The 72,089-nt window shown below is 38.7% G+C and overlaps 1 non-coding gene and 1 pseudogene across 1 annotated transcript; both read right to left on the bottom strand.

Moving 5' to 3' along the window:
- Positions 1-35,896: 35,896 nt before the first annotated feature.
- LOC145162001 (small nucleolar RNA R71) lies at positions 35,897-36,003 on the bottom strand. The gene has a single exon (XR_013738855.1). It is a non-coding gene; the product is annotated as a small nucleolar RNA R71 (small nucleolar RNA).
- Positions 36,004-49,521: 13,518 nt separating this feature from the next.
- LOC145161594 (protein DETOXIFICATION 49 pseudogene) lies at positions 49,522-51,476 on the bottom strand (annotated as a pseudogene).
- Positions 51,477-72,089: the final 20,613 nt, after the last annotated feature.

Raw genomic sequence — 72,089 nt, 5'->3', positions numbered from 1 at the left:
AAGTCTTCACCAGTGACCAAGATCGGAGTTTATCAACTTTTGCTTAGTAATGATGTTAGATTAGATTTATTAAATTGTTGCTATTCGTCTGAGATGACGAGAAACATTATTTCATTTCATGCATTGTTCAGACAAGGTTTTAAATATTCTTTTAATGATTTGAATGGTTCAATTTCTGTTTATAAGAATGATGTTTTTGTATTTGAAGCTTTGCCTTGTGATGGTGTGTATGAAACAGTGACTTGTGTTGATAGCTTAGGAAATAGTGTATTTAATATTGACTTGTCTAATAGTGTAGACAAGGCATGCGTGTGGCATTGTCGTCTTGGACACATTAACAAGAAACGCATAGCCCAACTCCAAAAGGATGGAGTGTTGGAATCATTTGACCTAAAATCAGATGATATGTGTGAATCTTGTCTTTTGGGAAAGATGACAAAATCACCATTCACAGGGTCTTGTGAAAGAGGTGAAGGTCTGTTGGATCTCATACACACAGATGTGTGTGGTCCCTTCAGATCAACTACAAGGGATGCTAATCGATTCTATGTGACTTTCACTGATGATTATAGCAGATATGGCTATATCTACTTAATCAAACATAAGTCAGAAACCTTTGAAAAGTTCAAAGAGTTTAAGCATGAGGTCGAAAATCAATTGGGCAGGAAGATAAAGGTACTTAGATCCGATAGAGGCGGGGAGTATCTTAGTATCGAGTTCAACGACTATCTGAAAGAATGTGGGATAGTCTCACAATTAACTCCTCCTAGGACACCACAGTTAAATGGTGTAGCTGAGAGGCATAATCGAACCTTGTTAGACATGGTTCATTCTATGATTAGTCGTGCTTCGCTTCCTATTCACTTCTGGGGGTATGCCTTAGAGACAGCCGCCCACATCCTCAATCTTGTCCCTACAAAGAAGGTTGCCAAAACAACTCACGAAATGTGGACGGGAAAAGTTCCCTCGTTAGCACATATTAAAGTCTAGGGTTGTGAAGCTTTCGTAAGACGGGAGACTCACGACAAGCTAGCAGCTAGAAGTGAGAAATGTGTTTTCATTGGTTACCCAAAACAGTCTTTTGGATATTTGTTCTACAGACCTAGTGAAAACGTGGTCTTTGTAGCACGAAGAGGAGTCTTTCTAGAAAGAGAGCTCATATTCAAAGAGGACAGTGGGAGCACCATTGACCTTGAAGAAATTCAAGAGTTAGCCAATGAAGGAACCTTAGATGACACTAGCACTCAACCAGAGGAAACAGTTTCTGTTGAACCAGTTGATAACTCATTACCTCTTCGAAGATCCACTAGGGTGAGTGTGACACCTGAGTTGTATGGTTTTCATATTACTTCAGACGGTGACACATTCATCAGTGATAGGACACTGGTAAATTTAGATGAACCAGTCACTTATATGGAAGCAATGGCAGGCCCAGAGGCTTCCAAGTGGAAAGAGGCAATGGACAGCGAGATTAAGTCCATGTATGACAACCAAGTTTGGAATTTGGTTGATAGTGCACCACGTCGTAAGACAGTTGGGTGCAAATGGATCTTCAAGAAGAAGACATACATGGATGGAAATGTGCACACATTCAAGGCTCGACTGGTTGCAAAAGGTTTCACTCAAACCCCAGGGGTTGACTATGATGAGACCTTTTCGCCAGTAGCTAAGATTAAATCTATTAGGATATTGCTCGCCATAGCTTCCTTTCATGACTATGAAATCTGGCAGATGGATGTCAAGACTGCTTTCCTTAACGGGAAGTTGGCTGAGGATGTTTACATGAATCAGCCAGAGGGTTTTGTTGATGCAAAGTTTCCCAATAGAGTGTGCAAGCTTGAGAAATCCATTTATGGATTGAAACAAGCATCTCGCAGCTGGAATCTTTGCTTCCATGAGAAAGTCAAAGAGTTTGGTTTCTCTAGAAGTGAAGATGAGTTTTGTGTGTATATCAAGGCTAGTGGGAGTATAGTAACTTTTCTGGTGTTATATGTCGATGACATATTACTCATTGGTAACGACGTTCCAACCTTGAAAGATGTTAAGTCTTGGCTTGGAAAGTGTTTTGCCATGAAAGACCTTGGAGAAGCTGCCTATATTCTTGGGATTAGAATATTGAGAGATAGAAAGAAGAGACTAATTGGACTTAGTCAGAGCACATACTTGGATAAGGTACTAAAGAGGTTTAGTATGGAAAATTCCAAGAAGGGAGAGCTATCTATCCAAAGCAATACCAAATTGAGTAAGACTCAATGCCCGAGTACAGATGAGGAAATAGCAGACATGAGTCGTGTACCGTATGCTTCCGCTGTCGGATCGATCATGTACGCTATGACATGTACTCGCCCTGATGTGGCATTTGCTTTGAGCATGGTCAGTCGCTAACAGGGAAACCCGGGTAGAGCTCATTGGATAGCGGTTAAGAATATACTCAAGTATTTGCGAAGGACAAAGGACTGGGTCCTTGTGCTTGGTGGCAATGATACTTTGAGAGTAGATGGTTACAGTGATGCCAGTTTTCAAACGGATAGAGATAACTTCCGTTCTCAATCTTGCTGGGTATTTTTACTGAATGGAGGAGCGGTTACTTGGAAAAGTTCCAAGCAAGATACAGTGGCTGATTCTACTTGTGAATCAGAGTACATAGCAGCAAGTGAAGCGTCGAAAGAAGCAGCTTGGTTAAGGAACTTCATCGGAGATCTCGGAGTTGTTCCAACCATCCAGGAGCCTATGGAACTGTTCTGCAATAATGAGGGAGCGGTTGCCTTAACAAAGGAACCGAGAGATCATGGTAAAACCAGACATATCGACAGAAAGTACCATTTTATCAGACATAGAGTAGAAGAAGGCCATCTTATAGTAAAGAGGGTGTCATCTGAAGATAACCCAGCAGACCCCCTCACAAAGGGTCTGAGTAGGGCTAAGCATATTCAGCATGCTCGGAGCATAGGACTGAAAGATGATATTAGTTTTAGTAGTTAGATTAGTTCTGAAACTTGTAACAAAGTAAATATAATTGACTTTTGGTGATTAAATAATAAAGTATTATTTATGAGTTTGTTTGCTACCTTTTGTCAATTGTTTATTGTGTTTCATTTTTGCATGTTTTACTTCCCGAATAATAAGATTATTCAAACTCTACAGTCGCTCGTACTTTTGGAAGTAAGTAGTGAATTAAGACTGTCATGAATTGGATTGCAGATTGTCTGAGGATAGACATGGCAATAGAATTGCTGCAATGTTCATGAGTACTCAGAAATTGAGATTTGAGTATTGGATAAACCCTCGCTCAGAGTATCACTTCATGGAATTCATCACGAGTAATACTGAGACGAAAATATTTTATAATCTTGAAACGAAGATATATGAGTTGTAATTTACAAAGTCGGTTATACATTGGTGATACGAAAACGCATCAGTAACTTGGTGTTATAAAATGTATTGTCATGTATAATTTGATGAGTAAAAGATACAAGCATATGAGTCAACGTTTATTCGTTCCTTTTGCCCTAACCGGAAAAGCGATATCTGTGGGCCCCTCGATGATTTGGTGTTGACTTATGTGCTGGGCCCAGCCAGGACTAAATTGATGTGTTCAATTAGAAGTCCTACATCATCACAAATCAGAAATCGGGAAACATAGATTCTGGACAAAGAGATTGATTACATTCCATGTCTTATGTCTGGGGATATCTTGCAGAACGAAGGATTATATGATCACTTATCTAAGGACACGTAACTGACTGGGTCAGAGTTCAGCAGCAGCTTTTGGAAGCTACAATTTGCTGGTCAAATTTAGAAGTCATACTAGCAATTATAGTTACAGACTTATCCAAGTGGGAGACTGTTGGATTGGGTGTCTAAGCCCATAACTATAATTGGTATGTACTTGAATTGATAGCAGCACAGTCCTTTTGGGTTGCCCTCAACCTAGCAACTAGACAAGGAAATTATGAAAGGAGAGATATTCATTTATAAGATTAATAAATTAATATAAATGATTTATTAATATGTTTAAAGATTAATATATTAATTAGAAATCATTATGTTTAATTAATAGTTAGCCAGAAATTAATCAGAATTAATTTTGGGGTTAAAAGTATTAATTATAAAGTGCAGGGACTAGTTTGCAATTATCTAATAGTTGAGTGGAAGGCTCCAGAACCTCCTTGGAAGGAGGTGGACGAAATCTATAGGGGAAACCCTAAGGATTTCGTCCAAGGGGCTTTGGATAAGGCCTTTGGGTTAGCTTAGGCCCTAAGCAAAGGAGTATTAGGGTTTTCCCTAAACCCTAGATCCCTCAGCTATATAAGGAGCCTCCCAGCTCCTAAAATCGGCCACTCCTACCTTGGAAGAAACTCTAGGCCGATTTTTGCATACCCTACCCTCTCTCATTCAAGTTTCCTTCTTGCTAGTTCTTGGGTGTGATTCCATTAGAGGCATTACATTTGTGGTGCTAGGCTTCCAAGAATATCAAGTTCAAGAGGATTAACAATTGTTTGCTATAACAATTGAAAGGTATGTAATTCTAAAACCCTAGTTTGTTAATTTCGAAATTAGCCTCTCTCCTCTATGGTTCTTGTTTGCAATTCAAAGTTATATGTTCAATAGTTAAAACATAGATCCAAAGTAGGTTGCATGTGAACTTAGGAATTGTTTTTCTAGTTTATTTATTTTACCTAAAACCCATCAGTGGTATCAGAGCCATTGTTTGTTTTAAATTGAATTGCTATAATAGTAGAATTGCAAATTAGGGTTTATAGCCATTAAACCCTAAAGGCCAAAATTTTCGTTTTTTAGGGTTTTTGGTTCAAAGGGTTTTTCGAAAAACCCTAGCCTCCATGAACCCTAATCGAAATTAGAGTTAGGGTTTTGGAAAACCCTAGCCTCCTCCTTTGAATTTTGAAATTTGCTTGTTATTTTAGGGTTTTATCTTATTTTGGATAATTATTACTTGATTGGATAATTATTGCCTAATTGGATAATTGAGAAAAATAAGGAAATTATCCTTTACCCTAATTTTCGAAATCTAGAGGGATAAGGATTAGGATTAAATTAATTGTTTAATTTGATTAGATAATCCTTACAAGATTTAATAAATTAATTAAAAGTTAATTAATAGATAATTATTAAATCTAGTTATTTGGTTTATTTTAAATTTAAATTAATAGTTTAATTTTTCGAAATTTATATAAACCTTAAAGTTTTAAAAGGTTTAAAACACACCTTATATATGTATTATAATTAAAAGTTTAATATTATATATGTATAAGAATATGGTCAGTCAAATCGCTAGTATGCCTCATTCACGAAGCTAGTCTATAAGGGGGGTATAAGGAAACTGCCTATAAAATGGTAGTTGAATGGGTGTCCACTCTCACCCACCGCTTCCTTGATTAGTGGAGGGTCGTTAGCAGAACGGGTTTGATAGGACAACTACATCTCATTAAAAGTATAATGTTATTAAAGAAAGTACTAGAACATTATTTTACAAAATCCCAACTCTAGTTACTTTAGGAAAAATGTGAAAAGTATGATAATCCATGAAATTGAACATTATGCTTTATTGGTCGTTAGTGGAGCGTGTGTGGTTAACCAGCACACTAAAAGGCACTAATAAAGAGTAGTAATGGGTATCTCATAATTGTCATTTTGATGGAGCGTGTGTGGTTTACCAGCTCATCAATAGTTAATGATAAAGACAATGAGGTTACCAAGCACATTTGCATGGTTATTCACATCTTGTTTGTGATCCTCGGCATCCCAGTCACAAATAGAAGAGCATAATCTGAGATTAAAACATGCCATTGAATAGTTTCAATGTATCTCAAAAGAATTAGGAATTTCACTTTGTTTATTTCGTCTAATGGTGGAATTGGTGAATCGTCATTCACCTACCTTTATGAAATTTACACTTGGATCTCGGCATCCCATTTCTAAGTTGTGAATCTTCATAGTTGGATCCTAACCTTAATATTATATCTTTGGGTTATTATATTGATGTATCTTGAAATCTAACTAAAACTTTCTTTCCTTTCAGATGTCTACTCCTGGAAACACTTCTGCTTCATCATCCTCCAACCACAACTTCTCTTTGCTCAACATTTGCTCCAAAGTTGTTATGGATGGCTCTAACTATAACGATTGGATGCGTAACATCAAGATGGCGCTTCGATTTGAGGACAAAGAATATATCCTTGAAAAGGATCTCAAAGAGCTTGATGAGTCTAAAGCTACTCCTGAAGAATATGCTGCCTACAAGAAACATTATGATGATGCTACCAAAGTGGCATGCATCATGGTCGCAACCATGTCCCCAGAATTACAGAGGTACTATGAGGACTACTGGCCCTTTGAGATGAACAAGGACCTTATGGAGAAGTACCATAAGCGAGCTCGTCAAGAAAAGTTTGAAGTAGTCAAGTCACTCATGGCTTGCAAAATGAAAGAAGGGGAGTCGGTTGTGTCTCATGTGCAAAGAATGCAACGCTACATAGAGCGTTTGGTCAAGCTCAACATTCGCTTTGATGAGGAATTGGCCATTGACATGGTCTTGAACTCATTACCTGATTGTTATGGTCAGTTTATTCTAACTTACCATTTGAACAACACTGAGCAGACACTGGCCCAATTGCACAACTTGTTGCAGACAGCTGAAGCAGGGATGAAGGGTAAAAGTATAGCCTCCACTCCTGCAAGTGCCCCGGTCTTGGCTATTAGACAGGGAAAGGGGAAAAAGAGGAAAGGTCCTCCTAAGCAAAACTGGAAGAACAAGGCTCAAGCTGGGTCATCTAGTAATGGCCCAAAGGCTAAGCCCAATGCTACCATTCCCCATGTTTCTGATCCAAAAGATGCAGATTGCTTTTATTGCAATGACAAAGGGCACTGGAAGAGAAGCTGCCCAAAATATCTGCAGGATATCAAAGATGGCAAAGTGAAGCCATCTTCAGCAGGTATTTACACTATTTCTTCTAATAACTCATTATCTTCTCGTTCATGGGTCCTTGATACAAGATGTGGTTTTCACATCTGTTTTGATTTACAGGGGCTAAAAGAAAGTGAGGAGATAGAGCGAGGAAGGATAAACTTGATCATGGGAAACAAGAAGTCTTCACCAGTGACCAAGATCGGAGTTTATCAACTTTTGCTTAGTAATGATGTTAGATTAGATTTATTAAATTGTTGCTATTCGTCTGAGATGACGAGAAACATTATTTCATTTCATGCATTGTTCAGACAAGGTTTTAAATATTCTTTTAATGATTTGAATGGTTCAATTTCTGTTTATAAGAATGATGTTTTTGTATTTGAAGCTTTGCCTTGTGATGGTGTGTATGAAACAGTGACTTGTGTTGATAGCTTAGGAAATAGTGTATTTAATATTGACTTGTCTAATAGTGTAGACAAGGCATGCGTGTGGCATTGTCGTCTTGGACACATTAACAAGAAACGCATAGCCCAACTCCAAAAGGATGGAGTGTTGGAATCATTTGACCTAAAATCAGATGATATGTGTGAATCTTGTCTTTTGGGAAAGATGACAAAATCACCATTCACAGGGTCTTGTGAAAGAGGTGAAGGTCTGTTGGATCTCATACACACAGATGTGTGTGGTCCCTTCAGATCAACTACAAGGGATGCTAATCGATTCTATGTGACTTTCACTGATGATTATAGCAGATATGGCTATATCTACTTAATCAAACATAAGTCAGAAACCTTTGAAAAGTTCAAAGAGTTTAAGCATGAGGTCGAAAATCAATTGGGCAGGAAGATAAAGGTACTTAGATCCGATAGAGGCGGGGAGTATCTTAGTATCGAGTTCAACGACTATCTGAAAGAATGTGGGATAGTCTCACAATTAACTCCTCCTAGGACACCACAGTTAAATGGTGTAGCTGAGAGGCATAATCGAACCTTGTTAGACATGGTTCATTCTATGATTAGTCGTGCTTCGCTTCCTATTCACTTCTGGGGGTATGCCTTAGAGACAGCCGCCCACATCCTCAATCTTGTCCCTACAAAGAAGGTTGCCAAAATACCTCACGAAATGTGGACGGGAAAAGTTCCCTCGTTAGCACATATTAAAGTCTAGGGTTGTGAAGCTTTCGTAAGACGGGAGACTCACGACAAGCTAGCAGCTAGAAGTGAGAAATGTGTTTTCATTGGTTACCCAAAACAGTCTTTTGGATATTTGTTCTACAGACCTAGTGAAGACGTGGTCTTTGTAGCACGAAGAGGAGTCTTTCTAGAAAGAGAGCTCATATTCAAAGAGGACAGTGGGAGCACCATTGACCTTGAAGAAATTCAAGAGTTAGCCAATGAAGGAACCTTAGATGACACTAGCACTCAACCAGAGGAAACAGTTTCTGTTGAACCAGTTGATAACTCATTACCTCTTCGAAGATCCACTAGGGTGAGTGTGACACCTGAGTTGTATGGTTTTCATATTACTTCAGACGGTGACACATTCATCAGTGATAGGACACTGGTAAATTTAGATGAACCAGTCACTTATATGGAAGCAATGGCAGGCCCAAAGGCTTCCAAGTGGAAAGAGGCAATGGACAGCGAGATTAAGTCCATGTATGACAACCAAGTTTGGAATTTGGTTGATAGTGCACCACGTCGTAAGACAGTTGGGTGCAAATGGATCTTCAAGAAGAAGACATACATGGATGGAAATGTGCACACATTCAAGGCTCGACTGGTTGCAAAAGGTTTCACTCAAACCCCAGGGGTTGACTATGATGAGACCTTTTCGCCAGTAGCTAAGATTAAATCTATTAGGATATTGCTCGCCATAGCTTCCTTTCATGACTATGAAATCTGGCAGATGGATGTCAAGACTGCTTTCCTTAACGGGAAGTTGGCTGAGGATGTTTACATGAATCAGCCAGAGGGTTTTGTTGATGCAAAGTTTCCCAATAGAGTGTGCAAGCTTGAGAAATCCATTTATGGATTGAAACAAGCATCTCGCAGCTGGAATCTTTGCTTCCATGAGAAAGTCAAAGAGTTTGGTTTCTCTAGAAGTGAAGATGAGTTTTGTGTGTATATCAAGGCTAGTGGGAGTATAGTAACTTTTCTGGTGTTATATGTCGATGACATATTACTCATTGGTAACGACGTTCCAACCTTGAAAGATGTTAAGTCTTGGCTTGGAAAGTGTTTTGCCATGAAAGACCTTGGAGAAGCTGCCTATATTCTTGGGATTAGAATATTGAGAGATAGAAAGAAGAGACTAATTGGACTTAGTCAGAGCACATACTTGGATAAGGTACTAAAGAGGTTTAGTATGGAAAATTCCAAGAAGGGAGAGCTATCTATCCAAAGCAATACCAAATTGAGTAAGACTCAATGCCCGAGTACAGATGAGGAAATAGCAGACATGAGTCGTGTACCTTATGCTTCCGCTGTCGGATCGATCATGTACGCTATGACTTGTACTCGCCCTGATGTGGCATTTGCTTTGAGCATGGTCAGTCGCTAACAGGGAAACCCGGGTAGAGCTCATTGGATAGCGGTTAAGAATATACTCAAGTATTTGCGAAGGACAAAGGACTGGGTCCTTGTGCTTGGTGGCAATGATACTTTGAGAGTAGATGGTTACAGTGATGCCAGTTTTCAAACGGATAGAGATAACTTCCGTTCTCAATCTGGCTGGGTATTTTTACTGAATGGAGGAGCGGTTACTTGGAAAAGTTCCAAGCAAGATACAGTGGCTGATTCTACTTGTGAATCAGAGTACATAGCAGCAAGTGAAGCGTCGAAAGAAGCAGCTTGGTTAAGGAACTTCATCGGAGATCTCGGAGTTGTTCCAACCATCCAGGAGCCTATGGAACTGTTCTGCAATAATGAGGGAGCGGTTGCCTTAACAAAGGAACCGAGAGATCATGGTAAAACCAGACATATCGACAGAAAGTACCATTTTATCAGACATAGAGTAGAAGAAGGCCATCTTATAGTAAAGAGGGTGTCATCTGAAGATAACCCAGCAGACCCCCTCACAAAGGGTCTGAGTAGGGCTAAGCATATTCAGCATGCTCGGAGCATAGGACTGAAAGATGATATTAGTTTTAGTAGTTAGATTAGTTCTGAAACTTGTAACAAAGTAAATATAATTGACTTTTGGTGATTAAATAATAAAGTATTATTTATGAGTTTGTTTGCTACCTTTTGTCAATTGTTTATTGTGTTTCATTTTTGCATGTTTTACTTCCCGAATAATAAGATTATTCAAACTCCACAGTCGCTCGTACTTTTGGAAGTAAGTAGTGAATTAAGACTGTCATGAATTGGATTGCAGATTGTCTGAGGATAGACATGGCAATAGAATTGCTGCAATGTTCATGAGTACTCAGAAATTGAGATTTGAGTATTGGATAAACCCTCGCTCAGAGTATCACTTCATGGAATTCATCACGAGTAATACTGAGACGAAAATATTTTATAATCTTGAAACGAAGATATATGAGTTGTAATTTACAAAGTCGGTTATACATTGGTGATACGAAAACGCATCAGTAACTTGGTGTTATAAAATGTATTGTCATGTATAATTTGATGAGTAAAAGATACAAGCATATGAGTCAACGTTTATTCGTTCCTTTTGCCCTAACCGGAAAAGCGATATCTGTGGGCCCCTCGATGATTTGGTGTTGACTTATGTGCTGGGCCCAGCCAGGACTAAATTGATGTGTTCAATTAGAAGTCCTACATCATCACAAATCAGAAATCGGGAAACATAGATTCTGGACAAAGAGATTGATTACATTCCATGTCTTATGTCTGGGGATATCTTGCAGAACGAAGGATTATATGATCACTTATCTAAGGACACGTAACTGACTGGGTCAGAGTTCAGCAGCAGCTTTTGGAAGCTACAATTTGCTGGTCAAATTTAGAAGTCATACTAGCAATTATAGTTACAGACTTATCCAAGTGGGAGACTGTTGGATTGGGTGTCTAAGCCCATAACTATAATTGGTATGTACTTGAATTGATAGCAGCACAGTCCTTTTGGGTTGCCCTCAACCTAGCAACTAGACAAGGAAATTATGAAAGGAGAGATATTCATTTATAAGATTAATAAATTAATATAAATGATTTATTAATATGTTTAAAGATTAATATATTAATTAGAAATCATTATGTTTAATTAATAGTTAGCCAGAAATTAATCAGAATTAATTTTGGGGTTAAAAGTATTAATTATAAAGTGCAGGGACTAGTTTGCAATTATCTAATAGTTGAGTGGAAGGCTCCAGAACCTCCTTGGAAGGAGGTGGACGAAATCTATAGGGGAAACCCTAAGGATTTCGTCCAAGGGGCTTTGGATAAGGCCTTTGGGTTAGCTTAGGCCCTAAGCAAAGGAGTATTAGGGTTTTCCCTAAACCCTAGATCCCTCAGCTATATAAGGAGCCTCCCAGCTCCTAAAATCGGCCACTCCTACCTTGGAAGAAACTCTAGGCCGATTTTTGCATACCCTACCCTCTCTCATTCAAGTTTCCTTCTTGCTAGTTCTTGGGTGTGATTCCATTAGAGGCATTACATTTGTGGTGCTAGGCTTCCAAGAAGATCAAGTTCAAGAGGATTAACAATTGTTTGCTATAACAATTGAAAGGTATGTAATTCTAAAACCCTAGTTTGTTAATTTCGAAATTAGCCTCTCTCCTCTATGGTTCTTGTTTGCAATTCAAAGTTATATGTTCAATAGTTAAAACATAGATCCAAAGTAGGTTGCATGTGAACTTAGGAATTGTTTTTCTAGTTTATTTATTTTACCTAAAACCCATCAGTGGTATCAGAGCCATTGTTTGTTTTAAATTGAATTGCTATAATAGTATAATTGCAAATTAGGGTTTATAGCCATTAAACCCTAAAGGCCAAAATTTTCGTTTTTTAGGGTTTTTGGTTCAAAGGGTTTTTCGAAAAACCCTAGCCTCCATGAACCCTAATCGAAATTAGGGTTAGGGTTTTGGAAAACCCTAGCCTCTTCCCTTGAATTTTGAAATTTGCTTGTTATTTTAGGGTTTTATCTTATTTTGGATAATTATTACTTGATTGGATAATTATTGCCTAATTGGATAATTGAGAAAAATAAGGAAATTATCATTTACCCTAATTTTCGAAATCTAGAGGGATAAGGATTAGGATTAAATTAATTGTTTAATTTGATTAGATAATCCTTACAAGATTTAATAAATTAATTAAAAGTTAATTAATAGATAATTGTTAAATCTAGTTATTTGGTTTATTTTAAATTTAAATTAATAGTTTAATTTTTCGAAATTTATATAAACCTTAAAGTTTTAAAAGGTTTAAAACACACCTTATATATGTATTATAATTAAAAGTTTAATATTATATATGTATAAGAATATGGTCAGTCAAATCGCTAGTATGCCTCATTCACGAAGCTAGTCTATAAGGGGGGTATAAGGAAACTGCCTATAAAATGGTAGTTGAATGGGTGTCCACTCTCACCCACCGCTTCCTTGATTAGTGGAGGGTCGTTAGCAGAACGGGTTTGATAGGACAACTACATCTCATTAAAAGTATAATGTTATTAAAGAAAGTACTAGAACATTATTTTACAAAATCCCAACTCTAGTTACTTTAGGAAAAATGTGAAAAGTATGATAATCCATGAAATTGAACATTATGCTTTATTGGTCGTTAGTGGAGCGTGTGTGGTTAACCAGCACACTAAAAGGCACTAATAAAGAGTAGTAATGGGTATCTCATAATTGTCATTTTGATGGAGCGTGTGTGGTTTACCAGCACATCAATAGTTAATGATAAAGACAATGAGGTTACCAAGCACATTTGCATGGTTATTCACATCTTGTTTGTGATCCTCGGCATCCCAGTCACAAATAGAAGAGCATAATCTGAGATTAAAACATGCCATTGAATAGTTTCAATGTATCTCAAAAGAATTAGGAATTTCACTTCGTTTATTTCGTCTAATGGTGGAATTGGTGAATCGTCATTCACCTACCTTTATGAAATTTACACTTGGATCTCGGCATCCCATTTCTAAGTTGTGAATGTTCATAGTTGGATCCTAACCTTAATATTATATCTTTGGGTTATTATATTGATGTATCTTGAAATCTAACTAAAACTTTCTTTCCTTTTAGATGTCTACTCCTGGAAACACTTCTGCTTCATCATCCTCCAACCACAACTTCTCTTTGCTCAACATTTGCTCCAAAGTTGTTATGGATGGATCTAACTATAACGATTGGATGCGTAACATCAAGATGGCGCTTCGATTTGAGGACAAAGAATATATCCTTGAAAAGGAGCTTAAAGAGCTTGATGAGTCTAAAGCTACTCCTGAAGAATATGCTGCCTACAAGAAACATTATGATGATGCTACCAAAGTGGTATGCATCATGGTCGCAACCATGTCCCCAGAATTACAGAGGTACTATGAGGACTACTGGCCCTTTGAGATGAACAAGGACCTTATGAAGAAGTACCATAAGCGAGCTCGTCAAGAAAAGTTTGAAGTAGTCAAGTCACTCATGGCTTGCAAAATGAAAGAAGGGGAGTCGGTTGTGTCTCATGTGCAAAGAATGCAACGCTACATAGAGCGTTTGGTCAAGCTCAACATTCGCTTTGATGAGGAATTGGCCATTGACATGGTCTTGAACTCATTACCTGATTGTTATGGTCAGTTTATTCTAACTTACCATTTGAACAACACTGAGCAGACACTGGCCCAATTGCACAACTTGTTGCAGACAGCTGAAGCAGGGATGAAGGGTAAAAGTATAGCCTCCACTCCTGCAAGTGCCCCTGTCTTGGCTATTAGACCGGGAAAGGGGAAAAAGAGGAAAGGTCCTCCTAAGCAAAACTGGAAGAACAAGGCTCAAGCTGGGTCATCTAGTAATGGCCCAAAGGCTAAGCCCAATGCTACCATTCCCCATGTTTCTGATCCAAAAGATGCAGATTGCTTTTATTGCAATGACAAAGGGCACTGGAAGAGAAGCTGCCCAAAATATCTGCAGGATATCAAAGATGGCAAAGTGAAGCCATCTTCAGCAGGTATTTACATTATTTCTTCTAATAACTCATTATCTTCTCGTTCATGGGTCCTTGATACAAGATGTGGTTTTCACATCTGTTTTGATTTACAGGGGCTAAAAGAAAGTGAGGAGATAGAGCGAGGAAGGATAAACTTGATCATGGGAAACAAGAAGTCTTCACCAGTGACCAAGATCGGAGTTTATCAACTTTTGCTTAGTAATGATGTTAGATTAGATTTATTAAATTGTTGCTATTCGTCTGAGATGACGAGAAACATTATTTCATTTCATGCATTGTTCAGACAAGGTTTTAAATATTCTTTTAAGGATTTGAATGGTTCAATTTCTGTTTATAAGAATGATGTTTTTGTATTTGAAGCTTTGCCTTGTGATGGTGTGTATGAAACAGTGACTTGTGTTGATAGCTTAGGAAATAGTGTATTTAATATTGACTTGTCTAATAGTGTAGACAAGGCATGCGTGTGGCATTGTCGTCTTGGACACATTAACAAGAAACGCATAGCCCAACTCCAAAAGGATGGAGTGTTGGAATCATTTGACCTAAAATCAGATGATATGTGTGAATCTTGTCTTTTGGGAAAGATGACAAAATCACCATTCACAGGGTCTTGTGAAAGAGGTGAAGGTCTGTTGGATCTCATACACACAGATGTGTGTGGTCCCTTCAGATCAACTACAAGGGATGCTAATCGATTCTATGTGACTTTCACTGATGATTATAGCAGATATGGCTATATCTACTTAATCAAACATAAGTCAGAAACCTTTGAAAAGTTCAAAGAGTTTAAGCATGAGGTCGAAAATCAATTGGGCAGGAAGATAAAGGTACTTAGATCCGATAGAGGCGGGGAGTATCTTAGTATCGAGTTCAACGACTATCTGAAAGAATGTGGGATAGTCTCACAATTAACTCCTCCTAGGACACCACAGTTAAATGGTGTAGCTGAGAGGCATAATCGAACCTTGTTAGACATGGTTCATTCTATGATTAGTCGTGCTTCGCTTCCTATTCACTTCTGGGGGTATGCCTTAGAGACAGCCGCCCACATCCTCAATCTTGTCCCTACAAAGAAGGTTGCCAAAATACCTCACGAAATGTGGACGGGAAAAGTTCCCTCGTTAGCACATATTAAAGTCTAGGGTTGTGAAGCTTTCGTAAGACGGGAGATTCACGACAAGCTAGCAGCTAGAAGTGAGAAATGTGTTTTCATTGGTTACCCAAAACAGTCTTTTGGATATTTGTTCTACAGACCTAGTGAAAACGTGGTCTTTGTAGCACGAAGAGGAGTCTTTCTAGAAAGAGAGCTCATATTCAAAGAGGACAGTGGGAGCACCATTGACCTTGAAGAAATTCAAGAGTTAGCCAATGAAGGAACCTTAGATGACACTAGCACTCAACCAGAGGAAACAGTTTCTGTTGAACCAGTTGATAACTCATTACCTCTTCGAAGATCCACTAGGGTGAGTGTGCCACCTGAGTTGTATGGTTTTCATATTACTTCAGACGGTGACACATTCATCAGTGATAGGACACTGATAAATTTAGATGAACCAGTCACTTATAAGGAAGCAATGGCAGGCCCAGAGGCTTCCAAGTGGAAAGAGGCAATGGACAGCGAGATTAAGTCCATGTATGACAACCAAGTTTGGAATTTGGTTGATAGTGCACCACGTCGTAAGACAGTTGGGTGCAAATGGATCTTCAAGAAGAAGACATACATGGATGGAAATGTGCACACATTCAAGGCTCGACTGGTTGCAAAAGGTTTCACTCAAACCCCAGGGGTTGACTATGATGAGACCTTTTCGCCAGTAGCTAAGATTAAATCTATTAGGATATTGCTCGCCATAGCTTCCTTTCATGACTATGAAATCTGGCAGATGGATGTCAAGACTGCTTTCCTTAACGGGAAGTTGGCTGAGGATGTTTACATGAATCAGCCAGAGGGTTTTGTTGATGAAAAGTTTCCCAATAGAGTGTGCAAGCTTGATGTGACAACCGTCAAATTTCGGTCAAGTCAAAGTCAAACAAAGTCAACAAGTCAAACCGGTCAACTCCAATAACCCTTGTATATTAGGGTTTACGTTATGTAATCACTATACAATTCGCTATTTTAATGAGAAATCATCATTTGGAAAGTTCATGTGTTTGATTTTCCTTAGCCTTAACAGTGCTAAACAACGATTGCACAATCATCGGGATTGTGTACGACACTAAAACACGGTTTAACGGGGTTTACGAACCTTGCGTTGTGAAGCCGGACACTCAAATTAATCACAAACGAAACCTCTCTAAATCGTTTTCACTCTATCTCTTTCTATTTGAAATCTCTCCCAAATCTCTCTCGCAGACGGCCCTTTTTTACCGGTTTTTCGACTACGACTTCGTTTTAACTCCGTTTTTCATTATTTTAACGTGGGATTTTCACCAAAAACTTTATTTTATAAACTAAGGCCCCAAAATATATACATCTCCAGGGTTTTTATAAAAATGTATTAAAAGAATTGGTGGTTGGACTAATTATTGAGGGAATATTTGCTTTTCCTTATTTTATGACAAAAGCAAGCCACCACCACCTCACTCTATGATCATCCACTCTTTCCCACTACTCCTTGTCACCTTAGTGGACCTTTACACCCAATCTCCAGCTCTTCCCACGTTCTAAGAGCTGGAGGATTGATCCTCTCTCCTCATTCTCCATAAAGTTCTTTCATTCTACACTTAGTAACCAAAGGACACTCTCCAAAATTCTCTCATCTTTTCTCTCAACTTCAAGAACTTCAAGGCTTTCTCCAGGGATTTCTTCCTTCAATTAGTAAGTATCTTCATCATTCACATAATTATTAAACTCCATTCTACTCAAATCATTGATATCTTACACAAATTCCATCTTATTCGGTGTTAGATTCTCGAATCATCAAGACATCTTCTTAGTGTTCTTGGGTTGAACACTTCCTCTATCTCACTTTCATCTACTGAAATCACATAAGGTGAGTTCATACCCCTACATTTACATGTTTTCTTAAGTTTTAAGGGGGGAATACAAGTAAAATCATCAAGAACACAATTAAACTTTTTCAAACAGATTACATCAGAAAAGATGGACTTTAATCACGGACTGTTTTGGTCAACTTAAATATTTTAGTTTTCAAAACTGTTCCAGGTGCAAGTAGTTCAAACTCTTAGCTTTAAAATGGCTACTTGCACATCTCCATATGATGTATCTACAATTTATGGTGATTTTTACAAAACTGCCTATCATTTCAGAGGCAAACCTGGACCAGCCTGTGATTATGGACATTTTGACCTCTGTTAGAGATCACTAAAAATCATGATAAAATTTATGAACAAACTAGACTCATATTCCAAACTCTCATAATTTGTGGATTTGGATTTGGAGCTTTGATGAGTTTTCTATAAATTTTCTAAGAACAGTAACAGAAACTGTATTCAACGAAAAGTTGCTGTCAATTTCATTTCACCTTGTAACATGTTGAGCAAGGTGTATATCTTTATGTGATTATATGTTATTGCAATATATGACATTTTATCTTAATATTTAGACACACGTCAGTTTACAAATGGATTTGGACATATAAAATATAAAGAATAACAAGTGATTATAATCAAAGTACAACCGATACATTCAAACATTTAATAAACTATTTTGAATATAGTTTGCATACATTACTACGTACTACCCTTGGTTGATAAACTATAATAGGTATAGTTTATGATACATTACATAACACATACATTTAAAAAGGGTACATTTATACAAAGGATATTTTCATTAAGCAAGGTACGGCCATACGGTACCAAGTTTTCATAACACGTAATTCCGTTAATGACTTTGTGAGACATTTACTTCAAATTACCATTAAGTCATGTATTGTAACCAGAGTCTCCTTGAGGGAGAGCGTGATAGTTGTGTATAGATCTATATTGGGTTTGACAAACCCACACCTAAACTGCATGCAACAGTTAGACCGATAGGTCTGGAGTGACAAATGTCATAACATTCCCGACGCCTGAAGAACGTCGTTTTAGGCAACCTTGGTCATAGTATGGTTATAATAAACTCACATAAAGTATTAATAAACATTGGAATTTACGGGAACTTCATTAAAATTTAACGAGTTTATGTCGATTTAAACTTGCATTGTTTTACTATAAATATGACAAATTACTTGTACATTTCGGTCTTTGGGTTTTAAGACTACATTTACACATTAAGGAAAATATTGGATTTTCTAACACAAATACTACTTTTACAAACGAAAGGCTTTTAATAATACCAAACAAAAGCTTATGAACTCACCAACCTTTGTGTTGACACTTTTTCAAACAACTTGTATTCTCAGGAAATCATTAAACAGGTAACCAAGTGCTTTTGAGGATGGGCGCTAAGGCGTCTACTATTTCATATTTTGTCAACATATTGTAATTGATTCGTAAACATGTAATTCATACAATGATGTAACTTTTTCAATTATATATATGTTGGTTGTGTTTGCTTCAATTACTATTATAATTGTTGTTATGATACTATACATGAAGTCCTCCACCCCCGGACATTTCCGCCATCCTTGGTTTGGGGGTGTGACAGATTGGTATCAGAGCACAGTTTATAGTGAATTAAGTATATCAAACCACATAAGATATACAAACTAGAAACACAATTGGGACTAATAGTCTCTGATTTGTGCATTTTTCAAATAAATATACTCTTAGAAAATAAATGATTTTCTTGATTAAAGTATACATACATACATTACATGCTCGCATGGTATCATAACTAGCGAAAACATAAAGCAAAAGAAGAAGAGTTGAACATTTTGAGTATGCCTTAGTATATGTGGATTAAATCTGGGAAGGATATAGCCTGATCAACTATATATGTCCGGTAATTGACTTGCATATACCGGGGGATGGTCAGAATGGACAACAAATCTAACAAACCTAATAACAGCCTACAAAGGATACTTTAAGAACTCAAAAGTAAACATTTACAAATACTATAGGGGTATTTTGTGTTACTATAATAAATTATCTGAGAATTAAATAGGTCTTTATTTATAGATCAATAGCTGCTAAGTGGATGCGCTAAGGTCATATGTAACTAAGATGCTATAGACTTAGAATTTATGTATCTTTGTTTCACTTCCTGTCCTTGTTTGGTTGTGGTCTTGGAGTTAGGGTCATCTATTCGAAGGACTATTATATCTTAATCACATATGACTGGTATGCACTTTGCAACTAATTAAGTAACCGATAAAGATCATTTTAAAATATAATATATTAATTATGTCCCGACTAAATTAGTATATGTGAAACTTTTACAAACAGTCATATACTTGGAAACAAGGAAACTCAAATAAAATATTTTATACTTTCATTTTACCTCATAACCCAATGTATTGGGTCAATTAAAAGTATAAAATAGTATGTATCGTAAACATACCGGAAAACAACGTAATAATATACTTTATGTATAAAAGATTTCTCTTCCTATAAATATACTTTTACTAAAAGTACATTGGTTTACGACTTATGACAGAACCATGCCGCCAAGGAGAAGACCAAGACCTTCCGGCAACACAGCAACACCTCCTCCGCCGTTGCCTCCACAGTTTGATCCTGCGATGTTCCAGGCTGCAGTAACAGCAGCCGTAGCGGCCGCAATATCGCAGATAGGGACAAACGGAGCTGGTGGTTCTGGATCGGGTGCTACAAACTCTAACCACGGAGACAGTACATGGCGTGTAAGAGAGTGTTCCTACAAAGACTTCACCAATGGCAAACCCGACAACTTCAATGGGAGGGGGGAGTCATCACTTTAATGCAATGGTTTGAAAAGACCGAAGTAGTCTTTCAGGTGTGCTCTTGCCCCGAAGCGAGCAAAGTTAAGTTTGCAGCCTTCACTTTCACCGGCCGGGCCCTTACTTGGTGGAACTGCCGTATTAATTCACTTACTCTCGAAGTGGCTAGTTCCATAACCTGGGCAGAACTAAAAACGTTGATGATGAAGGAGTATTGCCCGAGAGGTGAGATTCAAAAGCTGGAACAAGAACTTTGGAACCTCAGGATGACGGGCTCCGACCTTGAAACCTACACCACCCGATTCAATGAATTGGCTCTCCTCTGCCCAACAATGGTTACTCCGGAGGAGAAAAAGGTGGAGCGATACCTTTGGGGACTGTCTCCCCAAGTGCAAAGTAGTGTCCTGGCTTCAAGGCCAACTACTTTTGACAGTGCCAGGGAGCTGGCACAACAACTTGTTGACCACCGAGCCGGTCATAATACTACAACCACCACCAATGATCAATCAAAAGGGGGAAACAACAAAAGGAAGTTCTGGAACCAAAAGAAGAGCCAACCAACACAGGACCCCGCTAAGAAGCAACAAACTGTTGCTGTCCATGCTGCCACTAATGCTGCCTCTACTGCACCACCGAAGCCATATGCTGGAACCCTACCCAAGTGCAACAAGTGCAACTTTCACCACAATGGTGCTTGTAGGGAGATGCACTGTAACAACTGCGACAGGAAGGGGCACACTGCTCGTTTCTGTAAAGCGCCGGCTCGACCAATCAACCAAGTCGCCAGTACGGGGGCAACCCGAACCTGCTACAACTGTGGAGACGCAGGTCACTTCAAAAGAAACTGCCCCAAAGCACAAGCCCCTAATGATGGTGGAGTAGGAAGAGTCCTGGCAATAGGACATGGGGAAGCAGTCGAGGATCCCACGGTGGTTACCGGTACGTTTCTCCTCAATAACTCTTATGCATGCGTACTATTCGATAGTGGAGCGGAGAGGAGTTTCGTGAGCCACCAATATAAACAATTACTTGAACAAAATCCCCAATCACTAAAGGATACTTATGTAGTAGAAATGGCAAATGGGAAAGTAGAACGCACTAGCGATATATACTCAGAGTGTACTCTCACTCTAGACAACCATACATTTAAAATTGACCTGATGCCGGTCACCATAAAAAGCTTCGACGTAATCATCGGGATGGATTGGTTAGTTCCTCACCGTGCCGACATTCTATGTTACAAAAGGGCCGTTCGCCTCAATCTACCAAATGACAAAACCCTTCTCATCTATGGTGACAAACCTAGTGCGAATTTACAAATCATCTCATGCATCAAAGCCCAAAGTATCTCCGGAAGGAGTACCACGCCTTCTTGGCCCACGTAGTAGACAAGAAACAAGACGTGAAAGACATCAAAGACATCCCCGAAGTGTGTAACTTCCCGGATGTGTTCCCAGAAGATCTTCCTGGTGTACCACTCGCACGACAAGTCGATTTCAGAATTGACTTAATACCCGGAGCTACCCCCGTAGCCAGAGCTCCATACCGCCTCGCACCAACAGAAATGCAAGAGTTGTCCAGTCAGTTGAACGAGCTTTTGAGCAAAGGGTTCATCAGACCAAGCTTCTCACCTTGGGGAGCACCAGTCCTTTTTGTAAAGAAGAAGGACGGATCCTTTCGCCTGTGCATCGACTATCGGGAACTAAACAAACTCACCATCAAGAACCGATATCCTCTACCCCGAATCGACGACCTTTTCGACCAACTCCAAGGAGCAAATTTCTTCTCAAAGATCGACCTAAGGTCAGGTTACCATCAGCTACGAGTTCAAGAAGAAGATATTCCCAAAACTGCATTCAGAACTCGCTATGGGCACTACGAGTTTGTGGTGATGTCCTTCGGTTTAACAAACGCACCTGCGGTATTCATGGACCTAATGAATAGAGTGTGTCGACCCTACCTAGACAAGTTTGTAATCGTATTCATCGACGATATCTTGATCTACTCGCGAAGCGAAGAAGAGCATCGCCTACATCTACGCCAAGTGCTAGAGACACTAAGAGCGGAGAAGCTTTATGCTAAGTTCTCTAAGTGTGAATTTTGGATTAGAGAAGTGGATTTCCTTGGACATGTGGTAAGTGAGAAAGGCATACATGTGGATCCCTCCAAGATCAAGGCAATCGAGAATTGGTCAGCACCCAAGACGCCAACCGAAATTCGACAATTCCTTGGGCTTGCTGGCTACTACCGAAGATTTATACAAAACTTCTCCAAGATTGCGAAACCACTCACCACCTTGACGCAGAAAGGTGTGATATTCAAATGGGAAAATAAACAAGAAACTGCTTTCCAAACGTTAAAACAAGCCCTATGCAGCGCACCGATCTTGTCTCTCCCAGAGGGAACCGAGGACTTCGTAGTGTACTGTGATGCTTCGAATCAAGGCCTCGGATGTGTGCTCATGCAGAGAGGGAAGGTTATCGCGTATGCATCAAGACAGCTTAAGACGCACGAGGTTAATTATACTACGCACGACCTGGAATTAGGAGCAGTGGTATTCGCTTTGAAGATCTGGAGACACTACCTCTACGGCACGAAATGCACTATCTTTACTGATCACAAAAGTCTTCAGCATATCCTCAATCAGAAAGAGCTCAACATGCGACAGAGGAGATGGGTAGAGTTGCTGAATGACTACGAGTGCGAAATTCGTTATCATCCGGGCAAGGCCAATGTAGTAGCTGATGCTCTAAGCAGGAAGGAGTACTCGAGCCGCCGAGTAAAATCCTTAACAATGACGATCCATTCCCACACGACCATACAAATCAAGGAAGCTCAACTAGAAGCTTTGAAACCAGAAAATGTGGCAGGAGAGACGTTAAGGGGAATGGATAAAAACTTAGAAGTCAAGGATGATGGAGTACGTTATCTCATGAATCGAATCTGGACACCGAAGTTCGGTGGACTCCGAGACGTCGTCATGAATGAAGCATACAAGACTCGATATTCCATCCATCCCGGGTCAGATAAGATGTATCTGGACCTCAAGAAATTATACTGGTGGCCGAACATGAAAGCTGAGATTGCTACCTATGTAAGCAAGTGTCTGACTTGCGCCAAGGTCAAAATCGAATACCAGAAACCATCCGGGCTATTACAACAGCCGGATATACCTGAGTGGAAGTGGGAACGAATAACCATGGACTTCATAACCAAGCTGCCTAAGACATCGGGCGGGCTTGACACCATATGGGTAATCGTAGACAGATTGACCAAATCAGCACACTTCCTACCGATAAAAGAAACCGACAAGATGGAGAAGCTGACTAGAACGTACATCAAAGAGATTGTACGACTCCATGGTGTGCCGATATCCATTATCTCCGATAGAGATAGTAGATTTACCTCACGGTTTTGGCAGTCTCTACAAAAATCATTGGGAACTAGGCTTGACATGAGTACGGCCTACCACCCACAAACCGACGGACAGAGCGAACGAACCATTCAAACGTTGGAAGACATGTTAAGGGCTTGTGTGATAGACTTCGGTAAAGCATGGGATACCCATCTACCGCTTATCGAATTCTCCTACAATAACAGCTATCATACTAGCATCAAAGTCGCTCCATTCGAAGCTCTTTACGGTCGCAAATGCAGATCACCCCTGTGTTGGGCTGAGGTGGGGGATACACAGCTAGCTAGAGGGCAAGTCTCTAATAGCACCCTCACTGGCCCTGAAATCATAAGGGAAACCACAGAAAAGATCGTTCAAATTCGAGAAAGACTGAAAGCGTCTCGCGATCGGCAAAAGAGTTACGCAGACAAACGACGCAAACCCTTGGAATTCCAGGTGGGTGATCGTGTACTACTAAAAGTTTCCCCTTGGAAAGGAATGATACGATTCGGCAAACGCGGGAAACTAAATCCAAGGTACATCGGGCCATTCGAAATCCTTGCTAGGATTGGGCCAGTAGCATATAAACTTCGATTACCTCAGGAACTCGACAAAGTACATCCCACATTTCACGTGTCGAACCTAAAGAAGTGTTTGTCTGATGAGACACTCGTAATACCACTCGACAAAATCGAAGTTAAGGAAAATCTCCACTTCGTGGAGGAACCAGTCGAAATCATGGATCGAGAAATCAAACGAACGAAACAAAGTCGTATTCCCATCGTGAAGGTCCGTTGGAACGCTAAACGAGGACCCGAATTCACCTGGGAACGCGAGGATCAGATGAAACAAAAGTATCCACATCTCTTCCCAAACTCTTAAAATCCCAGCCAAAATGAAAATTTCGGGACGAAATTCCTTCTAACGGGGGGATGATGTGACAACCGTCAAATTTCGGTCAAGTCAAAGTCAAACAAAGTCAACAAGTCAAACCGGTCAACTCCAATAACCCTTGTATATTAGGGTTTACGTTATGTAATCACTATACAATTCGCTATTTTAATGAGAAATCATCATTTGGAAAGTTCATGTGTTTGATTTTCCTTAGCCTTAACAGTGCTAAACAACGAACCAAAGCGATAAAACACTATTGCACAATCATCGGGATTGTGTACGACACTAAAACACGGTTTAACGGCGTTTACGAACCTTGCGTTGTGAAGCCGGACACTCAAATTAATCACAAACGAAACCTCTCTAAATCGTTTTCACTCTATCTCTTTCTATTTGAAATCTCTCCCAAATCTCTCTCGCAGACGGCCCCTTTTTACCGGTTTTTCGACTACGACTTCGTTTTAACTCCGTTTTTCATTATTTTAACGTGGGATTTTCACCCAAAACTTTATTTTATAAACTAAGGCCCCAAAATATATAAATCTCCAAGGTTTTTATAAAAATGTATTAAAAGAATTGGTGGTTGGACTAATTATTGAGGGAATATTTGCTTTTCCTTATTTTATGACAAAAGCAAGCCACCACCACCTCACTCTATGATCATCCACTCTTTCCCACTACTCCTTGTCACCTTAGTGGACCTTTACACCCAATCTCCAGCTCTTCCCACGTTCTAAGAGCTGGAGGATTGATCCTCTCTCCTCATTCTACATAAAGTTCTTTCATTCTACACTTAGTAACCAAAGGACACTCTCCAAAATTCTCTCATCTTTTCTCTCAACTTCAAGAACTTCAAGGCTTTCTCCAGGGATTTCTTCCTTCAATTAGTAAGTATCTTCATCATTCACATAATTATTAAACTCCATTCTACTCAAATCATTGATATCTTACACAAATTCCATCTTATTCGGTGTTAGATTCTCGAATCATCAAGACATCTTCTTAGTGTTCTTGGGTTGAACACTTCCTCTATCTCACTTTCATCTACTGAAATCACATAAGGTGAGTTCATACCCCTACATTTACATGTTTTCTTAAGTTTTAAGGGGGGAATACAAGTAAAATCATCAAGAACACAATTAAACTTTTTCAAACAGATTACATCAGAAAAGATGGACTTTAATCACGGACTGTTTTGGTCAACTTAAATATTTTAGTTTTCAAAACTGTTCCAGGTGCAAGTAGTTCAAACTCTTAGCTTTAAAATGGCTACTTGCACATCTCCATATGATGTATCTACAATTTATGGTGATTTTTACAAAACTGCCTATCATTTCAGAGGCAAACCTGGACCAGCCTGTGATTATGGACATTTTGACCTCTGTTAGAGATCACTAAAAATCATGATAAAATTTATGAACAAACTAGACTCATATTCCAAACTCTCATAATTTTTGGATTTGGATTTGGAGATTTGATGATTTTTCTATAAATTTTCTAAGAACAGTAACAGAAACTGTATTCAACGAAAAGTTGCTGTCAATTTCATTTCACCTTGTAACATGTTGAGCAAGGTGTATATCTTTATGTGATTATATGTTATTGCAATATATGACATTTTATCTTAATATTTAGACACACGTCAGTTTACAAATGGATTTGGACATATAAAATATAAAGAATAACAAGTGATTATAATCAAAGTACAACCGATACATTCAAACATTTAATAAACTATTTTGAATATAGTTTGCATACATTACTACGTACTACCCTTGGTTGATAAACTATAATAGGTATAGTTTATGATACATTACATAACACATACATTTAAAAAGGGTACATTTATACAAAGGATATTTTCATTAAGCAAGGTACGGCCATACGGTACCAAGTTTTCATAACACGTAATTCCGTTAATGACTTTGTGAGACATTTACTTCAAATTACCATTAAGTCCTGTATTGTAACCAGAGTCTCCTTGAGGGAGAGCGTGATAGTTGTGTATAGATCTATATTGGGTTTGACAAACCCACACCTAAACTGCATGCAACAGTTAGACCGATAGGTCTGGGGTGACAAATGTCATAACATTTCCGACTCCTGAAGAACGTCGTTTTAGGCAACCTTGGTCATAGTATGGTTATAATAAACTCACATAAAGTATTAATAAACATTGGAATTTACGGGAACTTCATTAAAATTTAACGACTTTATGTCGATTTAAACTTGCATTGTTTTACTATAAATATGACAAATTACTTGTACATTTCGGTCTTTGGGTTTTAAGACTACATTTACACATTAAGGAAAATATTGGATTTTCTAACACAAATACTACTTTTACAAACGAAAGGCTTTTAATAATACCAAACAAAAGCTTATGAACTCACCAACCTTTGTGTTGACACTTTTTCAAACAACTTGTATTCTCAGGAAATCATTAAACAGGTAACCAAGTGCTTTTGAGGATGGGGCGCTAAGGCGTCTACTATTTCATATTTTGTCAACATATTGTAATTGATTCGTAAACATGTAATTCATACAATGATGTAACTTTTTCAATTATATATATGTTGGTTGTGTTTGCTTCAATTACTATTATAATTGTTGTTATGATACTATACATGAAGTCCTCCACCCCCGGACATTTCCGCCATCCTTGGTTTGGGGGTGTGACACTTGAGAAATCCATTTATGGATTGAAACAAGCATCTCGCAGCTGGAATCTTTGCTTCCATGAGAAAGTCAAAGAGTTTGGTTTCTCTAGAAGTGAAGATGAGTTTGGTGTGTATATCAAGGCTAGTGGGAGTATAGTAACTTTTCTGGTGTTATATGTCGATGACATATTACTCATTGGTAACGACGTTCCAACCTTGAAAGATGTTAAGTCTTGGCTTGGAAAGTGTTTTGCCATGAAAGACCTTGGAGAAGCTGCCTATATTCTTGGGATTAGAATATTGAGAGATAGAAAGAAGAGACTAATTGGACTTAGTCAGAGCACATACTTGGATAAGGTACTAAAGAGGTTTAGTATGGAAAATTCCAAGAAGGGAGAGCTACCTATCCAAAGCAATACCAAATTGAGTAAGACTCAATGCCCGAGTACAGATGAGGAAATAGCAGACATGAGTCGTGTACCTTATGCTTCCGCTGTCGGATCGATCATGTACGCTATGACATGTACTCGCCCTGATGTGACATTTGCTTTGAGCATGGTCAGTCGCTAACAGGGAAACCCGGGTAGAGCTCATTGGATAGCGGTTAAGAATATACTCAAGTATTTGCGAAGGACAAAGGACTGGGTCCTTGTGCTTGGTGGCAATGATACTTTGAGAGTAGATGGTTACAGTGATGCCAGTTTTCAAACGGATAGAGATAACTTCCGTTCTCAATCTGGCTGGGTATTTTTACTGAATGGAGGAGCGGTTACTTGGAAAAGTTTCAAGCAAGATACAGTGGCTGATTCTACTTGTGAATCAGAGTACATAGCAGCAAGTGAAGCGTCGAAAGAAGCAGCTTGGTTAAGGAACTTCATCGGAGATCTCGGAGTTGTTCCAACCATCCAGGAGCCTATGGAACTGTTCTGCAATAATGAGGGAGCGGTTGCCTTAACAAAGGAACCGAGAGATCATGGTAAAACCAGACATATCGACAGAAAGTACCATTTTATCAGACATAGAGTAGAAAAAGGCCATCTTGTAGTAAAGAGGGTGTCATCTGAAGATAACCCAGCAGACCCCCTCACAAAGGGTCTGAGTAGGGCTAAGCATATTCAGCATGCTCGGAGCATAGGACTGAAAGATGATATTAGTTTTAGTAGTTAGATTAGTTCTGAAACTTGTAACAAAGTAAATGTAATTGACTTTTGGTGATTAAATAATAAAGTATTATTTATGAGTTTGTTTGCTACCTTTTGTCAATTGTTTATTGTGTTTCATTTTTGCATGTTTTACTTCCCGAATAATAAGATTATTCAAACTCCACAGTCGCTCGTACTTTTGGAAGTAAGTAGTGAATTAAGACTGTCATGAATTGGATTGTAGATTGTCTGAGGATAGACATGGCAATAGAATTGCTGCAATGTTCATGAGTACTCAGAAATTGAGATTTGAGTATTGGATAAACCCTCGCTCAGAGTATCACTTCATGGAATTCATCACGAGTAATACTGAGACGATAATATCTTATAATCTTGAAACGAAGATATATGAGTTGTAATTTACAAAGTCGGTTATACATTGGTGATACGAAAACGCATCAGTAACTTGGTGTTATAAAATGTATTGTCATGTATAATTTGATGAGTAAAAGATACAAGCATATAAGTCAACGTTTATTCGTTCCTTTTGCCCTAACTGGAAAAGCGATATTTGTGGGCCCCTCGATGATTTGGTGTTGACTTATGTGCTGGGCCCAGCCAGGACTAAATTGATGTGTTCAATTAGAAGTCCTACATCATCACAAATCAGAAATCGGGAAACATAGATTCTGGACAAAGAGATTGATTACATTCCATGTCTTATGTCTGGGGATATCTTGCAGAACGAAGGATTATATGATCACTTATCTAAGGACACATAACTGACTGGGTCAGAGTTCAGCAGCAGCTTTTGGAAGCTACAATTTGCTGGTCAAATTTAGAAGTCATACTAGCAATTATAGTTACAGACTTATCCAAGTGGGAGACTGTTGGATTAGGTGTCTAAGCCCATAACTATAATTGGTATGTACTTGAATTGATAGCAGCACAGTCCTTTTGGGTTGCCCTCAACCTAGCAACTAGACAAGGAAATTATGAAAGGAGAGATATTAATTTATAAGATTAATAAATTAATATAAATGATTTATTAATATGTTAAAAGATTAATATATTAATTAGAAATCATTATGTTTAATTAATAGTTAGCCAGAAATTAATCAGAATTAATTTTGGGGTTAAAAGTATTAATTATAAAGTGCAGGGACTAGTTTGCAATTATCTAATAGTTAAGTGGAAGGCTCCAGAACCTCCTTGGAAGGAGGTGGACGAAATCTATAGGGGAAACCGTAAGGATTTCGTCCAAGGGGCTTTGGATAAGGCCTTTGGGTTAGCTTAGGCCCTAAGCAAAGGAGTATTAGGGTTTTCCCTAAACCCTAGATCCCTCAGCTATATAAGGAGCCTCCCAGCTCCTAAAATCGGCCACTCCTACCTTCGAAGAAACCCTAGGCCGATTTTTGCATACCCTACCCTCTCTCATTCAAGTTTCCTTCTTGCTAGTTCTTGGGTGTGATTCCATTAGAGGCATTACATTTGTGGTGCTAGGCTTCCAAGAAGATCAAGTTCAAGAGGATTAACAATTGTTTGCTATAACAATTGAAAGGTATGTAATTCTAAAACCCTAGTTTGTTAATTTCGAAATTAGCCTCTCTCCTCTAGGGTTCTTGTTTGCAATTCAAAGTTATATGTTCAATAGTTAAAACATAGATCCAAAGTAGGTTGCATGTGAACTTAGGAATTGTTTTTCTAGTTTATTTGTTTTACCTAAAACCCATCAGTGGTATCATAGCCATTGTTTGTTTTAAATTGAATTGCTATAATAGTAGAATTGCAAATTAGGGTTTATAGCCATTAAACCCTAAAGGCCAAAATTTTCGTTTTTTAGGGTTTTTGGTTCAAAGGGTTTTTCGAAAAACCCTAGCCTCCATGAACCTAATCGAAATTAGGGTTAGGGTTTTGGAAAACCCTAGCCTCCTCCCTTGAATTTCGAAATTTGCTTGTTATTTTAGGGTTTTATCTTATTTTGGATAATTATTACTTGATTGGATAATTATTGCCTAATTGGATAATTGAGAAAAATAAGGAAATTATCCTTTACCCTAATTTTCGAAATCTAGAGGGATAAGGATCAGGATTAAATTAATTGTTTAATTTGATTAGATAATCCTTACAAGATTTAATAAATTAATTAAAAGTTAATTAATAGATAATTATTAAATCTAGTTATTTGGTTTATTTTAAATTTAAATTAATAGTTTAATTTTTCTAAATTTATATAAACCTTAAAGTTTTAAAAGGTTTAAAACACACCTTATATATGTATTATAATTAAAAGTTTAATATTATATATGTATAAGAATATGGTCAGTCAAATCGCTAGTATGCCTCATTCACGAAGCTAGTCTATAAGGGGGGTATAAGGAAACTGCCTATAAAATGGTAGTTGAATGGGTGTCCACTCTCACCCACTGCTTCCCTGATTAGTGGAGGGTCGTTAGCAGAACGGGTTTGATAGGACAACTACATCTCATTAAAAGTATAATGTTATTAAAGAAATACTAGAACATTATTTTACAAAATCCCAACTCTAGTTACTTTAGGAAAAATGTGAAAAGTATGCTAATCCATGAAATTGCACATTATGCTTTATTGGTCGTTAGTGGAGCATATGTGGTTAACCAGCACACTAAAAGGCACTAATAAAGAGTAGTAATGGGTATCTCATAATTGTCATTTTGATGGAGCGTGTGTGGTTTACCAAAGGACCGAGAAAGACCGAGAAACAAAGGACTAACTCGCACCTGAGTGTTGCCATGGCCTCCTCGGCTGTAAGATGGAAAGCGCGACTTCGAGCCCTCGGGGGCTCCACCCTGCCCTGACTTCCGTCAGTGATCCTCAAAGTAGCCGGCGCGGGAACCTGCGCTGGCCTAGCAGCGAGCGATGGATAGTTGGCCGTCACATGGCCAACCTGGTCGCAATGATAACAAATCCTGGAACTGAGTGTTGGAGCCTGCTGGCGGTAATTCGTCGTCATGTGGCCCTACCGGTCACAATTGTGGGACCCAGACGATGATTGACAAGCACCCTCATGCGCCTTGTCGCACTTCCCGCAAGTGCGTCCCTTTCGTCCCCCAGATCTTACATCAGCGGTCTTAAACCACTTTGGCGTAGGCTGCGACTGCGCTGGGGCCGACCTCTGCTCTCTCGACTGCAGATCAATATCAATCTTACGCCGCCTGGCGGCCTCCTGTATCTCCAACAATGAACTGTAGCGTTGTGTAGAAACAAACTGCTTGATCTCCGTATTGAGCATGCTCAAGTAACGGGTCATCTGAGCGTGCTCAGATGTAGCAAACTCAGGGCAGAACATAGCTCTCTCCGTGAACATCTTGGTGATCTCCGTCACCGACTCAGAACCCTGTCTCAAATCCAGATACTCCTATGCTAACCTCTCCCGCTCCACCAGCGGAACATATCAGGAGCTGAACATCTCAGAAAACTGCTCCCAAGTCACAGTAGCCCTCTGCTCAACAGAATAGGAACTAGTAGCGAGCCTCCTCTAATCCTTCGCTCCGAACCTCAGAACGTTCAGAGCGCACCTGACCTTTTGGTCAGCAGGGCATGAACAAGTGAAGAAACATCCCTCAACATCAGGTAGCCACATCATGGCTAGGATTGGGTCCTGAACTCCATCGAAAGTCGGGGGTTCGTATTATTGAAGTCCCGATACTGAAAGACCCGCCTTGTCCCAACACCTGTAGCTGCCACGGCTGCATAACGATCATTAAAGTACTCCATCATCGCGGTCTGTATAGACCTGAACATCTCCGGAATCTGACCTCGAAAAATAGCAACCACATCCTCGTGAAAGATCTCCCTGACGCGGTCCTCTGACAATACTGGCTCACCCTGTCTGTCAGCTCCTGATCCCGACCCAGATCCGATCTCAACTCATCTCGTAGTCACCATACTAAAAATACACCAGGAAGATATCAGATAAAACATACATTATAACAGAGAACCAACTCCCAACAAGGCCTAGGGGTGGTGAATTCCTTGCTACGCATACAGGTCATGTGCTTTCAGTAGTATGGGCCCATACTACCTTCCACACCTACCCGTATTTGTCTCAAAGATCATCACAACGCCCTAACAATACTCATAAGCATAGTCGAACACTCAATCCTCACTCCCTAGAGGAAAGGCTAAACATCTCACGACTGGTTGGCTGACCCCACACGACTCATCCATGAAACTTCCACCAACCCGGCAGCACTTGTGTATGCTAGCCATACATAACACTGGGCCCTATAGACATTCGAATATCTTATCCTACCTTAAGCCCTTCATCAAACAAAACAGGAAATAAGGCCAAACCAAACATTCTCAGGCTATAAGATCTTAGTTATATATAACCATGATGCATACACTAAACAACTAAAGTAATGATGTCAATTCCATAAATGAAAGGTCCTAGGCTATCAGGCATCATATAATCAGGAAATTCTATTATGCAATTCCAAAAGATCCCTAGACTATCACTAGCATGTTGTTCTAACATATCACAATATCAAATAACAGTATGGTATTTTGGGGTCTACTTACTGGCTCCGGCTGATCGTACACATCACATCCTCCTTGAGTATGTTGAAAACCATTTGAAAATCATTTTGAAAATCTTTTCCTTAGTTTGAGACTGGATTCACACGAGTGTTCCTCCAATTCACTCAAAACAAGGCTTTGATACCAACTTGTAACATTCGTAAAATTCTTGAAAATTTTAAACTTTTTAAACAACCACAAAACCATAATTTATTACAATTTGTTTTCAAAATAAGTTTCAGATCAGAGAAATCCCAAAATGGTAAAACAAAACATGAGGAGGTGCACGATCACGCCATCGCCTTGCCGCGATCCCATGAGGTACCTGAAACACAATACAAAACTGTAAGCCCAAAGCTTAGTGAGTTCCCCCAAAATACCGATACATAACAAACAACATAAATATAATAACAACATGTAATGGGTCCACAACTTAACATATTGGATTACCCCTGAGCCCAAAACATAAGTCTGGCTTGCCCTCGGCCCACAGCTTATGTCTGGCTTGCTCCCCGACCTGATCAATCCTTGGACTGAACACTACTAAGCCCTTAGTACGAGTCTGGCATACCCTTTCCGACGCTCAGCTCGTATCTGGAATGCTCATAAGTCCTCAGTATGAGTCTGGCATGCCCTCCCTGGCCCTCATCTCATATCTGGCATACTCCAGGGTTTTTTGGCTATAGTACGGAGCAGTACAACCTCAACCCAACCCATACAATATGTCGACATATAACAGATAATATCATATACAGATAAACAGACAGTATCACATGTAGTCCTACAGATCTACCAGACTAGCATATCAAAACTAGCATGCATATCTATTCCATACTCAACATATCAACAAATACTTGGTTATCAAACCAATGGGCCGACCTTGGTGCCTTCGACCCGAAAGTACAGTGAGGAAAACTCACCTCACAAGTAGGTGAACTGATAAGATCTAACTCCGAATCTCAGCTCTCGACTCAAATGCCTATAACCACCATGTGACCAATTCCATTAAAACCCTGATATGTGCATAATTAATCATATGTTTAACATATATTTCTATTCATTTTTGGCTAATTATATGCATAATATGGACAAAAGGTACTTAATAATGCTTATATTGTGTTTTCAGTCCAAAAGACATGCTTGGAAGCAGAAAGGAAAAAAGGAGAAGCAATTAGAGACCAAAGAATGAAGAAAAAGGGAAAACTACACACCTACTCGGCGAGTCCACGCATGTACTCGGCGAGTTCATTAGAATGTTCCCGAAAGAAAAGTCAAGATTCCTTACCGAACACGGATTTCACACTAATACTCGCCGAGTCCACGACCTACTCGCCGAGTAGCCCCTGTTTTGTGATAATTATAAATAGCGGGTCTTAATCCGATTGAAGGACGGCTGGAACCTTTGGGGAGAAGCAAGCTGCGATTGAAGAGCCAGAAGAACCCTAGAGAACGAAGATACAACCTAGAATCCAATTCCGAAGAAGATTTGAGGCACATTCTCATCATTCTACTTAATCTATTGTTTCTCAATTATGGTTAGACAATTAGAATTCGTTTTATTGCTGTTAATTACCTCAATCATGAGCTAAAACTCTTAAACTTCTGTTTGGGGATACAAAATTGATATTATGGTTTGATTAATGGTAGGATTAATTAAATATTGGTGATTTTGTTAATTTTAGCTTGTTAAAGAACCTTGTGTGTGAATGATAACTAATTTTCTGTTAATAGGAAGATAATTAAATAGTATGAACATCTTTTAATTATCAACCCCATATGTTTATGTGACCACTTTATCATATGTCTAGGACTAACGAACGCGAAACTAGAATTAATAAGAAAAATTAGGTAAATTCATGTGTGAGCTTGTTTGATGACCATCAACAAGAGGTTAACTAAATGACCAATTTAGTTAGCTATTATAAGTCTAAATTAACCCGAATAAATAATCTAGTGAATTAAATTAAATTAGACAACTGATCACTGTTTGAGTTATTTTGTTTTCTAAGGATTATCGTAGCGAACGCAAGGCTAATCACTTGAATCGGTAGCCAATAGAAGAATTAATCCATTGCACTATTACCATAATATCAACCATAGGATCAATTGAGTTGAACTAAACAGAAGTCCCTTTTATTATTAAATTCAGTTAAATCTTTGTTTTTCTAGTTCTTAGCCTAAGTAGTATTAGTAAGTTTCTAGTCTTGTAAAACTAGAGAAAACCCATATTTACTATTTAATTTAGATAAAATTAGTCTTTAGTTTTAATTTACCGTTCCCTGAGTTCGACACTCTACTTACCCAACTATACCACTAAAAGACAGGTTCACTGCCTTTGTGTGCTTAATTTATAACTCAAAAGTAGGATTAAAACCAGTGCATTTCACACACATCAAGTTTTTGGCGCCGTTGCCGGGGAACGGTTCTAAATTAGCACTAATTTCTATTTTTATCGATCATTTGTGTGGGATTTATCTTACACAAAGTTAATTCTTAGGTAATTTAGTAGTTAGTATAGGTTTTGATCAATCTCTGTTTTAATAAATGAAGTAGAAAATTTTTCTGTTTTTACCTTGAACTCGCCGAGTGCACTCGACGAAACTCGGCGAGTCCATCACTGTTCACAGTTTTAGCTTTTATTTTATTTTTGTTCTTTTTACGCGTTTTTCTTGCTTTATTTGCAGTTGTTTCATGACCCGAGGATCTGATACACCTTTGATCCCTCCTCTAGACGACCCGGAATCCGCCCTAAGGAAGAACAAAGGAAAATCCGTTGGAGAATCCGCTTCTTCAAGGAATTCCCCATTAAAGAACCTAAAGTCCGTTTTCAGCAAGAAGAAGAGCATCAAATCAGGAGCATCCAGCGCCTCTTTGACAATCGAAGACCCAATTAAAGAAGACGCCGAGTACGAGACCGAGGAAGAAGAAGACCCTACATTCGGTCACGTTTCCGATTCCGACGACGAATTAGCTATTCTCATGGCTAACATTGATGAAGTCCCCATGGGGGAATGGAAGAAGAGGATACGCGATGATACCGGACCGGGACTTGTGCAACCCGCAATTCCCGCTACTGCTACTTTTGAGCTCAAGGGTCACATCCTGGCTCTACTTAAGGAGATCCCCTTCACAGGCAAAGACCACGAAGACGCTTACAAACACTTGGACGAAGTCAATGATGTAGTTGATTATTTCAATGTTCCAAATGTGCCTCGGGAAACTCAGCTACTTCGCATGCTTCCGGTTACTTTGAAGGGTGCTGCCAAGGATTGGCTCAAGTCATTGCCCCCAGGATCTATCACTACATGGGCCCAAATGAAAGAAGAGTTCATTGATCAATTTTGCCCGCCATCCAAGATATCCAAGCTAAAGAAAGCCATAGCTAACTTTGAACAACAAGCTGGAGAATCACTATATGAAGCTTGGGAGAGGTACAAGAGCCTGCTAAGGAATTGCCCACATCATGACCTCAATAGTCAACAAGAAGTCTCCATCTTCTATGATGGAGTAAATGTTACCACTAGGCAATTACTTGACTCGCAAGGTCCACTCACGAAGAAGGCACCCCCAGTGATAAAGCAACTAATTGAAGAATTCTCTAAGCATTCTAGAGAATACCACAATCCAAGAAATGATGTGACGAGGGGGGCCGCTTATGCAGCTTCAGAAGACTTGTCAGCAGTTATGGCTATGCTAAAAACCATGGATAGGAGGATGGATAAAATGGACCAAACGATACATGCTATTCGGGTGGGTTGCGAAAATTGCAATGGGCCTCACCTTACTAGAGACTGCAACTTGGATGAGAATGGCAACAAAAAGGTGCAAGTTTGTTACTCAAGTGGGGACCGATATGATGAAGATTGGCGTAGACCAAAGAAAGAGTGGCTCCCTTATGACGAGTACAAGAAGGCTAAGGAGGAGAAGTTCAAGCAAAAGGGAAGGGGTTTTTACCAAAAGGAGGAGCCATCACAAGAAAGAAAACCAAGTTTGGAAGAAATGCTTACCAAATTTGTAGCTGCTTCAGAAAAGAGACATAGTGATCATGATGCTGCAATTCAAGAAACAAGGACCATGCTTAGAAACCAGCAAGCATCTATCCACAACATAGAAACGTAGCTAGGGCAACTTGCTCAACAAATAAACCAAAGATCACCGGGCGAACTTCCTAGCAAAACCGAAAACAACCCACGAGGATGGCACATAAACATAGTCACAACAAGAAGTGGGAAAATAATCACTCCTCTGGCTCCTATTCAGAATGAAGCACCCAAAGAATCACAGAAGGAGGAAGCAGAAAATCAAGCAGAAAATCAAAATCTTCAATCTGACAGCTCTACTCGCCGAGTACAGAATATGGACTCGGCGAGTCCACTGCCAAATCCGAACAATCAGACCCCTGAAAAGTTTTACCAGCCGCCATTGCCATACCCAGCCCGAGCTAAGAAAGTGAAGCAGGAAGAGGAGTACCAGAAGTTTGTAGATCATATAAAGGCTCTTCAAATCAACATACCCTTCATCGAAGCTGTCGCACAAATGCCCAAATATGCAAAGTTCCTTAAGGAACTTCTCACTAATAGAAGGAAGATGGAGGAAGTGAAGAAGGTAGTCCTCAATGAGAAGTGCTCAGCCGCCATGCTCAACAAACTACCAAAGAAGAAGGGTGACCCGGGGAGCTTAACTTTACCTTGCCAATTTGGCAATTTGGCTACCACTCATGCCTTGGCTGATTCAGGAGCAAGTGTAAATTTAATGCCTTATTCATTCTTCAAGAAGCTGGATCTCCCGGAACCAAGACCAATTCGTATGGCGATTCATTTAGCTAACAAGACAATCACTTTCCCAAGAGGAATATGTGAAGACTTAGTGGTCAAAGTGGACAAGTTTGTATTTCCCGCTGATTTCATAATTCTAGACATGGAGGCGGATCCTCAAGTCCCAATCATCCTTGGAAGACCCTTCCTCAACACGGCAAGTGCTATAGTAGACATGAGGGACTCGAAGCTCACTTTGCGGGTAGGAGAAGATTCAGTCACATTTGGGGTTGATCAAGCTATGAAGTATGCACGGAATAGTGACGACACGGCATTCTCAATTGACATGCTTGATGAATTATTGGAGGAATGCATAAGTGAAGATTCCAGCAAGTTCACAATTTTTGATGAAGAATTTGATGCAGAAAAAGACTTAATGGACATCGAGAGGCTGCTGGAAGAAGCTGAGTTTGAAGAATTGGTGAGGCAATCTGACACTTCAACTCGCCGAGTAGGGCCGATCTACTCGCCGAGTCCAAGCGAAAAAAAAAACAGAATTCGTAAATTCAGCTACCAACTCGCCGAGTCCCTTACCTACACTCGGCGAGTACAACAAACAGAACCCAAAAACTGAGCTCAGAAAGTTACCAGAACATTTGGAGTATGCCTTCCTTGAAGATGGCCATCAAAAGCCAGTCATTATAGCCTCTGACCTTTCCAACTCTGAAAAGGAAGAACTAGTGCAAGTTTTGAAGAAGCGAAAACGGGCCATAGCATGGAGCATTACCGACATCAAGGGAATAAGTCCCTCTTATTGTTCACACAAGATTAACCTGGAAGAAGGAGCAAAGCCGGTTGTGCAGCACCAAAGAAGACTAAACCCAAATATGCAAGAGGTGGTCAAGAAAGAAGTGATCAAGCTTTTAGATGCGGGGATTATATATTCCATTTCCGACAGCCCGTGGGTGAGTCCGGTTCAAGTGGTGCCCAAGAAAGGAGGGATGACGGTCATAACCAACGAAAAGAATGAGCTTATTCCGACACGAACGGTAACCGGTTGGAGAGTGTGCATCGATTATCGAAAACTAAACGATGCCACTCGTAAAGACCATTTCCCTTACCCTTTATTGATCAAATGTTAGAAAGATTATCGGGCCATAGTTATTATTGCTTCCTAGACGGATTTTCGGGTTATTTCCAAATACCCATAGACCAATTGGACCAAGAAAAGACCACATTCACTTGCCCAAGTGGGACTTTTGCTTATCGACGCATGCCCTTTGGGCTATGCAATGCACCCGTGACATTTCAAAGGTGCATGACAGCCATATTCCACGACATGGTGGAAAAATTCATGGAAGTCTTTATGGACGATTTTTCTGTTTTTGGATCTTCCTTCCATGATTGTCTCACAAATCTTGACCTAATGCTTGCTAGGTGTGAAAAGACCGACTTAGTCCTTAATTGGGAAAAATGTCACTTTATGGTTAAGGAGGGTATAGTTTTGGGCCACAAGGTTTCCAAATCGGGAATTGAAGTGGATCGGGCAAAGATTGACACCATTGCCAAATTACCTCTACCAACTAATGTGAAGGGTATTAGAAGTTTTCTAGGACACGCAGGTTTTTACCGGCGTTTTATCAAAGATTTTTCTAAAATAACTAGACCTCTAACACAATTACTCCTAAAAGATGCACCATTTAATTTTACTAAAGAGTGTTTAGGGGCATTTGAATTTTTAAAGGAAAAATTGACTAAGGCCCCGATCATTGTTGCACCTAATTGGAATTTACCATTTGAAATAATGTGTGATGCTAGTGATTTTGCATTAGGAGCTGTCCTTGGTCAAAGGGTTGATAAGCACTTCCGACCCATATATTATGCTAGCAAGACTGTAAATCCAGCCCAAGAAAACTACACCACCACGAAAAAGGAATTATTAGCTGTGGTGTACGCTTTTGATAAATTCCGCCCTTATTTAGTTTTATCTAAAACAACTGTTTTTACTGACCACTCCGCTATCAAGTATTTGTTTGCCAAACAGGATGCCAAGCCAAGATTGATACGATGGGTTCTACTTCTTCAAGAGTTTGACATAGAGATACGCGACAAAAAGGGAATGGAGAATGTAGCAGCTGACCACTTGTCAAGGCTTGAAAACCCGCGATTGCAAGAAGATAGAGTTGGAGATGATTTTCCGGACGAGTATATTATGGTGACTGTGGGAGAAGAACCATGGTTTGAAAATATAGCTAATTACTTAGCTAGCAATTACATCCCAAAAGATCTCACAAGTCAACAAAAGAAGAAATTCTTTTCCGAGATAAAGTATTACTTTTGGGATGAACCATATCTTTTCCGAAGCTGCGCGGATGGAATCATACGAAGATGCGTGTTCGGGAATGAAAGCTGGAAAATATTGGAGCAATGTTATAGCGGGCCGGTGGACATCATGGAGCACATTACACTGCTAAGAAGATCTTTGACATTGGGTTTTACTGGCCCACGATTTTTAAAGATGCAACCTAATTTGTCAAAGAATGTGATGCATGTCAAAGAGCGGGAAACATTTCATCTCGAAATGAAATGCCACAACATAGTATCTAAGTGTGCGAAGTATTTGATGTGTGGGGGATCGATTTCATGGGACCATTTCCCATATCCAAAGGCAACAAATACATATTGGTGGCGGTGGATTATGTATCCAAGTGGGCGGAGGCACAAGCTTTGCCAACTAATGACGGTCGGGTAGTGGTGAGGTTTTTAAAGAAGTTATTTTCAAGATTTGGGGTCCCGAAAGCTCTCATAAGTGACCGAGGCACTCATTTTGCCAATGATCAACTAGAGAAGGTGCTAAGTAAATATGGGGTAACCCATAAATTTTCAACATCCTACCATCCACAAACTAGTGGACAAACCGAAGTGACAAATCGAGCTTTAAAGAGAATCTTGGAGAAATCGGTGGGGAGCAATCGAAAAGAATGGTCGGATAAGCTAGACGATGCACTTTGGGCCTTCCGTACAGCTTTCAAAACCCCTATTGGTACTACACCATATAGGTTAGTTTATGGAAAGCAATGTCATTTACCGGTGGAGATAGAGCATAAAGCTTTTTGGGCTTTAAAGATGTGCAACTTCAACATGGAGGAGCTCAAGAACAACCGGTTAATGCAAATAAATGCTCTTGAGGAACTTAGAAATGATGCATACACTAGTTCTTTGATCTATAAAGAGAAAACTAAGAATTGGCATGACAGGAGGATCAAGGAAAATAAAGAATTTCATGAAGGGCAAAAGGTGTTGCTCTTTAATTCAAGGTTAAAACTCTTCTCGGGCAAACTCAAGTCAAGATGGGATGGTCCTTTTCTGGTAAAGAAGGTGTTTCCACATGGTGCTATAGAGCTATTGTCAAAAGATGGCACCCCGTTCAAGGTCAATGGACATAGAGTCAAAAAGTATGAAGAAGGAGTTCCAAGGAATGAAGGCATGGAAGAGTTGATGTTGCTGGAAGGGATTGCAGCCACGTAGAATGGGAGGAGTCCAGCTAATGACTCCTTAAAAAGAAGCGCTTCCGGGAGGCAACCCGAGTTTAGAGTTTGCATTTCTTTTTCCTTTACTTTCTTTTTAATTTCATAGGATCTTTTTCATTCATCTTCTTCTGGAAATATGTTCTAAATGATTGCTTGAGGGCAAGCAATGCCTAGAGTGTGGGGTGGTGGGTTAAAAATTTTAAAAAATTTTTTAAAAAAAAATCAATTTTTGTTAAACTACAAGCTTTACTCGCCGAGTAGGTACGAGTACTCGGCGAGTGCTTGTCTAAATAACCAAAAAACAGCGTAAAAGCATTTGTACTCGGCGAGTAGATCTTTTCTACTCGGCGAGTAGCCAACTTACACAAACGGTATAAAAATCTGAGAAATAAGGGTTTTTACCCATTTTACCCACACACTCGCCGTGCACAGCCTCCTTCAAGCGATTTCTGTGATTTTTGGCTTAATCCTCGACTTTCAAGGGAAAAGGTATGATCTTTACACTTAAAAACTCATCAAAGGTTCAAGCTTTATCACTTATTTGCCCCTATTTTGTCTAAATTCGGATTTGGGGGTTTCCTCAAATTCTAGGGTTTTAATTTTACCATGAATTAGGAGTTGTAAGGAGAATTTTCTTTTGGTTTAGTGGTTAATGGACTTAGTACATCAAACCCCTGTGCAAAATTGGGTGTTTTAAGTGACCCATATGTGTTCGACAGATTCTGGTCCCGATGTTCATCCTACTCGCCGAGTAGGACATGAACTCGGCGAGTAGGAGGCTATACAGATCTGTTTTATTCAATTTTAATTACTGGGTGTTGTTTGTTTGTGCTTTCTTAATGTTGTCATGCAGGTACCATGTCCAGACGAGGTCAGTCTTCAAGAGGGGGAAGCCAAGGGGACATCCCGTGGCTCTCGTTCCGCCAAATCACATCCAAATCGTCTCAAGCCCGTGCCAAAAACAAGTTAGAGGCTTTAAAACAGAAAGAGATTCATTTACCCAATGCAGTGGATTGGGATTGGATGGGGAAAGTTGGTTTGGAAGAAGAGCTAACACCATATTTGGTGAAAGAATGTAATTTGGGGGATTCAACCATCATATGTGATGGTTGGTTACAACTTTTCAAAATTCAAGAACCGGTCTACGCTGAACTATGTTGGGAGTTTTTTGCTACCATCTCATTCCGAGGTGGTAGTGAGTACTACAATCCCAATGTAGTTTCCTTTTCTCTTGGTGGGGAGCTGCGACAATGCAGCATGGCTGAATTTTCATGGAGGCTTGGAATCTATGAGCAAAGCACTATGTTGAATGAAGATTTTGAAGTTTTTTTAGAGAATTGCCACAAAGATCTCCCCGAGGGAGTGGTTGCGTCTACCTGGTGGAATACTATTGCTAACCGGGTGTACATCCCATCTACCGCACAGGAGGGTCACATACGTTCACCGATCCACCGTCTCATTCATCGGTTCATTGCCAGCACGATTAATATGCGAAAGGACTGGGACAAGGTCCCGACCCTTGACATCTTTTATCTTTGGAGTATTATTACTCCCGATGTTTTCTGCAATCTCCCCTATCGCGTAGCCAAGTATCTTGCTGATGGGGCTGTTAAGGAGAAGATGAACTCCAAGATTAATGGAGGGATGTTTGTGACGAGGCTTGCAAGGTCATTTGGGGTATTAGATTTGCAAGAGTCAAGGGCGCTGACGGTCATTTATCCCCCTCCGTTCAACATCGCATTATATAGGAGGGCAAGGATTGTGGAAAAGTTTGGTGATTCTTTTTCTATTCCTCATGCGGATGAGCCGGCTATCCCCGAGGAGCCGGGAAGGCGAGTGAGGCAAAGAAGCGAGCGGGTACGGGAAGACCCACCGGTTATTCCGGTGGAAGAAGAGAACGATGGATGGAATCAACTTGAGTACCGGCGCTACTTGGATGATATTGGAAGAGGAGTTAACTATAACAATCAATCATTTGACTATCTCTTCCAACAAATGAACATCGCACCGAGACTTGGACCCGGCTACCCCTACATCATGAGTTGGGAAGAAAGGATGAGGAAAGGAAATGAAGGAGGAGGAAGTGGAGCTGGAGGAGCCGACATGGATGATGAAGAATGAAGAATGTTTCTTTTGTGTTTTTAATTTATTTTCGTGATGTTTGATTTGGACAACTTGTTAAACTTGGATGATTTTATTTCTTGTTAGGACTTTTGGTTGCTTTCACTTTTGTCTGCATTTTTTTTTTCAGGATTGGAAGGTTAGGATGCATTTAGAAGTCTTATGGGTCAAGGTTCAAGTAAGGAATGTTCAATTGGGAGTGCGAAGTCTTTTCCATTAAGTTCGAGTCCGTTAGAGTTGGGAGTGTAGAGTGCTTTATTACTGAAGTAATTAGAAAAAGAGTCACTGAATTACCCTAATCCAACACTTCCGTCGAAAGGAAAACTCAGCGCCTACTCGCCGAGTGCACATATCCTACTCGACGAGTGCATGGACAATTACACGACTTCTCTACAAGTTAGCAACATACTCGCCGAGTACACGACTTACTCGCCGAGTCCATCATCATTTTTCGGATTCCAGAGTTGTTTTGGGCACGTTCGTTGCAGTTTTATCCAACTCTTTCATAGATAATCATTGCTGGAGGTTTCTAGGAGCTGTATCCTACATATTTGAGTCATTTGCAAGTCTACCACACGCGACATGACACCCAAGACATGGATGAGCTGTTCCCATGTTTAAAGTCATTCAAAGATGGAGCTAAATTGAAGATGATCAGCCTCGCCACTGCTATCCCAGGGGAGTTTGTTCCAATTCCCTCTATACTTTAGTATTTTTCTTTATCATGCATAGCATGCAATGGGGACATTGCATGAAATAAGTGTGGGGTAGGGGGTTGGTTGAACCTTAGCAAATTTAGAATCCTAATATCATAATTTAGGTCTATTTTTTTTTTTTTAAATTTTTTTTTTTGCACTATTGCATACCAAAAATGTTACTTAGGATTTAATTTAGAAAATTTTGGTAAAAAGTAATTAGGATTCCATGTTAGAATTGTGTGGATGATTGTATGAAGACCCAAATGTTTAGTTGAGCCTATATACGTTATAGTGCATTTGTGGCCCCCTTATTCTAGTGAAATCATGGGACAAAAACACAGCCTCGCTTAGCCCGAAGGATGCAATATGTTTAGCATCGTGTACTTGAAATGTATCCAGGAAAATTGTTATTATTAATCAATAAAGGTTGAAGTTGAGCGCCCCTGCTTAAGCATGTAGGTACTGAGTGAAAAAAAAGTGAGTTACATGAAAAAAAAAGAGAGAATTACAAAAGAAAAGTTTGAAGAATTTTTGGAGCATCAAAGTCAAATATGAAATTAGAAGATCAAAAATTCCAAGAAATTCAAAAAGTTGAAGATACCAAAAACCAAACAACAAATTGGTGAATTCAAAGAGATCAAAGATCAAATGCCAAAGAAATGAAGAATTCCAAAGAGCTCCAATGTGGTATCATACATTGTAATTATCTAGATTATGTATGCTTGGGTTACTCAACCAAAAACACCTTGAGGTTAAGAGGTTTTATGAGGATGGATTCGGAGGGATGCATAAAATGAGCATAGTTCGGGGTGAGTGGGCGAATGTTTATGAGGATTGTGAGTATTTAGAGTATGGGGGGTTATTAGGAAAATTTTAGACACAAATGTGCGCGTTGCGGTCTTGGCATAATGGCTGGGTTTGACTTGAGTTGTCCTATGTGATTCTAATGTGTTAAAATTCAGTTTTGCTTGGGGGCAAGCAAAAGTCAAGTGTGGGGTATTTTGATATGTGCATAATTAATCATATGTTTAACATATATTTCTATTCATTTTTGGCTAATTATATGCATAATATGGACAAAAGGTACTTAATAATGCTTATATTGTGTTTTCAGTCCAAAAGACATGCTTGGAAGCAGAAAGGAAAAAAGGAGAAGCAATTAGAGACCAAAGAATGAAGAAAAAGGGAAAACTACACACCTACTCGGCGAGTCCACGCATGTACTCGGCGAGTTCATTAGAATGTTCCCGAAAGAAAAGTCAAGATTCCTTACCGAACACGGATTTCACACTAATACTCGCCGAGTCCACGACCTACTCGCCGAGTAGCCCCTGTTTTGTGATAATTATAAATAGCGGGTCTTAATCCGATTGAAGGACGGCTGGAACCTTTGGGGAGAAGCAAGCTGCGATTGAAGAGCCAGAAGAACCCTAGAGAACGAAGATACAACCTAGAATCCAATTCCGAAGAAGATTTGAGGCACATTCTCATCATTCTACTTAATCTATTGTTTCTCAATTATGGTTAGACAATTAGAATTCGTTTTATTGCTGTTAATTACCTCAATCATGAGCTAAAACTCTTAAACTTCTGTTTGGGGATACAAAATTGATATTATGGTTTGATTAATGGTAGGATTAATTAAATATTGGTGATTTTGTTACTTTTAGCTTGTTAAAGAACCTTGTGTGTGAATGATAACTAATTTTCTGTTAATAGGAAGATAATTAAATAGTATGAACATCTTTTAATTATCAACCCCATATGTTTATGTGACCACTTTATCATATGTCTAGGACTAACGAACGCGAAACTAGAATTAATAAGAAAAATTAGGTAAATTCATGTGTGAGCTTGTTTGATGACCATCAGCAAGAGGTTAACTAAAGGACCAATTTAGTTAGCTATTATAAGTCTAAATTAACCCGAATAAATAATCTAGTGAATTAAATTAAATTAGACAACTGATCACTGTTTGAGTTATTTTGTTTTCTAAGGATTATCGTAGCGAACGCAAGGCTAATCACTTGTATCGGTAGCCAATAGAAGAATTAATCCATTGCACTATTACCATAATATCAACCATAGGATCAATTGAGTTGAACTAAACAGAAGTCCATTTTATTATTAAATTCAGTTAAATCTTTGTTTTTCTAGTTCTTAGCCTAAGTAGTATTAGTAAGTTTCTAGTCTTGTAAAACTAGAGAAAACCCATATTTACTATTTAATTTAGATAAAATTAGTCTTTAGTTTTAATTTACCGTTCCCTGAGTTCGACACTCTACTTATCCAACTATACCACTAAAAGACAGGTTCACTGCCTTTGTGTGCTTAATTTATAACTCAAAAGTAGGATTAAAACCAGTGCATTTCACACACATCAAACCCCGAAATACCGAAAATGCCCTCAAAGGTCAGCTTGGTCAACCATGTTCAAAGTCAAAGTCAAAGGTCAAGGTCAACAGTCAATGTTGACCCAACTCGTCAAGTGCACCCACAAACTCGTCGAGTTTCCACGGTACTCAGAAGGTCGGGAAAACACTAGCCAACTCGTCGAGTTTTCCCAGCTTAACACATTCAGTCCTTTTTATCGAATCTAATGCTTCAAGATGTAGATTTGATACTCTGAGGTTGGAAAACCATGTAAAGTTGTGAACTTTACGTTCATGCATACCAAAAGAAGCTCTAGAACTCATGAAAGGCTTAATAAAGAACTTAATGCATGAATGAGACCTAGAACCTAATAAAGCTTGCAACTTTAAGCCAAATGAGGCCACAAAATGGCCAGATCTAAGGTGACAACCCATGAAATGCTCAACCCCATGAACAATCCAACAATGAGCCAAAAATCCCAATAGACTTTCAAGGAAGAGATGTAAGAAATAAGGAAGCAAGGTGTCGACTTTATACCTTAAAATGACTGCAACAAATGAGGAGGTCCTGGATCTATAGCCTTCCTTTCAATCTAGACACCTCAAACTTCAAGCTCCTTCAAAAGAACACCAAAAATCAACTCTTCAAGCTCACACACTCAACTTTGGAAGATAATGCACGAAAATTAGGGTTTCTGGACAGAGGAGGCTGGTAAGGAGGCCAACCAAGGAACTTAAGGCCTTTAAATAGGGTGCAACACCCTAAAAATTAGGGTTTCATATTCAGCTGTCAACTCGTCGAGTTGAGGCACCTCAACTCGCCGAGTTGGTCCATTAATATACGCAGCCAACGCCACCTTAACACGCCGAGTTGAGGCTTTCCAACTCGTCGAGTTGGTCCAAGAAAATGTGCTAAAGAAATCGAATTTTATACCTGAGGATTGGGATGTTACACACCATCATCACTATCGTTCACCTATTGTTCTTTCTCTTCACAATCTAATATAAAGCTGCAATAGCTATAAAAACACGTGCTAAATACAATTACTATGACTTTTGTTGAGTTGTCGTAAGGAGTACGTTTTAGGCCACATGTATCATGGTGATCTATTTAGGAATTGTATTGAGATGGAATCTTTATAAATCTAGTAATGATATTTATTAAAAAAATCAGAAAAAAAATCTCAAAATGATATTTAAATTATCATTATTGTGAGTTTTTTTTGTGAAATTGATGTAGATGATATCTTTATTTTATGTTTTAATAAATACATATAAGATTTCTTCAAAAATTTAGTATATATAAAAAAGAAAATCTTCAGAAAAATCCTTATAATTTAACTTTATTAACGAAAAAATCATCCTTGATTTTTTTTACAATTTAACCCTTAAAATGTTTACTAATCGGACACAATTATTGTTTTGCAAGTGTTTATCGGTTTTATTCATCAAACTAAAAAAAAAAATCAAGGATAACTTCTTTTATTAATAGAACCAAAATATAAAAACTCTTCTTTTTACATATATTTGGTAGAGTGTGTTTTTCACACCATCATAGGATATAGGTAGGGGTGAGCAAAAACCGCACCGCAACTAAAATTAACTGCAAAAATCGCATAAACCGCAACCGCAATAAAAACCGATGGTGAGGTTTTCTGTTTTTCAAAAACCGCAAATTTGCAGTGCGGTGCGGTTATTAATTTTCAAAACCGCAAAAAAAACCGCACCGCACCGCATATATTATATACAATTTTTTTTACTAATTATTAATATATTAAATATTGAAAGTAAGACAAGTTTCATGGATGAAAGATGAATAAAATACTAGAAGACAAAAGTGTTGGTTTTTTGTTATGTTTAACTTTGAAAAATGCTGAAATTAGACAATTTTAAGATATTTATTGTTAATTAATATTGATTTGACATTTTTAAGATATTAGTTGTTTGTAATTTAAGTTAATTGTCTTATACCTTATGAGTTTTTTTATCATTACAAGTAATATGTTTGAACTCTTAAAACCGTTTGAGCTCTAAACTGTGGTTAAAAACCACACAAAATAACTGCATCAAATCAATGCGGTTAATAACCGCAACACAAAAAAAAACAAAACCGCACCGCAAAAATAACCGCATAACCGCACCGGAAAAATAACCGCAACAAGCGGTTTTGAAAATGGATTAACCGCATTTGCGATTAGTGGTGAGGTTTTGGCTAATAACCGCACTGAACCGCACCGTGCTCACCCCTAAATATAGGAGACACTACAACATGCGGTGGTGTAAATTCTAGTTTATTTTTAAATGGAAACCATAATATAATTCAAAAGAAAGAGATGATGATTTTCTCTAAGATGAAAGAGTAAGTTGTTTTAATCTCATTTTCATTGGTTTCCGTACCGAATAACGTTTAAAAATTACAAATGAGAAATTAAATTACCTCCTATCTTTTATGCTTATAATTATTCTTATCCACTAAAATTATGACAAATCATCATTCAATTTAATTTTATTTGATATATTTCTAGTATAGTCTTAATGAGGTAGTTAAAAAAATATGGAATGATGACACTTGTTATAATTTTATTGGATAGGAACATTTGTAGGCATACAATTAACCGATTGTTTAAGATAGTATCGATGCTCATAGTCCGTTTTTAAGTAAGATATTCGTGATATTAAAATTTATTTTGAATCTGGCATATAAAAACTAATATTTATCTTGTTAACATGTATAATAATTTAGCACAGGATAGTAGATAAATACACTACTGGTTTTTATTAATTCTTTATAAATAAAAACTTGCTTCAAGGTATCAATATTTTAGCACGAGTTCTCAAAGATCTCTATGGATTATTATATTAAAAAAAGTTAAGAATCTAGCTTTCACCAAATTGTCAACTCTTGTTTACTGAATGCAACTGCGATCACCACATAATCTGAGAGAAACTTAATCGGAAACCAAATTGTCAAATGTTGTGTTTGGCGCGTCACAGCTAACTGAAAAGCTAGCTTATTTTTCAAGCTTTTTTAAGTTGTCGTGTTTGACAAGCAAAAAAGTAACTTATAAGCTAGCTTATAAACTAACTTTTTAAAAAACTACATAGACTAGCTTTTTAAGAGCTTTTATTAAAATCTTCCAAATATACTCCTTAATTAATTATAAAAACACATTCTTTGAAATGTTTTTTTTTATGTCATTTCACATCTTTCAGCTAGCTTTTCAGCTAGTTTACCAAACGTCATTTTTTATCAGCTGGTTTTTCAGCTATCAGCTAGCTTTTTATTTAACAACTAGTTTTTCAACTTTCAACTATTTTTCAGCTAGTACGCCAAAAATAACCTAAATCGAAACCAAATATATAGTATTTTGTAATTGGTTTTGTAAATCAATAAATACTTTTAATTCACAAAAGTGTAAGTTAAGATCATACTTCGTTCGAATATAACATAATTAAATTAAATTAAATTAAAAAAAAAACAAAATAAAAAAACAAACAGCAGGAGTCTAGTGATGGAAAAGAAGTCCAAAAATTGTGTCTTGGTTTAGCCTTTTAAACTATTAAAAAATGGTGAAAATTGTCCCCCCCCCCACTAATTATACTTTACAAACACCTCAAATTACAAAACTAAAAAACTAAAAAATATAAATTATATAATAAAAAATCTGAATCCATGAAGTCATTAAACTAAATCAGCCCCAAAATCCAGAGATTCTTCCTCCTTATTTTCAGCTTTTATTAACTTGTACTCTTCTCCCTTAATTTCTTCGTTGTCAGCAACAACAACATCGCCGTTGCCGTCGCCGCCGCCTTCTGTTAGCTCCTTCGCTCTCTCCGCTTCAAACTCCCAATCCGTCCGCCCCAAAACCACCAACATCGTCACCACGCAAGACATCTGCGCAGCCAACATACCCAACCACAAACCTTCGAAATCAAACCCCATGAAGAATCCCAACACCACCGCCACCGGCATCCCCACCAGGTAAAAACACCCAAGATTGATATTTGCTCCAATCTTCGGCCGGGCCGTGCCTCTCAAGACACCACACCCCGTCGTCTGCGGGCAGTTTCCGAGCTCACAAAGACCGATTATCGGAAGAACCATGGAAGTTAATGCTATGATTTCTTTATCTTGAGTGAACATCGTCGCCCACAAATTTCTCACGCTGGCGGCGAAAAACAGAGCAGAAAACCCCAAGAAAAAGCTACAGCAGAGTCCAACAAGGGCGGCCAACTTGGCCTTCCCTGGTCGACCCGCACCCAACTCGTTACCAACACGGGTTGACACACTGAAACTGAGTGACGACGGGAATATGTAGATCAATGCGGTGGTCTGAATCAAAATCCCCATTGAAGCGACGGTTGCTCTCGGATTCACCAACAGCCCACATAACAAAATCATGATTTCGTACCACCACCATTCCAGACAAACCGATATACAACTCGGAACAGCTAAATTCAAAAGCGATTTCCAACCTTTTAAGCATTCTCTCGAGATACCTCCCCATGTTTTCTTGTAGACGCCGGAAATGAGTATGTAAACCACCAATGAAGCCACCAGGTTAAAATTCGTCCACACACTACTAATCGCGACGCCTGTGATTCCCAAATTCAGGTGGTTTACGAGATAATAATTGATGGGTATGTGAAGAACGATCGAAAGAGACGCACAGAATGTGAGAGGTAGAGTTATCGATTGTGAACGGAGGTAAATCCGTAATGGGTGTAATAAAGATTGAGCCAAAAGGTCAGGAAGTGAGTATATAAGATACGTCTGTGCTTGTGTTGCGATTTCTTCATCTTGACCACAAAAAAGCAAGATACTTTTCATGTTGAGCCACAGAATCGCAATAGGGAAAGAGACGAGAAGCAATAAAAGAACAGTTCTTTGTAAACAGAGGCCAAGAAGCGTGTGTCTTTTAGCCCCGAAAGCTTGCCCACAAATGGGTTCCATTCCCATGGCTAATCCAGATAACACCGAGTATCCTGTGATGTTAGCGAACCCGACAGCTAACGAACCACCTGCAAGTGCAAGCTCACCGAGGTGACCCAAGAACAACATCGAGATCATTGATCGGGAATACAACAAGAGACCCGTGAGGATCATTGGGATAGCGATTCTCCCTATAGAAATGGCTTCAATTACAGCTAATGAAACCTGGGTTTTTTTCTTCTTGTTGTTGTGAGCCTTGTTGAATTGCTGATCATCATCAACGGTTTTCGTTTTAACTTTTTGAGGTGGTTTGATGTTTTCCGGGATCAAAAAAGGGTCGAAAATATCTGTAACTTGTTGGGTTGAATTTGAATTACAGTTGCAACGAGGAGATGAAGCTTGCTGGCACATTTTTGAAAACTTTTTTTCTTTTTCTTCTACTTTATATCGTGAATTTTAGAGAGAGAAAGGGAGGGAAGGAGAGAGAGAAGTGGGGGGAGTTTTGAGGGGTTTAAGAGTCGGGATTCATGCTGGCTATTTAAAGATTCTCGAGGACGGTTGGCTTTTTTTTTTTTTTTTTTTGAACGGCAATTTTTTTTTTCTTTTCCTTTTTTCATTTTAGAAATTAATAAAAGAAAATCAAAAATTCAAATTTAATTTTGATTATTGTATTTATTTTGACAAAAAGTGTCGTTTCTTGACCGGCTTTCAACAGTACACTGCTACCAAATACCAACACTTGGCGCTTATTTTACGTATTTTCTCTTATTCCACCCCAAAAATTATTAATTTCACAAAATGTTAAAGAATATTCAGAAAATGAAATTAATAAAGTAAACATTAAACCCATGCTTTGAAACGGGAATTGGGCGATTTTGCTTGTGAAATGCATAATGTATACGTGCGTAGATAGAGATTCGAATGGGAATTTGCTACTACCTATTAAATATTTCAGTTTGTTGATATTGTTTTTTTTTTTTTTCAAATAATAATTCTTTATAAGGTAAATAACAGGATAAGCTTTTTAATACGTGTCTTTTATTTTTTTAATAAGCCTGCTTATTTTCATGACTATGTATTTTAATAGGCGATTAAAATATAAAGAAACAAAAATAAATATTATTTGTGTTTATAAAATATAATCAATATAATGTACTTATGTTAACGACCTATTAAGCGCAAGAAACTATGTCAAATGCAATTAATCGTACATAATAGATTCTTAAACTCAAATCTATAGATCCAATGTAAACAAACCAATCCAATTAAAATCGACCCACACACATCATACATCCACATGTAATCGGATCAAATCGATCAAAAAATTTCATATTTTCAAATTTAATCGATCAGTTTTTAAATGACAATTCAGATCCAATAAAAATCGAAATGAACCTAACTAAATTTATCTAACCAATATCCAATATCATTCCTCTCGTTATTATCCACTTACAATAAAATATTTCAATTACTCTTAAGTATTAAATTTATTATAATATGCATTTATATTTCCTAAAGGTTTATAAAGAAAATAAACGATATGAACATAAAATAAGATTAAATCTAGATAATAGGAGAATTAACCTTAATTCTTTTTATACCCGATTTGTGATCTTTCGTGCGAAACTAGTGACTAATTATTTATTTCTTGCCATGCTGCATTTCTTGTTTGGGCTTTGATTAGGGGTTTGTAGGATTTGAATCTCCCTATTGGTTATACAAATGCAAATTGATTCTATTAGTATGATCATTCGACCTCATAAAGAAGTTTTTTGATGCAATTATCCTTACTTCTCTCTGTGTCATCTTGACATTTCAAAACTCTTGGAGTTTCGAAGCGGAAAAACCTAAGGAAGTGATTCAATAAAATTGTTGCACAGTCTTTATTTTGGCTTTCCAACAAAAACATTAGACTGAAAGTTAACTGGATTGGTTGGTTACTCAAACCTCGTTCTTATTATTTCTATTTTATGATGTTGTTTCTTCCTCCAACATGGTGCTAGTTATGGTACTAGTTGGTTAATAATATTTATGTTGTTCTAATAAAAATAAGATTACATTAGATGGAAATTATCGAGGACATTAGGGATAAAACTCACAAAACCCAATGTTTAATTTGATTGATTTGATTATGTTGACCAAAAGTAATTGGATTGGATTGATTAACAATATCCAATAGTTAATCGGATTAGATCAGTTTATTCTTACACATTGGATGTGAATTAGTAAACATCCATAATTTCTACATAAAACAACCATTATTACCGACTTAACATACAATATCCAAAATAATGGTGTTGTATAAGTAATATCCAAAATTATGCATATTTTTTTTTACTCTTATAAGTAATTAACCTGTAATGATCTTATGAAAATGACATTTTTTTGGTGTCGAGTCACAAAAAAGAATGTCATTTCAAAATCATCAAATCACCCAAGAAACGCAATAACTACCATGTTGAAACATCGTCTGACGCATTAGAAAAAGACAATTGATTTGTAGTTTTGAGTCTCTTGGCAACATAATAATAAATAATAGCTAAAAAATGGAAAAGAAATACTTTGTGTTCTTTTGGAAAACTTTGTAAACAAGTTATTAACACATATCATTTTCATCTTTAAAAATATGTAGAAGAATAAAAGATCATAATCAAACCTAATTAGTTACATTATTAAAAACAAAAAAGACAACAAAAATATTAGGCCGATCAAAATTTTTCATGAAACAACATCCGACTGAATAATCAAAACAATAGAGCTTACACAACCCAATCAATAACCAAATAATCACATAAGCAAACTTTATACAAGAAGCCAATACGACATACATTTGTAACTTGAGGTAAAATAGAACTAATAAGACCAACCTTCTAAGTAGTATAAGTTTAAATAAAAAATTTGTTTTGATAGTATTTTTAATTTGTGCACCTTCTAAGAGCTTTTCTAACCACAAACATTAAAATGGTGATTATTTAGCATCAAATTGGTGTTTGAATTCCAATCAACACTTTTAATTTTTAAAGGCTTTTATATTTAATATAAAAAATGAGCCAACACAAAAATGATGCTAAATTTAAAAGCCGGTTAGAGTTGGCCTAAACTGTGATAATATATTTCTTGTAAACATATAAACAAAACATGTTTTAAATCAGCACCACCTTATCCGTGTATAATTACTCGTTTTGACCCAAATTTACACTTTATTTGTCCAAACCATCTATTTTAGTTGCTTTAGTCTTGCTCTTATTAAACGTGTTACATATTTATGCATTTATACATCAAAAAGTCTGCTTTTGATTTGATTTGGTGTAGTAGGTGAATGAGGAGGTTAAGAACCGTGTGACGACAGTTGTTTGTTAACTTAATATGTTAAGTCTTTATGGGTAACTAAATGCTCAAAGGCCCAATCGCTTCGTTTCTTCATTACACAACAAAAACTAAGATTGTGTTTTTTGGCCGACATATTATTAGTTTTCTTTTTGCACGTTTTGACCGGAAGGACGGCCACTCCAAAACAACCGCCTACCGCCGATTAGTGTTCAAAAACCGTCGCTGCCTCGTCCTCTTGTTTGCTTTGTCACAACTACTTTTTTATTTTTTCCTTTGGTGTATTCAAAAACCATTTATGTATTTTAAAAAGACTTGAGAATTTATATTTTGAGAAACAAAATCTTTATTTTTTATTTATAAGATAAATTCATAAAAAAAATATCATATTCTTCTATTTGTCTAACAAATGTAATTGTCTTTTTTATGTAGAAATTCGCTATAACTTTTAAAATTGCAATATTTAAGTCATTTGACAAGCGAATATTTTTGTTTTTTTAAGTCAACTAATTAGTTTTTTTATTTAGGATTTTGACATCAAAGTCCTTAAATTTGACAAATTTGTCTATTTTATCTTTGCGTGGTAACTTTATAACTTTACCACTTTATTTATATTTTATATATTTAAACACAATTATAAATCACAATTTTAAAGATGGATGGTGTTGATGCGGCTGGAAATGGTGGTCGACGTTACCGCTGTCGAAACGACTTTGGTGACGGATTGCTACCGTGCAAGGGTGTTTGGCTGATTCATTAATCCACAATCTCTCTCTCTCTCTCTCTCTCTCTCTCTCTCTCTCTCTCTATATATATATATATATATATATATATATATATATATATAGTTTTAATCTCTATTTGCCAAGTGTCACTTTAATATAACTTCTTATTAATATTATGTTATTGTCATGTAGATATATTAGGCAACTCATTTCAAAATTTAAATTTATATTTTTTAATTATATGTTAAATTTGAATTTATAATAACTTTAAAAATTTGATACGTCTCCTAATTAATAATTTATTTAAAATAATTTATTAATAATTATAAACTTTTATTATGAAAGTTTAGTTAATTTTATAACCGTGGTTCCCACGGGTTATAAACTAATATATATATATATATATATATATATATATATATATATATATATATATATATATATATATATATATTCTTAAAATTGTTGGAATTTAAGATTAGTATATAATCTAATTGGTTTCTGTTTTATTTTTATTAATTATATATTTGCGAATTAATTTTATATGTTTTTAATTAGTTTATATGAGTTATCATTTATTATAAAACAGTAAAGATAGAAAAAAACAAAAGATACGAGAGAAAGAAAAAAGTGAAACTAATATAACAATAATATGGCAAGTGGATTTGAAGGTATGAAATGAATAAATACTTGTTTATGGAACTATGCATCACATCCTCTATCATCATTTTGTTTGTCATATTTTCTTCACATCATTTCATATTTACCAGGAAATATCAACAACACAGCATTATATTTAAGAAGAAAAAATATTAAAAAGAAAAATTAAAAATCTGACATATGATTAGTCCATTCCATTTTCCCATGTTGAGCCTCTTTAGTCATCAATATCTTTCCACATAACGTGAAGGTGGGGGTGGTATTTTAGTCACCTTAAGGCCGTTAGGTATGGAGGTGATTCAACATATGAAATCCGACGTGGAAGGGTCAATTTATGCGAACACCGCCCAATTTTTCTGTGGTCGTCTTGTGGAGTGGGTGGCTTCACGGATCTTCAGGAGGCTCTCTCCCTTCTTCTATGTATCTCCTTTTTTCTCCCTTTCTTTCTACGCGTGAATACCGCCCCTTGGGCTGTAATGAGGTTGTGAAATGGTTTGTGAACTGAGGTGGCACCTTCTTCAAGCGTAATGATACCCCATAGCCTAAGGGAATGAAGTAGTGTCAAGTCAGTCTCCTCCATCATATTAAAGACCCGTATCCAACACTCTAATGAATTCTAGCGATTTAAAGGCCCCTTAACCCCATGATATTTCTGGTATCATTAAAGTTCAAAATAATTAACAGAAGACTATTTTTATTTGTGTGAAAATGAGTTAAGATGGTGTTATTTTATTGATAAATATTGTAAGTACATTCAATTCACTTGTTTGAGAGGATGTTTGGATAAATTAGTTTATAACTTATTAGTTTATAGCGGTGAGAGAAAACAGTCTTTTTAAAAATGTTTGGATTAGAAATAAACAATAAGCTATAAGCAAGTGGGGATGCTAATTGAAATTAACTTATTTAGCTTATCTCTACGATAATAAGCTGATTTTTAGTGTTTCATATCCAAACACTTAAACTTAATTTATAGCGGTTGGGATAAACAATAAACTATAAACACTCTCTTTTTTCCCTATCCAAACACCCTCTTACAGTTTTATTAGCCGTTTTTTTTAATAAAATTGAATTGCGTTATTACAAATATTTTTATAATTATATTTAATACATTAACTTTTATCCATGTCATTTTTAGTATATATAGATCAATTATATGATTTATTAAGAAAAAAAAGGAAAGGGAAAAGAGGGTAAATGCCGCCCAAAAAGAAACGTGATTGTAAATGACAATTTTGGACGTGGGTTTGCATTTAAGAGATGAGATGTCGGTAGGGACAGAAGACCACATTAATAGAGTTAACACTTGATAAAATCACATTTTATTGATTCCTGTTGCAAGTTAGGAAACACCCCAATGTACTAAAAGCCAAAATTTTAACATCCCATCTATTATTTAATTCAATAATATCAATATTTTTTTTCTGGATAATAGGGCAATAGGTCGTCCTATTTGTATAATTTCTAACAAATACGTTCTCTAGTTGGATGTCAAACGAAATTATATTATAAGTTAATTCCAACTAAAATGTTGTGAAAGTAGTATAAAATGACCAAATTGTTAGCGATTGATAGCCATCTCCTAAAAATTATTTTCATTCCATATGAAGCCATCGATAGACATAATCTGGAGATAAAGATTGTGTTTGGTGCGTTACTAGCTGATAAGTTAATTTATTTTTTGAGATTTTTTAAACTCTTGTGTTTGTTAAGTTAAAAAATAACCTATAACTTGACTTTCTAAAAAGCTACTTAGGCGATTTTTGTTTTATGGAAAAACTATTTTGAGCACTTATGTTTGTGGGCTGGAATACATGTGAGAATGGTTTCGTTCTTCTTATGGATTCATGTGAGAATGGTTTCGTGAGGATTAATCTGCCAGTGATGAGTTTTGTTGTAGGTCTTTGGGTAAATTGTCCTATGATTGTGCGCCTAAGCCGTTAAGTGATGTTGGATGCCATACGAGATTTTGGATTTAATGTTGTTACGCTCGAAAGAGTGGTAAATTAGTGATAACTTGTCAGGAAGTTAAGTGTGCAGTTGCAGTCTTTTAGGCATCATTTCCTCTTTTGGGATGGCTTGGACTTCACGATCGGATTGGTTGGAGTATTCGTTCTGCACAGTATAGTGGTGTTCATGGTCAGGGACTTGGGATGGTATGACGAGTAGATGATCATCGGCCATTATGTATGTCCCTGGAATTTGAGGTTGATTGATTCCCGGTTTTGTGAAGTATATATCAGTTCAATCGCAGCTTCGAGATTTCCCCGGTTTGAGTAGTTTTGCTATGAGTATGGCTATACCGTTAGGGGAGAGAGAGGTAGTTGTTTCAGTTTAATGTTTTCAAGTGTTTGGGTTGTCTGTTGGCATCAGTTGGGTTCCGTATGGTCTCTCGAGTTTTCAGTTTGGATGCGTTGATGTTATGAGGTGGTTGGAGGGAGCATATGAATTGTGTAAGTACAACTTCTATAAATTCTATCCGAATCGGATTTCGAGGACGAAATCCAGTTTAAGTGGGGGAGAATTGTAAAACCAAGTTCCAGGTTTATATTTCCTTTGTGTTTTTGGCATTTAAAGACTTATATATGAAGTTTTGGTTGGCCACAACGTGATGGGGAAAGGCACCACGGTGTGCCCATGGTTAGGGTTTGCTCACCCTCAACCTCTATCACTCCCTTTTGACCTAGATCAAACCCTAACTTCCATTGTTGAGTTATTGAAGCTTTTTCGTGGTTTTTAGTGATATTGAAGGAGAAGAAGGTGTCCCTTGAGAATATATCCAACAAGCAAGTTCCCTCACCACCTTGTAACACATATTCTAGACCATTATAAGTCCTCAAGTTCCAGTATTTATGTGTTATGCTTCTAGATCTAGGCTTTTATGCATTTTTCTCCATGTTTGGGAGAGTTTCGGTGGATGGATTCCATACAGTTGGCAACTTTATGGATCATCGAGGCCCCTTTGAGGTTTAGTGTTCCAGATCTTAATAATGGTCGAGTTTTGGTTCTATGCATTAGGTTTTGACCTCATTTTCACCATTTTAACCTAACCAATTTCAATACATGCATTGAACATGCATGTTTATAAAGAAAGGGTTTTTATTAAACTTATGGACTGTAACACCCGCAGATTCGGGCCAAACAATTAAAATATAATAAGGGATAAAAATGACTTTTGATAGAAGATTATTTATGATAAGTAATCTTAACCATAGTTATTGTAACGACCAAAAATTTCAACAAATTTAAAACATTTTATTTCATTCAAAACCCATTAAGTTCATACATCCTGTTTTCAAAATAGTTGAAACATCAGAGTATCCCCCAGAACCATATCACATAAATCATAAAACATGAGGAGCGGTACGATCATGCCTTTGCCTTGCCACGATTACCTGATGTACCTGAAACAATAAACTAAAACCGTAAGCTCGAAAGCTTAGTGAGTTCCCCCAAAATACCCATACACACATAACCATACACATACAACAATAAACAGCATACAATGGGTCCGGTCAACCATCAGGTTGGAATACCCCTGGCCCTCAACCGTCGGGTTGGAATACCAACATACTACGAGTCCAATCATCCTCGGGGTGGAATACTCTCGGCCCACAACCATCGGGTTGGAATGCCCACCCACTTATACATACAAAACTACTATGGGTCCAATCATCCCTCAAGATGGAATACCCCAGGCCCTCAACCATCGGCTTGGAATGCCCACCTACTATGAGTCCAATCATCCTACCGGGATGGAATACTCCTGGCCCACAACCATCGGGTTGGAATGCCCACCTACTGCACATACAATAACTACTATGGGTCCAATCATCCCTCAGGATGGAATACCCCAGGCCCTCAACCATCGGGTTGGAATGCCCACCTACTATCAAACATGTGCACCTATCAAATAATCACATAACAGTCTACAGAACGACATACTAGGGCCCTATCATCCTACCAGGATGGAATACCCTCTACTACTGCTCAACACGTGCACATATAACAGGTAATCTCCTACCAGCATATAGACGGTCAGACCAACTACCGGTCACTAAGCATCGCCACATCCAATCTATCAGAATACTGATCTAATAGAGCATACCATCATATAGCCATCCTATCTACCAGGATGCCAACTAACATAACACAACAGTAACTAACTCAAATAACAATTCAAAGGGTCGGCCTTGGTGCCTTAGACCATTGGGTATAGTGAGGATAACTCACCTTGCATTGCTGAAACCTTGCTGATATCCCTCTAGCTGCTATCTGCCAATCCCGAACTGCTGCTCCTTTGGCTCCCCGAGCTAACAACACCAAATATCACTTAGTCCAATACATTAATCCATCTTAGGGTAAAATGACCATTCTACCCCTAAACCAATTGGGTCCATATCTATTGTCCACAACCAAGGCCCAATACTAAGTAAGCTTCCCAAGCCCAATAGTAGCCTTATAATGGCCCAATTTGCTATATTGGGCCCAAACCCTTAATGGGCCTTACCCTAAGCCCAAAATATAATTCCTGACCCATATTAACCGACTCCCAATGGCCCATCAAGCCCAAATACCCAAACATGCCTCCAAATCGTGGCCCAAAACATATAGCCCATACAGAGAGAGTACGTTGGGCGTACATCTATGTACGCTAAGCGTACAGGCAAGATGGTGCATACGCTGGGCGTACCTGCACGTACGCTTAGCGTAATACCTCTGATAAGACCTTTTCCCAATAAGTGCTTAATACTCAGATCTACAGGCTACCATTACAGATTCTGGTCCTTTTCCACGTCTTAACCCATAAAGTCACTAACTTGGTGACTTGCAACCCACCAAATAAGCCCAAACTCAAAAGGTGACAACATACTTCCATAACAAGGGCTAAATATCATGCATGAACTCATTAGGACCATTAAGATTGAAACTTTATTACTTGTGGGACACTTTTAGCTCTGAGGGTGGCAACCCCAAGCTCAAAATCGAAGTTGCTCCAAAAAGGTCCATTCTTGGGACCAAAATAACCCCAAAACCACACTACACAATATCTAATATTTCTTAAGCAAAGTTATGAACTTTATACCTCCAAAGAGTTCCAAATGATGATGTTATTCCAGATCTATAAGCTCCAACTTCCCAAGTCCTTCTTTGACAACTTCTTCTTTTCCTCTTCCAAGCTTAAAACCACCAAAATGAGCTTCCCAAGGTCAAGATCTCACAAAATGAAAGGATGAGGCGTTCTAGGGTTTCTCTGAGGTTAGGGAGGCTGATAATGAGGCTAGGGTTTGAGCCATTATGTTCTTTATATAGTGGCTCACCCTAAAATTAGGGTTTAAGGACTTTGGGCGTACGCTGGGCGTACTGCCCCAGCACCCGCGATCATTTTGCCCTGCTACGCTGGGCGTACCCCAGCCTTACATACGCGTGCATTACATGCATGCCAAGGGACTGCCTTGCCAACTTTTCCATTAAGGGACCATAAATGACAACAACTTCAAAATGTTATAACTCCTTCATCCTAAGTCCGTTTCCGACGAACTTTATATCCACGAAAAGGTGGCGAGAAGCCCTACGCTTCTAACGACACACCCCGGTTCGAAACCTTCTCGAATGAAACCCATTGCCCACGAAAGACCGAAAAGCCCTTACTCTTGATCTCGGAAATTCATAAATAAATACTTTTAGAACGGGGCGTTACAACTCTCCCCCACTTAAATCTGATTTCGCCCTCGAAATCGCCAATTGTCAATTCTGGCTACTCAAATTCCCGAAAGGCACATTCATGCCCCTAACGCGTGACGACCACCAAGGGAGGCTGACCCCACTGGAACTCCAACTCGAAGAGATACATACTCATTCTCATGCAGTATCAAATACCTACCTCTCCGGAATGCCCTTTACTTGGAAAGTTAGATTGGATCTGTCTCCCTGACAGGGCGCCCAAACTAACTATCACCTGACCTCTTCCCATTGCTATAAAGAGGACTACTCAACTCTAGGAACCTGAGTTTCCGACCCAAAAACAGAACCACGGGTCATAATCTGCTGCCGACAACACTTCCTCTCTTTCAACTCATACCCAAACATACATACAACAATCCCTTACATAAACCAACACTCACACCTGGCCCAATCAGCCTCGGGCTGGAATACCAGGCATGCCTACGACGGGTCCGCTCATCCCTAGGATGGAATACCCTCGTATCCCTACACATGTTTGGCCCAATCAACCCTCGGGTTGGAATACCAAACACATCAGGTTCAATCACTCATAGGGTCCAGTCATCCTCATGATGGAATACCCTAGATTTGCATACTACTACACACATACCCCAAGTCTACAATCATACTTGAAGCCCAAGGATCCAACCTTGCAGCTTCCTCAAAAGTACTCTGATTCGACTCAACCGAGTGCAACTCACCCAAATCCCGTCATGACGTTTACTCCAAACGTACCACGACAGGGAACATTACTATCGCGATCTCTAGGTCCACAACCTACGACTGAAATATGCTCACACGGTCCTCAACACCGGTCTAGACTGCTCCCGAGTCTATCAACTCCGCTATCTCTAGCTCTTCTGTCCAAATATCCCATCTGGAGCTACTCACCTTCTCCTCCTCCAAGGAGACCTAAACCATGACTTCGCATCATCAGTCGGTGCCGAAATATCGGAACCTCACTCTATATCATCCACTGGTGGAGCACGTCGCTATCCCATAACACATATATATACTTAGAAACTGATTGCATAACTTACAATCCATAAAGAGTATTCCGCGTGCCCCTCATCGTTTTCGTCACTTGGGAACAATCCCGCTGATTGCTATAACATAGCAGTATCCCCACTGCTCGCTCAAAGATCCACAATACAAGCAGGGTTCTTACCATAACTAGACCGCCTCATCACACCACACCCGAACCGACATCCAAACTGCGTCAAGCGACATCCTTCAAAACAACGCCCCATCCGAGAATTTCCAATTCTCCCCCACTTAGAGCACTAACTACTGTCTACCGTCGGCGAAGCTGGCACGCGACCCAATCACCCCAATCCGAGACAACGAACTTCAAGGAATCCGAGTTCCTGCTGATGATCCCGGATCCCTGACTCATGATCTCTCCTTCTCTTGAATGCATCACCGGATACTACCCCTCTATAATCTCTCAATAATAACTTCTCACAAGCATCTACTATACTCTAATAACTCATGCAGGAAACAAACAATCCTATAATAATAACATGATCAAGATATAAAAGAAAAGACATACCGGCTGTCATATCTGGCGCTGTCCCGACCTCCTCGGTCACAAGCTGATAGGCACGCCCTGGAGCCTTTGGAGGCTCTGCTCGACCCTGACCCCCGTCAGTAAGTCTCAAAGTGGCTGGTGCTGGGGCCTGCACTGGCCTGGCAGCCAGTAGAGGACACTGGGCCTTCATATGGCCCACCTGATCACAATGATAACAAAGTCGAGCTCCGGCAGCTGGAGCCTGCTGCCTGCAATCCCTGGCTATGTGGCCCTCCTTGCCACACTTGTGGCACCCAGAAGAAGAACGACAACTTCCCTCATGCACCTTGCCACACTTCCCACAAGTGCGACTCCTCTGACCTCCCTGTCGATAATCAGTGGCCCTCAACCGTTTCGGCGCAGGCTGCGACTGCACCGGGGCCTGTCTCTGCTCTCTCAACTGGAGCTCAATCTCTAACTCGCGCCGCCTGGCGGCCTCCTGCAACTCCAACAAAGTATCACATCTCTTTGTAGACACGAACTGTCGAATATCTGTCTTGAGCATGCTCAGATACCGGGTCATCTGAGCCTTCTCCGAAGCAAACTCGGGGCAAAACATTGCCCTTACCGTAAACATCCTGGTGATCTTCGTCACCGACTCAGAATCCTGCTTCAACTCCAGAAACTCCTGAGCCAATCTCTCCCGCTCAACCCGCAGAACATAACGAGTACTGAACATGTTTCGGAATTGATCCCAAGTAACCGCAGCCCGCTGCGCATCCGAATATGATCCCGTAGTCAACCTCCACCAATACTTTGCCCCGAGCCTCAACAGGTTCAGAGCACACCTCACCCTCTGATCAGCTGGGCATGAACACGTGAAGAAACATCCCTCCACGTCTGACAACCATCTCATAGCAACGATCGGATCCTGAACCCCATTGAAAGTAGGGGCTTCGTATTATCGAAGTCCCGATACTGAAAGCCCCGACCGGCTCCTCCTCCTGCCGCTGCTACAGCCGTTGCGGCTGCTGCGGCAGCCGTCTCTGCAAGAGCTGCATAGCGCTCATCGAAGTACTCAACCATGGCAGTCTTGATCGACCCAAACAACTCTGGCAACTCAGCTCGAAACATAGTAGCAACCTCATCATGCAGGATATCACGAATCCTAGCATCCAACTCATCCGTCCTCATCTGACCAATGACCTCGGGTGGTACAGATCCATCCTGATCACCCTCTCCTGATCCCGATTCTGAACCGGATCCTGCCCCGAAGCGTCTCGTAATCACCATACTGCAGCACACCAAAAAGATTCTCAGATACGCCTCATAACAGCCTGGGAACTAACTGCTAATCAACACTCCAGGGGGTTGTGACTTCCTTGATACGGGTATGGGTCCTGTGCTTTCAGTAGTACGGGCCCATACTACCTTCCACACCTACCCATATTTGTCTTAAGTATCACCACAACGCCCTAGACATATACACACATAGCAAGCGCTCAATCCTCACTCCTAGAGGAATACTGAGTATCTCACATAAGGAAACCCTAGGCTAGCAGGCATCACCTAATCAGGAAATTCTATCATACAATTCCTGAAGATCCCTAGCCTAGTACTAGCATGCTGTTCTAACATATCACATAATCAAATAACTCGTATGGTATTTTGGGGTCTACTTACTGGCTCCGGCTGATCGTACCCTCTGCATCCTCCTTTACTTATTTTGAAAACCATTTTAAAAATCTTTCCTTGATTTGAGACTGGAGTCACACGAATGTTCCTCCAATTCACTCAAACCAAGGCTCTGATACCAACTTGTAACGACCAAAAATTTCAACCAATTTAAAACATTTTATTTCATTCAAAAACCATTAAGTTCATACATCCTGTTTTCAAAATAGTTGAAACATCAGAGTATCCCCCATAACCATATCACATAAATCATAAAACATGAGGAGCGGTACGATCACGCCTTTGCCATGCCACGATCACCTGATGTACCTGAAACAATAAACTAAAACCGTAAGCTCGAAAGCTTAGTGAGTTCCTCCAAAATACCCATACACACATAACCATACACATACATCAATAAACAGCATACAATGGGTCCGGTCAACCATCAGGATGGAATACCCTTGGCCCTCAACCGTCGAGTTGGAAGACAAACATACTACGAGTCCAATCATCCTCGGGATGGAATACTCTCGGCCCACAACCATCGGGTCGGAATGCCCACCCACCTATACATACAAAACTACTATGGGTCCAATCATCCCTCAGGATGGAATACCCCAGGCCCTCAACCATCGGCTTGGAATGCCCACCTACTATGAGTCCAATCATCCTACCGGGATGGAATACTCCTGGCCCACAACCATCGGGTTGGAATGCCCACCTACTACACATACAATAACTACTATGGGTCCAATCATCCCTCATGATGGAATACCCCAGGCCCTCAACCATCGGGTTGGAATGCCCACATACTATCAAACATGTGCACCTATCAAATAATCACATAACAGTCTACAGAACGACATACTAGGGCCCTATCATCCTACCAGGATGGAATACCCTCTACTACTGCTCAACACGTGCACATATAATAGGTAATCTCCTACCAGCACACAGAGGGTCAGACCAACTACCGATCACTAAGCATAGCCACATCCAATCTATCAGAATACTGATCTAACAGAGCATACCATCATATAGCCATCCTATCTACCAGGATGCCAACTAACATAACACAGCAGTAACTAACTCAAATAACAATTCAAAGGGCCGGCCTTGGTGCCTTAGACCCTTGGGTATAGTGAGGATAACTCACCTTGCACTGCTGAAACCTTGCTGATATCCCTCTAGCTGCTATCTGCCAATCCCGAACTGCTGCTCCTTTGGCTCCCCGAGCTAACAACACCAAATATCACTTAGTCCAATACATTAATCCATCTTAGGGTAAAATGACCATTCTACCCCTAAACCAATTGGGTCCATATCTATTGTCCACAACCAAGGCCCAATACTAAGTAAGCTTCCTAAGCCCAATAGTAGCCTTATAATGGCCCAATTTGCTATATTGGGCCCAAACCCTTAATGTGCCTTACCCTAAGCCCAAAATATAATTCCTGACCCATATTAACCGACTCCCAATGGCCCATCAAGCCCAAATACCCAGACATGGCTCCAAACCGTGGCCCAAAACATATAGCCCATACAGAGAGAGTACGTTGGCCGTACATCTATGTACGCTAAGCGTACAGGCAAGATGGTGCGTACGTTGGGCGTACCTGCACATACGCTCAACGTAATACCTCTGATAAGACCTTTTCCCAATAAGTGCTTAATACTCATATCTACAAGCTACCATTACATATTCTGGTCCTTTTCCACGTCTTAACCCATAAAGTCACTAACTTGGTGACTTGCAACCCACCAAATAAGCCCAAACTCAAAAGGTGACAACATACTTCCATAACAAGGGCTAAATATCATGCATGAACTCATTAGGACCATCAAGATTGAAACTTTAGTACTTGTGGGACACTTTTAGCTCTGAGGGTGGCAACCCCAAGCTCAAAATCGAAGTTGCTCCAAAAAGGTCCATTCTTGGGACCAAAATAACCCCAAAACCACACTACACAAGATCTAAGCTTTCTTAAGCAAAGTTATGAACTTTATACCTCCAAAGAGTTCCAAATGATGATGTTAATCCAGATCTATAAGCTCCAACTTCCCAAGTACTTCTTTGACAACTTCTTCTTTTCCTCTTCCAAGCTTAAAACCACCAAAATGAGCTTCCCAAGGTCAAGATGTCGCAAAATGAAAGGATGAGGCATTCTAGGGTTTCTCTGAGGTTAGGGAGGCTGATAATGAGGTTAGGGTTTGAGCCATTATGTTCTTTATATAGTGGCTCACCCTAAAACTAGGGTTTAAGGACTCTAGGCATACGCTGGGCGTACTCCTCGTACGCTAGGCATACTGCCCCAGCACCCGCGATCATTTTGCCCTGCTACGCTGGGCGTACCCCAGCCTTACGCTGGGCGTACCCAGCTAAACATATGTGTGCATTACATGCATGCCAAGGGACTGCCTTGCCAACTTTTCCATTAAGGGACCATAAATGACAACAACTTCAAAATGTTATAACTCCTTCATCCTAAGTCCGTTTCCGACGAACTTTATATCCACGAAAAGGTGGCGAGAAGCTCTACGCTTCTAACGACACACCCCGGTCCGAAACATTCTCGAATGAAACCCATTGCCCATGAAAGACCGAAAAGCCCTTACTCTTGATCTCGGAAATTCATAAATAAATGCTTTTAGAACGGGGCATTACAGTTATGGTATATGTGACAAGGATTTCATACATATAAAGAACTCTTAAATCCGACTTCGTATGAAGAAGTTATGTTTCTTCTAAGATTCACGATTAAACCGACACGACTCTACGTATCGTAAAAAGTAAAATTTTGATAGATTACTTATTAGCCTAAGTGATCTAAATAAAAGTCGTAGTAGTCGTAAAACCGAGAGCGTAGATATAAATAATGTTCAAATCTGACTTCGTGAGAGGAAGTTATGATTTTTTGATGTTTCAGCGCAATAGTACGGACACAGAAAACGAAATTCAAATCAGTTGATTGTTAGCCGGAACAATCTAATGGAGAATTGAAGATCTCATGAATAATAACCTGTAGATATAAAGACAGTCGAGAACGGAGTTCCAATGAAGAAGATATGAATTTCCCACAGACTTTAATAGTCTAAACCGGTCTAAATATGAATTATAGTTAGAGCAAGAATTAGGTGTTGAGACCTTAATGAAAGTTGTAGAGCTGTTGGGTCTAAAATTTTGTTTTATAATTTACTTTTCTAAGCATTTATTGTTTTCGGTCTAGGACCGAAAACCATCTTGGTTTTTGTTGTAGCTTAGACCGAAAACTCATGTGTTTTCGGTCAAGCAATTAGGTTTTCGGTTTGGGCTTTGTACTTTGGGTCCATACCTATATATAGAAGTAAGGGTGAGGAGTGTAGGGGTTGGCCAATAGTGGAGGATCATGTTCTAGAGAGAGAAACCAGAGAGAAGAAGTGTGTGTGTGTGTGTAAATCTTGTGTAACAAATCATCATTCTAATCATTAATACATTGAAGATTCATCTAGTTCTTCTTCTTCTTCTTCTTCTTCTTCTTCTTCTTCTCCATTTCATCTTGCATCATCCACTTGATTGGGATTCCGCACCATCAAGTGGATCGGATTGATACATCAAGCAAATTTGGGGACTTACAGTTGGTATCAGAGCTTGGATCGTATCAATTAAATTGGCAAGATTTTGAACGTTTTTTTATATTTTTCTTGAAGGATTTGGCATTTTTGATTTGTTTTTAAAGAAATATTGGATGTTTGTTCTTCGTGTTCTTCATAAATTTGAGTTTTAGATCAAGTTTTGCACTAAAAATTTGAAAAAATAATGTTTTTGGCAAGAACTGGGCGTTTTCGGCAGAAAACACGTCTTCGTCAGAAATCTATTATTTTCGGGCCTAAGTTTTGACTTTCGATTTTTGACTTTCAAGCTTAACTTTTGACTATCAATTTTTTACTATTAATTTTGACCTTTGATTTTAAAGTTGACTTTGACTTTTGTAAGTTTGACTTTTCGGTTTGACTTTCATGTTTGAGTTTTTAAGTTTGACTTTAGAGGTTTCAAGTCAAAGAGTATTTTTGGTAAACAATGAGTTCATCAATCATCAAGGGTAATGAAACTTTATGCTCTCAGTCTTGTGAAGCTACGATTAAGATTCTTCGTGATCAAATCGATATATTATGTAGGGACAATGAGGACCTTAAATATGAAGGATATACTCTTAGGAAGGCCCAAAAACCCTTAAAAGAACAACTAGAATCAAAAATAAAGGACTTCAGAAAACTTCAAGAAGAATATAGTAATAAATGTGAAAATTACAACTATGTTAAAAGGAAATTTGCCAAATTAACTGCTGAACTTGATGCATTGAAAGCTAAATATAAAGATGTCGAATTTAACTTTAAGAAATTTGATGTGTCAAGTGAGGTAGTTGCATCGATGATTGAAAAACAATTAAAATTTAAAGATAATCAAAATAAGGGTCTAGGGTACGACAGTGTTCCACCACTTTTCAATGACAATTATAACCAACCCGTTGAAACCAACGAGGAAGAGATACCTACTCAGTTTGGCCAATCCCCTATGCCCGTTTCAGTTAAGACTAAACAATCAGTGTAACATCCAGAACTTCGCCGGTATATTTCGAATCCCTTCTGTTTTATTAATTGCCATTGTAGTCCTTGGAGTTGTTTGAGTTGGGCCATGAGAAGTATAAGTACTAAAGTTGCAACTTTAGGTCAGGAAGGAGTACGCTGAGCGTACATAAGGGTACGCTGAGCGTACTAGGCGTGCTCTAGTACGCTGGGCGTACACTCATGTATGTTGGGCGTACTCATGTCAGGAGAAAACCCTACTATTTAGGGTTTGGGGACTATATAAACACCCTTATAGATCATTTCCTCTGATTATCCTCAGCCTCCACAGCCTACATTCGTCCTTCCCCAAACCCCAGCTCTTCCTTGTGGGTGTAAGCGTATTTGGTTTGTTTTGGAGTGTTTCAAGAGGAAGGTATTGCATCCAAGTGTTGGAGAAGAAGATCAAGCTCATACATCTGAAGTTAGTTTGTGCTCCAGAAGCTCCAAAAGGTATAAAGTTCCAAACTTTATGCATATATGCTTAGATCTCATCATTTTACTTTATTAGAAGCATCTCTTGTCCCAAAAGCCATAAAGTGGTGTATTTTGTGTTGTGGACGTAAAGAGTTGTCCTTCCAGGCTCTTGAAGGGACTTTAAGTGATAAAAATAAGGTCCCATTAGCTGTAGGTGTCCCATGCAAGAGAAATAAGGTCTTAATGGATTAAGACCAAGAATTTAGAACTTTATGGAGGTCCAAAGTGATAAAGTTCGTGACTTTATGGACCATGGGCATGTTAGGCCTCTGGATCTGAGATTAGGACTTAAGCACTTAATAACGTTTTGTCAAGTTATGGAGTACGCCCAGCGTAAATCCAGTACGCCCAGCGTACTGGGTCAACCATGATGGGTTTGAGCCATAAGAACTTTCCTATGTGCACATGCAAACCCTAATGCTTGGATCTAGGTTTCTCTATTGAACATGCAATTTATCCAAGTCTTGCAAACCCTAGATCTAGTGTATACAATTCGAATTTGACATAAGAAACTCAGATCTTGATGATTACCTCTTGTAGCTTGCTTGATTCTTCTTGTCTTGGAGCTTAGAGTCACAATTGTCACTCCTCTAATGGCTTACAAACACCAACTAGCAAGAGGATGATTTCGAGAGAGGAGGGAAGTATGAAATCGGCCCTAGGGTTCCAAGGAAGTAAGTGTAGCCGATTTCCACAACCCAAGGGGTCTATTTATACTGTGAGCTTCTAGGGTTTCAGCCAAAACCCTAATGGACAACTTAATCACCAAGCAGCCCATGGAACCTTCTGGATTAAGGCCATGGACGAAAATATGATGGACTCCCATCATAATTTCGTTCACCCCTTGCTCCATTGGGTTTCCCAGCCCAATAACTCAATTATCCAATAATTGCAGTTCAGTCCCCTATATTCATATAATCTCTTTTGGTCACCAAATTAATTCTTAATTAATCTATGACTAATATTAATTAAATAATTGAAGAAATGAGAAAAATTCAGTAAACCTAGACTAGAATAGTCCAAGTGTTGAAAATACTGAAACAGAGTTTCAGAATCGTCAAGTGGCAAGTAGTGCGGAAAATAAAGAGTTGTGAATCAATCAAGTTAATAGAAAAACGTTTTTTAATGTTCAAAATCAATGATTCAAATGGGTCTCATATTAATCAAGAATCAGTTACAAGTGTTTGAATGATAGACAAGCTAAAACACTCAAATGGCTCTCTGAAAACTAATCTAAGCAGCAATTGTGCAGAATGATCTGAAATGAGCAAGGAAGAGCTACTTTATAATGGATCCCAAGGGACCTATTTATAGACTTTGGAAAAGCCCATGACATGGCTTGACCAATCAGGTGTTGACACGTCATCATGACTTAGTCATCAGTTGACACCTTTGCCCTACTTAATGGAGAATGGATGGAATATTCCAATTCCGTTAGTATTCCGTTAGGGTTCCATCCAAGTTATGAGTCTTCATAATTCTTGAACCTTCTTGATCAACATTGAAAAAGTGATGAGCAACATGAGCATCAAGTTGCTCAATTGTCTTCTTAGATGTCATCAACTTCCAGAAGTGTTGTTGATCATGTTGAGTAGTTTCTTGAATGTTGGACTGTGTCTTGAACTTGAAGATGTACCACCACATGTTCATGATGGACCATGGACGAAATTCATGTTCCTTTAAGCATTTGGACGTGCCTTCATTGTATATGATGTGCCATGTGCAACCTTGTTGAGCCATCAATGTGATCATGTTGATCCATTGACTTGAGTTGAGCAACCAAGTATTCTTGTTGAGTCATCAACCCTTGTTGAGCCATAGAGTTGTGAATGAGCCAACAATGTTTCTGATGAGCCATCAATATTCTAGATGATCCATCAATGTCTTGATGCTCCATATATGATCTAGATGTGTCATATGAGATCATAATGATCCAACTGGCTTTCAGCAAGTGATCCATGTTCAGCAAGTGCTCCATGTGTACAACAACTGCTCCACGTTCACTTCAAGTGCTCCAACATCTGATTCTTCAAACACTTGTTGAATCTTCAGGATCTTTCCAACCTGAAACATTCTGATAATGTTTATTAGAAAATGTAAATCAATACTCAACTTATTTCAAGTGACAATCACATAAAAATATTTCCAACAGTTTCCCCCTATGTGATGGTTACTGAAATAAGGAGTTGTAAAGAGTGTATAAAAGGAAAAATATTGATTTAACATTTTCCCCCTCTGCTTCAATGGAATTATCTTTTGAAGCAGATACACAAAAACAATTTAAAATTTATTCGAGAGTATGTGTTCTTCGAACTTGAAAATTTTGGTTAAAGAAAATTTAACTGTCAATATGACAACAAAAAAATTAGAATTGATTAAAAAAATGTTCGAATTTGCATGATCTAGACAAAAACTTGTTTTGTCAAGATAGGAAAGTAAACTGACC

This window comes from Lactuca virosa, chromosome 2 (genome assembly GCF_052849685.1).
Source record: "Lactuca virosa cultivar CGN04683 chromosome 2, Lactuca_virosa_CGN04683_v6, whole genome shotgun sequence".
Taxonomy (NCBI): Eukaryota; Viridiplantae; Streptophyta; class Magnoliopsida; order Asterales; family Asteraceae; genus Lactuca; species Lactuca virosa.
This window is presented reverse-complemented; position numbering and strand designations above follow the sequence as displayed.